The sequence below is a fragment of the Mytilus californianus genome, unplaced genomic scaffold (genome assembly GCF_021869535.1).
Source record: "Mytilus californianus isolate M0D057914Y unplaced genomic scaffold, xbMytCali1.0.p SCAF_3, whole genome shotgun sequence".
Taxonomy (NCBI): domain Eukaryota; kingdom Metazoa; phylum Mollusca; class Bivalvia; order Mytilida; family Mytilidae; genus Mytilus; species Mytilus californianus.
In genome coordinates, this window is record NW_026262679.1 from 56,870,388 (window position 1) to 56,934,391 (window position 64,004).

The 64,004-nt window shown below is 32.6% G+C and overlaps 2 protein-coding genes across 3 annotated transcripts; one reads left to right on the top strand and one right to left on the bottom strand.

Moving 5' to 3' along the window:
• Window positions 1-5,916: 5,916 nt before the first annotated feature.
• Window positions 5,917-32,897, bottom strand: LOC127733039 (40S ribosomal protein S6-like). The gene is made up of 5 exons (XM_052242311.1): window positions 32,844-32,897; window positions 31,271-31,402; window positions 29,840-30,050; window positions 26,761-26,910; window positions 5,917-6,189 (listed from the first exon to the last, which is right to left on the bottom strand). Exons 1-5 carry the CDS (start codon window positions 32,847-32,849, stop codon window positions 5,960-5,962), a joined length of 729 nt encoding a protein of 242 aa, XP_052098271.1. The 5' UTR covers window positions 32,850-32,897; the 3' UTR covers window positions 5,917-5,959.
• Window positions 32,898-32,925: 28 nt separating this feature from the next.
• On the top strand, window positions 32,926-57,438 carry LOC127733025 (cotranscriptional regulator FAM172A-like). Of its 2 annotated transcripts, XM_052242280.1 has the most exons (12): window positions 32,926-33,033; window positions 36,738-36,792; window positions 39,349-39,373; window positions 41,098-41,148; window positions 42,490-42,590; window positions 42,976-43,038; window positions 44,816-44,943; window positions 45,955-46,093; window positions 50,044-50,163; window positions 51,681-51,797; window positions 53,277-53,361; window positions 55,501-57,438. In XM_052242280.1, exons 2-12 carry the CDS (start codon window positions 36,763-36,765, stop codon window positions 55,893-55,895), a joined length of 1,254 nt encoding a protein of 417 aa, XP_052098240.1. In that variant the 5' UTR covers window positions 32,926-33,033; window positions 36,738-36,762; the 3' UTR covers window positions 55,896-57,438. The 2 variants fall into 2 exon arrangements, with proteins under 2 accessions (XP_052098240.1, XP_052098239.1); XM_052242279.1 differs by lacking the exon at window positions 36,738-36,792 and having other exon boundaries at window positions 32,928-33,033.
• The last annotated feature ends 6,566 nt before the right edge of the window (window positions 57,439-64,004 follow it).

The window sequence follows — 64,004 nt, forward strand, 5'->3', positions numbered from 1 at the left end:
CTATTGCTTATAATATCCGAGATACGGACTTGACCACGTAACTTTAACCTTGATCACTGATCCAAAGAATGAGGTCGTGGTCAGGTGAACCCTACCTGACTGACATCCTGGAAGACGTTGCAAAAACCCCATATACCAAATATAGTTAACCTGCTTGCATTTTTTATACATATTGTATTTTTTGTTTTTTCTTTGAAAACATCTTATTTTAAAATCATTCAGCTTTTACACAAAATAAACAGAATAATGTTATGTAGCGTAGTCCAAAATAAATAATAGCTATACTATTGACTCATGAGGTAGAGAATGTGTGTATTCAGTTAGATGTGTAATAAATTGTCTATATAATTATGTAACACAAGAGATATTAACTGTGGTTAATTAAGACTACATCACTATAAATGCCTGTACCAAGTCAGGAATATGGCAGTTATTTTCCATTCGTTTGATGTGTTTGAGCTTTTTATTTTGATTTATAAAGGAACTATGTGCAAGTGTCTATAATAAAGTAGTTGTTCGACCAATCTTTTTTTATTTAAGGGCAAATAACATGTCAAAAGTTGGCAGTAGATGATTAAAATGGTGTATAAAGTTTCTGCTTTAAACAAATAGTTTACACTATCATCCGGTTTGTAATACCTATGTCTCGCACACTGCAACTTTCGCTCCAGGCGAGACAAAAATGGATACAATACATCAATCAAGGGCAATAACTCCTATAAGGGGTGAATTGATGATTTCAGCCATTTGACTTACTTGTGGCAGAGACATATAATACAATGTATTATATGTCTCTGCTTGTGGATATAATTTTGCTGAACATTTTGCTATTTACAGTTTCCCTCTATTTAATGGTTTTTGCAAAACTTGGTAAACAAAATTCTAGTCATTTTTGCTGTTTTCTTTATTTCTCTCCACCATTTATGGTTTTCAAAAAAATAAGCAAAAGCCTTGAAATTTGCCCCAAAACATTTAAGAAACAAAAACTCCAAAAATGATGGTCTTGATTTTTTCTGAAAATTTCAAGGGAGATAAGCCTTTACCTGTTGGTAATTTTCACCCTCTGACAGATTTGCTCATATTGTTTTAGTTCTTAGAGATATAAGCTAAAAGCTGTTAAATCTTTAAAAATTTTACATTTGAATGGCAATAAGGAAGCTTCCATTTGATTTTTATGGGGGCTAGGATGAAAAATTTTGTCCTGCATTTTTTTTAGTTGTAATCGCTGTCCTGCCTTTTTATTTTTCTTTCCATTCAGTCCTGCCTTTTTATTTTTCATTCTATTCGGTCCTGCGTTTTTTTTTTTATTAGTTTATCCTGACTTTTTTTACCTAAATTGTCATCCTGCCTTTTTTTTTTTTGCCAAGTTGCTCATCCTGCCTTTTTTTTTTTGCCAAGTTGCTCATCCTGCCTTTTTATTTACTCAAAACTCCTGTCCTGCCTTTTTTTCAAATTTCATCCTAGCCCCCCCCTAAAAATCAAATGGTAGCTCCCCAACTCAACAAGAGTGCACACGCTGAAATGTCTCTCCTGCTTTACTGACCATTGATTTTATGTTAAAAGTCTAAAGGATAAAGGTTTTACTAAAAGCATCACAGAAACTCAGGTCAGATAAATGCTGTCAGACAGGTATATACACCTTACAATTTTTCTATACACAAAATATATTTGACCTATTGCTTATGATAATTGAAAAACCGACATAAAACAAAATAAATGGGGAATTTGTCCATGGGACACAGATGATGCCCCTGCTTGAATATAACGTTAATAAAATGCTCCGCTGGGGCGCAGCTTGATACGACCGCAGAGGTCGAACCCTGAACAGTTGGGGCAAGTATGGACATAACATTCAAGCTTGGTACAGCACTGAATTTGGTTTGTAATTAAATATTTGACCAGCATAGGTTTCTGACACAGAATGAAAGTGGTCTAAGAACTTAAAATTTTTTTAATTTACCTATTCAAACCATATCATTATTATTTGCTTTTATATATAAATCAGAAATAACCAATTTAAAATGGAAAATTTTAAAGAAAAAAAAGGAAAAAAAAATCCCCCCCCCCAAATTTTTTGAACCCCCTTATGATTCATCACCCCCAAACTCAATCCCAGCCTTCCCTTTGTGGTATGGTACCTTGCAGTACAATTTCAGAGAGATCCATACACTTGAACACAAGTTATTGTCTGGAAACTAGAAAAATGTTTGTGTTTTTGCCCCTTTTTGGCCCCAAATCCCTAAACGTTTAGGGCAATTACCCCCAAACTCAAACCCAGCTTTCCCTTTGTGATATGGAACCTGGCAGTACAAATTCATAAAGATCCATACACATACACACAAGTTATTGTCCTGAATCTAGAAAAATGCTGGTTTTTTTGCCCTTTTATGGCCCCTAATTACTAAAATTTGGAGGGAATTACCCCCAAAATCAATCACAGCCTCCCCTTTGTGGTATGGTACCTTGCAGTACAATTTCAGAGATCCATACACTTGAACACAAGTTATTGTCTGGAAACTAGAAAAATGCTTATTTTTGGCCCCTTTTTCCCAAACATTTTGGCAATTACCCCCAAACTCAATTCCAGCTTTCTCTTTGTGATATGAAACCTTGTAGTACAATTTCATAAAGATCCATACACTTACACACAAGTTATTGTCATGAAACTAGAAAAATGCTTGTTTTTTGCCCCTTTTTGGCCCCTTATTCCTAAAATTTGGAGGCAAATACCCCCAAAATCAATCCCAGCATTCCCTTTGTGATATGGAACCTTGTGATACAATTTCAGAGAGATCCATAGACTTACACACAAGTTATTGTCATGAAACTAGAAAAATGCTTGTTTTTTTGCCCCTTTTTGGCCCCTTATTCCTTAAATTTGGAGGCAATTACCCCCAAAATCAACCCCAGCATTCCCTTTGTGATATGGAACCTTGTGGTACAATGTCAGAGAGATCCATACACTTACACACAAGTTATGTCTGGAAGTTACAAAAATGCTTATTTTTGGCCCCTAATTCCTTAACTGTTGGTACCATAACCCCCAAAATCAATCCCCACCTTCCTTTTGTGGTATTGAACCTTATGGTAAAATTTCATAGAGATCCATTCACTTAAACTAAAGTTAGAGTGCGAAAACTAATGTGTCTTCGGACGACGACGCCGGACGACGACGCCAACGTCATACCAATATACGACCACAAAAATTTGTTTGCGGTCGTATAAAAAGGGACATAACTCAGGAACTGTAAAAGTGACGCTACCCAAATTTGTACTTGATCTGAGTTTTGTGGTAATAAGCATTGTGTATACGTTTCATAACATTTAGTTGAGACAAACTTAAGTTAGAGAACGGAAACGAAAAATTCAGCAATTTTTCCATTTGTAAAGGGCATAACTCTAGAACGGTAAGAGTGACGCCACCAAAATTCGAACTTGATCTGTGTTTTGTGGTAATAAGCATTGTGTATAAGTTTCATAACATTTAGTTGAGGCAAACTAAAGTTAGAGAACGGAAACCAATTTTGGGACGTACGTACGGACAAGGGTAAAACTTAATGCCCCCGCCTAACATTGACATGAAAATGAGGTCAAGGTTAGATGATACCTGCCAGACAAACATATATACATTACAATCATTCCATACACTAAATATAGATGACCTATTGCTTATAGTACTCGAAAAAACAGACCAAAACACAAAAAACTTAACATTGACCAATGAACCATGAAAATGAGGTCAAGGTCAGATAAAACTTGCCAGACTGACATGTACCCATTAGTCATTCCATACACCAAATAAAGTTGACTTTTTGCTTATAGTACTTAATTGATTGATTGTTGTTTGCTTTACGCCGCATTAGCACAGAAAGGCTATATCGCGGCGAGAGCTAATTCGAATATTATAACAATTTAATATAGTACTTGAAAAACAGACCAAAACACAAAAACTTAACATTGACCAATGAACAATGAAAATAAGGTCAAGGTCAGATGATACCTGCCAGACAGACATTTACATCTCACAATCATTCCATACACCATATATAGTTGACATGTTGGCTAAAGTACTTGAAATATAGACCAAAACACAAAAACTTAACATTGACCAATGAACCATGAAAATGAGGTCAATGTCAGATGAAACCTGCCAGACTGACATGTACCCATTAGTTATTCCATACACCACATATAGTTTACCTACTGCTAATAGTATTTGAGAAACGGACCTAATCATGTAACTTTAACCTTGATCGCTGATCCATGAAATAAGGTTGAGGTAGGGTGAACCATGTCTGACGGACATGTAGACATTGCAAGGAACCCATATACCAGATATGGTTATCCTACTACTCATTATAAGTGAGAAATTCACATGACAAAAAAAACTCATGCAGTCGCTGAACCATGAAAATGAGGTCAAGGACATTGGACATTCCGTATGACAGACGGAAATTTCTTAACATAAGGTATCTGCATACAAGATATGAAGCATCCAGGTCCTCTACCCTCTGAAATATAAAAGCTTTATACAAAAAGTTTACGCCGCCGCCCCCCGCTGCATAGTAATACCTATGTCTCGCATACTGTGACTTTCTTCGCAGGCGAGACAAAAATGGGAAGTCCAATTTTTCTGAAAATTTCATGGCAGACCTTGTTCTGCAGACAATTTTTTGAGATGAATGTCAAAACTGCATTTTACTGGTCCTATTTTAAGCACCATGTTTGTTGATGGATCAAATCCCCTCCCCCGGTTTAATCTTAAGCTAGTATCCCTAGGAACATTCAGAGAAAGTTTGTTTACATTTGGCCCATTAGTTTCAGAGATTCTTTTAACAAAAAATTTACATTTGAAGGGCAATAACTCAAATATGGGTAGATCAATTTTTCTGAAAATTTCATGGCCGATAGACCTTGTCCTGCTGACAATTTTTTGAGAAAAACAAAACAGGGTTACAAAAAAAAATCGTCATTTAAGGGCAATCACTCCAATCTACTAACTTTTTTGACAGAATTTGACCTGATGTAAATCTCGTCTTGCTGATCATTTTTGTTATTTAAAGTTTCTATCTAACTTATATAGTTTTCAAGAATGAAGGCAAAAATCGCAAAAAATTGTCATTAAAGGGCAATAACTCATATAAGGAGTCAATTGATGATTTCTGCTATATTGACTTATTTGTAACAGTAAACAGATGGCAATCTCTGGTCCTTTGGGCCAGGTATTAAAGCTGAAAAGGAAAAATTGTTGTTGAAGGGCAAACTCTTAATGAGTCTACTGATGATTTTGGTCATGGTGCATATTCACAGATCTTGTCTAGCTGATCTGTTTAAACTTCTGGCTATCTTTTAAAGTTATCAAGATCACAGCCAAATATTGTGATTGAAGAGCAATAACTCTTCTGAAGAGTCGATTGACAATTACAGCTATGAAGATCTTCTATTGCTCATCATTTCGACTGTCAACGTTTTATGTTTTTCTTTTATACAGTACACTCATCAAGATAAATAGCAATAGTACATAACATGATATACATTTTGCTGTGTCAAGATTTTATTTATCTATATTGGTTTTCAGGATTTTAGACAAAACCAATACTTGCATTTTGCCCTTATTTTTAACAATGACGTTCATGTAGATTTTGCACCAGACACATTTTTTTTGCTAGATACTCTGAGGATGATTGTGACTAAGTTTTGTTCTGATTGACTGTAGTTTTAAAGGAGATGATTTTTGCACAAAACAAGCAGTCAACAATCTCTGAACTGAATATTATGGCAACTTTTACTCCATACTACTAATCGAAATAAACTTTGTAAATGGTTGACTTTGATTATACTGTCAGGAATACGACATTGATATAGTCCACATCTTTTTTTTTTATATCTTTAGACCAATATAAAATGAAAACCAGATCTTTTAAATTTTTTTTTAATTTGGATCAGCCATGCCCATAGTCTATGCTTTAGATTGAGACTGTGACAGAGATGTTCTACTGCCTGATCGACTCCTTTTTCTTTCTTTCTTCTCCTTCAGTCTGAGGGCCAAAAGCTTAGCATACTCTGCAGCATCATCACGTCTCTTAGCATGACGCCTCTTTTTGAGGGCAAATCTGTGTCTTTTACGTTGTAGTACAATTGGAGTTACCAGTCTCTGAATTTTAGGAGCCTTTGACTGAGCTTTCTTTCCTGCAAAAACAAAATTCATTGTTCCGTTATATTGTCTTTCCTAAACCAATTGAATATTAATATAATTAGATAATTTTTTTCAATTAAAACATTAGTATGGTAAATCTGAAAATCATGAAACCTAAAAGAGAGCGGACTATATTGGTTGTGACATTTTAAAATTTTAAAAGAATCACTGGTAGACCTATTTGGAAAATGCCCGCGATTTTTGGCTAATCTCCGCGAAACGGATAATAATTAGAGGTTCATCGTAAATTTGCTGTATTACAGAATATTATGCATGTTATCCGGAGATTTTCCGTGTCGGCGGGAATTAGCCGTTTGTCCGATAAAACGGGTGTGTATTGAGTCAGTGATAGAACCAGTGATGCGTGAGCGACGGTTATTAATAGATCGTTGTACATAGATGATTATAGAATCCGTTATGCGTGAGCGACGGTTATTAATAGATCGTTGTGATATATACAATGTTTACAGTCAGATTAAAAAAACTATCTTATTTCCCTTTTCGGTCGAGATAAAACGGTGTTTTTGATAATAAAGTTACTTAAGATATAAATATCAAATGTTGTCATTGTTCATTAAAGAAAAATCTATTTTAATGTGACCAATGAACAAGATGAATACATGTGTTATCTTTGCAAAAGACAACTACAATTTTTTTAATATATGAATGGAAATCGTATTTACGTTAAAAAACGTAAACTAATCTACTATTCATGATAGATTCATAATGTGAATCGATAGTTTGGGTCAGAAACTTTGTTCTCACTTTAAAAAATTCTTCACAATTGTCATGTTTAGAAAAAAATCAGTCCTTGTACTTATAGTCTCCGGAAGATACCGTAATCGGGCAGGATGTCAAACTGATCTGACACTTGTCCTAGTGTATTTAACACCTGCTGTGATATTGCTTGTGCAATACCAGTGGAAGGTCGTAAATCAATCTGTACCCGATTGATCAGAATTTAATTTTACCTGTACATATATTTAGTCGTTACGGAGGATATCATAGATACATGTTATATATTGTATTGTAATTAATGAAGATAATTTAAATATATTATATAATAAAGACCTATTTGCATATAAATCGAACATATTCATTCCAACCAAGAAGGTTTGAAATTGAAAGTTTTCAACAAACTTTTGATAAAATCTTTCCCGTAAATTACATACGAGTCATTGGTTTATAGTTACACATTTGTAACCCTTCTAACGTCTTATTTCTTTGTGCTATTAAAAGAACTCAAAATTTTCCATATCAGATCACATTTCGTACGAGTCCTAAAAATTATAATTGAATAATCTTCTATTTTCCTTTCGACACCACGTTCCCCATAGGAGCCTCAAGATCTAATCATACCTGTCAATCATTAGCCACAAGTTGGTCCGCCAGATAGATCACTCGTGCTTTCTATTATGACATGGTTGAGAAGTTTTTGTAAATTGATTTGTGATATAAATAAAGTGATGTGAAGTTTATTTTACGGCCGATCAAAATTTGATGTGATTGGATTTTTCTTTTACACAAAGATGTTTTTTAATATGTCATAAAATACATGGAAATAAAACATTTGTGAGTTCGTTTTTCCCGTAAATATATTCAATAAACCAAAATTTATTTCAAAAGGTAAACATTTATAATAATTACAAAGTTATAATTTGATTTTTATTTAAGTCGGTTAATGGAAACAATAAAATGACAACGTCTTTGCAGAAATATTAATCCAGACATTAACGTACTTAGACTGTCCATTTGTTCCACTGTGTAGGACAATTTATTCACGAACTACATCATAAATAATTACTAATATAACAGTTGCTGAAATGTAAGTTGTATATTATTTATTTTTTTACAAACATGCGTTTTGGTTCCGTTCAGATTTGCTATTACAGCATGTGTAGATTCCTTGATTTTCATCTAGTTTCAGTTATATATATACTAGTTCCAGTCAGTATAGAGCTAATCATTTTGCCTTCCAACAAAGTCAACAATTTAGCATCGGACGTATACGTGACTGCGTATTTATACATCTCTATATGTTATATCTGATGTAATGGACTCCTAGCATGTTGTCCTTTTAAAGTTGGCTATACAATATTGGCTGTGCTCATTGTTGAAGGCTGTACAGTGACCTATAGTTGTTAATTTCTGTGTCATTTCTCTTGTGGAGAGTTGTCTTATTGGCAATCATACCACGTCTTCTTTTTTTATAACGTACCCGTTTTAATAGCAATGTTATATTCAAAACGGATGAGAAAACCCCATGGATGACAATTATCTATATCCATGTCAAGTGGGGTTAGGTAATAGGAGCGGAACTTATTGATTATTTATGTTTGTGAGGGTCTGGATAGGATTTATAGAAGAATAGAGAACACAAATGGACAAAAAGTGCACAACATAGGACCAGAAAAGTAAAAAAAAATAGCTGCCAAGAAAATAAAGAATATAGAATAATGAGAAAAAAATATGAAGAATAGAGAAAAACAGATGACTAACAAATTAAAAGACAATTAGGATTGAAAGACCTCCCCCCCCCCAATATTCAAGACCTTCGTATGTGTTCAAAGAAAATCTGCATACGTTATAGTTCCTTGCTATAAAGTTACGTTCTCAAAGGCTTTTAAGGATTATGTACCCTTGTGTTGATTAAATGCTAAACATATGGATTTTTTTTTAGAAAATCCACAGCTTTTCCCTTGTACTGTCATATTTGGCGATTCGATGCTTTATTGATGAAGGATTATTGCATTCAGTGCTAGCAATGATTTTTTTAATTGAGTTATATATGTTTAAAATATTATAACAAAAATAAAATGCTTCGGCGCTGAGCGCAGCCTGATATGACCGCAGAAGTTGAACCATGAACAGTTGGGGCAAATTTTGACACAATATTCAAGCTTATTACTGTCTGAATTAGGATTGTCAGGGGTTAAAAAAATGTGTTACAGCTCACTAGCCCAGGACTTATTGGTAGCAGGATTTTACTAGCCCTGTTGAAAGAGCTGCTAGCCCATCAAAACTGACCTGCTAGCCCGAGTATACCTTTCAAATTTAGAGTGGATGTCCCTTGTTTTGAATCCGGCATTATACACGGTATTTGATTAAATAAATCAAATTAATTTTTGTTTTATTAATTATAACAGGGATCTCTAGACATCTTTTTGGATATCCCTTGTACTATGGGTTGTTAAATATTTTCGGGCACAGAAAACATGTTCATTGATATTGTCATGTTAAACCAGTGGTTCAATTCGTATATTTGTTGTTCCCACATACAAAGCAGACTTTTTATCAGCGAGATCGGGAAAATAACGGCAATATTCACAAAACATCATCTCTTGTTTATCATCAGTAACAGTCGACCTTGCCCATGGGGAATCTTTCTGTCAATGACACCATAAATGTTTTTTTCCGCTTTTCCTGGTCGTATTTGGCATTTTTTGGGATAAATTTTCAGCCTCATTACCCCCTTCATCTACCGTTTTTCGTTTTAAAACTGACAAAGTTCCTGTGGTGGCCGTACTAAAATGTTTAGAAATAATTTGTGCATGGTTTCAAGCTCAAATTAACAGCTGTCCGACAAGACAGGTCAATATCGATCATTACATCATACACCCAAGTACCATTAATTGAAAATCTCGGCATAAGCAATGTACAATACCCCCTGTACTGAGAAATTGATATTGAAAGTACGTGAATTGCGATCAATACATGATACCGGTCCACCCAGAGTTAGTTGTTCTATTTTTAAAACATGTACAAAATCGGTTCAAATTCTTGGAATCCCGGATGACGTACGTAATTGAATCTGATTGGCTAAGATAGAATAGCGATGAGGGGATTTTCCACTTACTATTTTGGAAATGCCAAGAATTGTTTGTTACTAGTCCGTCGGGCATATTCGGTTACAAGTTTTAATTGCCCGAAGTGTAAAAGTCTAGTCCCGGGCGTCGGGCTAGTGGATTTTTTAACCCCTGATTGTGATCAAATTTTTGACATAATATAGGTTTCTGACACAAAACATGTTTTAAGGTCTTTCAAATCTATTGGGCAATACTGTGCAATTAAAGATTTCTTCTTGAAACTTTTGAAATATTTTAAAATTTGAAAAATTTTGAAAAAAAAATTAAACCCCTTTTAAAAATTTGGAAACCTGCAAACTTTTTGAACTCACAACCACCCCCCCCCCCCCGCCCTTTGGAGCAATAACCTCAACACTTGATCCCAGTTTTCCTTTGTAGTATGGAAACTTGTAGTACAATTTCAGAAAGATCCATACAGTGACTTAAACACAAGTTATTGTCTGAAAAACTAGAATAATTAAAAAAATGTTTTATGGCCCTTTTATGGCCCCGAATTCCTTCATGAATGGGGCAATTACCCCCAAACTCAATCCCAGCCTTCCTTTTGTGATATGGAACTTTGTGGTACAATGTCAGAGAGATCCATACACTTACACACAAGTTATAGTCCAGAAACTACAAATGTGTCTTCGGACGACGTAGACGACAACAACCACATCATACCATTATACGATCCCCCCCCCCCAAAAAAATTGGAATCGTATAAAAATCTCGGTCTTAAAATCTGTGGATTTTCTAAAAAAATCTTGGTTTTATTTTCACCAAATTTTCTTTTTCTACTAAATTCAATTAAACTATAAATAATAATGCTTTGCACGAAGTTTCCCCTTGGTATATGTACAAAATGGTCCATCTCTTTTTATAAATCTGGATAATTTCAGAAAAGGTATCAAAATTCATAGGGACTCCTGGAGAAGGGACAATTTTTTTTCAAGCCCTCTCCCTTTTCTCCAAAGTGCATTATTTTTTTTGTTTTCTGTTAAATACCATTATTTTGGCGTTTCTGTATACTATGAACATACATTTATTATTAATAAAGTATATTTGATATAAACTATCAATTCCAAGTTTCTTCTACACGGCGATCACTGCTAAATTGATTTCTCCTAAAATAACCCAAACAGTAGAATCATAAGAATAGATGACAAATGCAACTATGCATGGAACCTATAGAACACAGAGTCATGATGATTAATTTATTATGAAAGGAAGAGAAGCGACTAACAAAATGAGGTCTTCTCGTTTAAGTAGTATAGATAGATAGATACTATAAGTCGGAGAAGCTTTTGTAAAGAAACATAACAAGCTATACACAAATTCATAAACATCACATAAGTACATCCTTAACCAGGCTATATATCAAGTCGACAAACATTGGAAATGAATGGAAAAAAAAGGATGAGATGTGAACAAAAAAAAACATAAATTCCCTGCTACATACATAGATTGCTTTAATGCATACTTATGGTCGTGCCTTTTTCTCTCGATTTTATGTACGTATATTTTGGTATCACACAAGTTCATGATTTTTCTCTGACTGCTTATAACTGCGTTACACTAGATCCAATGATTCTTATTGATTTTAACTTTAATTTTCACAATTTGTGCATGTTATTACCTCACTGTCCAGGTTGGGAGAGGCCCAGTCCTATCCTATAAAGCAAAGGATATGGATTTTCTCAGTCTTACATTCCAGGACTGGTGACCGCATGAGGGTTGAGCTATCTCAAATAGGTTTAAACCCTCCTCATTCTATGACTGTCCTGGCAAGTCAGGAGCTTGTAATTTTTAAAGGTGTTGTCTTTTTAATTTTTCCAAATTATGTCATGTCGGGGCATTTTATAAATTCTATATGGTATGAGTTTTGCTCACTGTCTGAGAAGGGCCGTACGGTGTCATACAGATCCTTAATTTCGAGTTCTTTGTTTTCTTTTTAATTTTTAAATTGATGTCCAGTGACAAATATTTCTCGAGTCATGTCATTCAGGCAGTATATAATAAAATGCTTCGCTGGGGCGCAGCTTGATACGACCGCAGAGGTCGAACCCTGAACAGTTGGGGCAAGTATGGACACAAAATTCAAGCTTGATACAGCTATGACTTTGGATTGTCATTAAATATTTGACACAGCATAGGTTTCTGACACAGGATGAATGTGGTGTAAGAACTGGAAAAAATTTAATTTACCTATTATGGTGGAATATCCATAAACTAAATTGTTTGTTAATTTCAATATATCAAAGAATATGTAGAATTCAATGTTTGATGTAATGTAATAAAGTTGAAATTTGGACCGTTTTTGTTCAATGTGGACCAATTTGGTAACATGTATAAATAATCAAAAATCTAAATACATGGGAGCCCATTTAAATACATCATAAAGGTATTAAAATAGAAAGTGACATCATAGTCATGGCTAAAAATAAACAAAAATCCTTAATCAGCAACATTTAAAGTAATATCTAAAAATAAAATTCCTTTGTAACCATAAAAGCCCATTTAAATACATCATAAAGATATTAAAATAGAAAATGACATCATAGTCATGGCTAAACATAGCAAAATCCTTAATCAGCATCAGCAACATTTTATAGTAATATCTAAAAATAAAATTCCTTTGTAACCATAAAAGCCCATTTAAATACATCATAACAGATATTAAAATAGAAAATGACATCATAGTCATGGCTAAACATAGCAAAAACCTTAATCAGCATCATTTAACAGTAATATCTAAAAATGGAAATTACATCATAAAGGTATTAAAATAGAAAATGACATCATAGTCATGGCTAAAAATAAACAAAATCCTTAATCAGCATCAGCAACATTTTATAGTAATATCTAAAAATAAAATTCCTTTGTAACCATAAAAGCCCATTTAAATACATCATAACAGATATTAAAATAGAAAATGACATCATAGTCATGGCTAAACATAGCAAAAACCTTAATCAGCATCATTTAACAGTAATATCTAAAAATAAAAATTTCTTTGCAACCATAAAAGTAAAATAGATAAAATGCTTCGCTGGGCGCAGCTTGATACGACCGCAGAGGTCGAACCCTGAACAGTTGGGGCAAGTATGGACACAACATTCAAGCTTGATACAGGTCTGAATTTGGATTGTGATTAAATATTTGACACAGCATAGGTTTCTGACACAGAAAGAATGTGGTCTAAGAACTTCAATTTTTTTAATTTACCTATAATGGTCCAATGTCCAAAATCAAAATACATGGTTAGATTCAGCATATCAAAGAACCCCATATATTCAATTTTTGTTGAAATCAAAAAAAGTTTAATTTTGGACCCCAACTTGGACAAACTTGAAAACTGGTCCCATAATCAAAAATTTAAACACATGTTTAGATTCAGCATATCAAAGTACCCCAAGAATTCAATTTTTGTTAAAATCAAACTAAGTTTAATTTTGGACCCTTTGGACCTTAATGTAGACCAATTTAAAAAACGGGACCCAAAATTAAAAATCTAAAAACACAGTTAGATTTGGCATATCAAAGAACCCCAATAATTCAATTTTTGATGAAATCAAACAAAGTTTAATTTTGGACCCTTTTGACCTCAATATGAACCAATTTGATAGCGGGCCCACAAATAAAAAATCTAAATACAGGGTAAGATTCAGCATATCAAACAACCCCATATATTCAATTTTTGTTGAAATCAAACAAAGTTTAATTTTGGACCCCAATTTGGACCAACTTGAAAACTGGGCCAAAAATCTAAAATCTAAATACATGTTTAGATTCAGCATATCAAAGAACCCCATATATTTAATTTTTGTTGAAATCAAACAAAGTTTTATTTTGGACCCCAACTTGGACCAACTTGTAAACTGGGCCCATAATCAAAAATCTAAACACATGTTTAGATTCAGCATATCAAAGAACCCCAAGAATTCAATTTTTGTTAAAATCAAACTAAGTTTAATTTTGGACCCTTTGGACCTTAATGTAGACCAATTTAAAAAACGGGACCCAAAATTAAAAATCTAAAAACACAGTTAGATTTGGCATATCAAAGAACCCCATTAATTCAATATTTGATGAAATCAAACAAAGTTTAATTTTGGACCCTTTTGACCTCAATATGAACCAATTTGATAGCGGGCCCACAAATAAAAAATCTAAATACAGGGTAAGATTCAGCATATCAAAGAACCCCATATATTCAATTTTTGTTGAAATCAAACAAAGTTTAATTTTGGACCCCAATTTGGACCAACTTTAAAACTGGGCCAAAAATCTAAAATCTAAATACATGTTTAGATTCAGAATATCAAAGAACCCCATATATTCAATTTTTGTTGAAATCAAACAAAGTTTAATTTTGGACCCCAACTTGGACCAACTTGAAAACTGAGCCCATAATCAAAAATCTGAACACATGTTTAGATTCAGCATATCAAAGAACCCCATATATTCAATTTTTGTTGAAATCAAACAAAGTTTAATTTTGGACCCCAATTTGGACCAACTTGAAAACTGGGCCAAAAATCTAAAATCTAAATACATGTTTAGATTCAGAATATCAAAGAACCCCATATATTCAATTTTTGTTGAAATCAAACAAAGTTTAATTTTGGACCCCAACTTGGACCAACTTGAAAACTGAGCCCATAATCAAAAATCTGAACACATGTTTAGATTCAGCATATCAAAGAACCCCAAAAATTCAATTTTTGTTAAAATCAAATTAAGTTTAATTTTGGACCCTTTGGACCTTAATGTAGACCAATTTAAAAAACGGGACCCAAAATTAAAAATCTAAATACACGGTTAGATTTGGCATATCAAAGAACCCCATTAATTCATTTTTTGATGAAATCAAACAAAGTTTAATTTTGGACCCTTTTGACCTCAATATGAACCAATTTGATAGCGGGGCCCACAAATAAAAAAATCTAAATACATGGTTAGATTCAGCATATCAAAGAACCTCATATATTCAATTTTTGTTGAAATCAAACAAATTTTAATTTTGGACCCCAATTTGGACAAACTTGAAAACTGGGCCAAAAATCAAAAATCTAAATACATGTTTAGATTCAGCATATAAAAGAACCCCATATATTCAATTTTTGTTAAAATCAAACAAAGTTTAATTTTGGACCCTTTGGACCTTAATGTAGACCAATTTGAAAACTGGACCCATAATTAAAAATCTAAATACACGGTTAGATTCGGCATAACAAATAAATAAATGTGGTCAAAGATTTTACAAATCTAATGCGCCATACTGTGCAATTAAAGATTACTTCTTGAAATTTTTCAATATTTGAAATTTGAAAAAAAAATAATATTTGAAGAATAATTCTTTTTAATTTCTGAAATCTGAAATGAGAAAAAATTGACCCCCCACAATTTCTTTTTACCCCCCCCCCCCCCCCCCCCCCTTTCCCCCAAAAAATTCTTTCCCTCAAGATATGGTCATAATCTCAATTCAAATTTCCAATGGAATTTGCAGCCATAATTACCCATTTAAATTTACCATAGTGCTAACTTAATCTATTTTATAATAGAATTTAAAATATAGTGTCAAATCTTTCATATGGATTTTTTTGTAAAAAAAAAAGATGCAACATTTGCAGATATTTTTTCTGGTCTTCCTTTATAAATATGCATTTCTTTAAACATAATTTAAAAGCAGTGTAAGGGAAGTAACCAAAACGTTGTATTTGGATTACCTCCCTTACACTGTTTTAAATTATCTTAATTGTTCATTAACCATTACTGTATACATAATTTAAAAGCAGTGTAAGGGAGATAATTTCAATGATGTATTTGATTTATCTCCCTTACACTGCTTTAAATTATGTTTTGTACTAAAGTATTTGTCCATTAACCAGGACAACCTTGTTTTTCCCCCTTTTTTGCCCCTAATTCTTAAACGGTTTGAGCCATAACCCCCCAAAGCAAATCCTAACCATCCCTTTGTGGTATGGAAACTTGTAGTATAATTTCAGAGAGATCCATACACTGTTCCACAGTTATTGTCTGGAAACTAGAAAATGCTTATTTTTGGCCCCTAATTCCTTAACTGTTGGTACCATAACCCCCAAAATCAATCCCCACCTTCCTTTTGTGGTATTGAACCTTATGGTAAAATTTCACAGAGATCCATTCACTTAAACTAAAGTTAGAGTGCGAAAACTAATGCGTATTCGGACGACGACGCTGGACGACGACGACGACGACGACGACGCCAACGTCATACCAATATACGACCACAAAAATTTTTTTGCGGCCGTATAAAAATGACATCATAATCATAGCTAAAAATAAACAAAAATTTTTTTTATTGGCAAATTTTAAATGGAGTTTATTATACTAAAACAATAAATTTGCAACCATAAACATGATAAAACCCCATTTAAACACATCATAAAAGTATTAAATAATTCAACTACATCATAAGGCTATAAAAATAGAAAATGACTTCATAGTCAAGGCTAAAGGTAAACAAAAAACCTTCATCAGCAAAATTTTATATTGGCAAATTTCCAATGAAGTTTATTACACTAAAATTGTTGGCAAATTTCCAATGCATTTATTAACAATAAAGTTATTGGCAAATTTCCAATTTACATAATTTAAAAGCAGTGTAGATGAGATATTTAAATGAGTTTGAATTACCAACCTTACACTGCTTTTAAATAATGTTCTTTACTCAATTATTTGTCTATTAAAATGGAAACTCTTGTTTTTTAACCTTTTTTCCCCCTTATTCCTTAAACATTAGAGCCATAACCATCCCCCCCCCCCCAAAGCCAATTATTACTTTCCAATGTAACCTAAATTTCCAATATACATAATTTTAAATTTCAGTTCCTCATGATATATAACCGTATCATTATTATTTTCTTTCATATATAAATCTGAAACAACCATCTTTAAATGGAAAATTTTAAAGAAAAAAAAGGAAGAAAAAAAAATCCTACCCCCCACACATTTTTTCAACCCCCTTTTGATTCATCATCCCCCACCTCAATCACAACCTTCAATTTGTGGTATGGTACATTGCAATACAATTTCACAGAGATCCATACACTTGAACACAAGTTTTTGTTGCAAACTAAAAAAATCCTTATTTTCGACCAATATCTGGCCCCTTATTCATAAATGTTTGAGCAATTAACCCCAAAACTCAATTCCTACTTTCTCTTCGTGATAAAAAATAACTAACTTAAAATGTAAATTTTAAACAAAAAAAAAAGGAAAAAAAAAAATTACCCCTTTTTTTACCCCCGCCCTCCTTATGATTCATCACCCCCACCCCCCTTTCCCCCCAAACCAAGCTCAATAACAGCCTTGCCTTTGTGGTATGGTACCTTGTAATACAATTTTAGAGAGATCCATACACTTGAACACAAGTTATTGTCTAGAAACTAAAAAATGCTTATTTTAAACCCCTTTTTCAGCCCCTTATTACTAAACGTTTTGGGCAATTACCACAACACTCAATTCCAGCTTTCCCTTTGTGAAATGGAACCTTGTAGTAAAATTTCAGAAAGATCCATACACTTACATACAAGTTATTGTCATGAAACTAGAAAAATGCTTGTTTTTTGCCCCCTTTTGGCCCCTTATTCCTAAAATTTTGAGGCAATTAACCCCAAAATCAATCCCAGCATTGACCCTTTGTGATATGGAATCTTGTGGTACAATGTCAAAGAGATCCATATGCTAACACACAAGTTATGTCTGGAAGTTACAAAAATGCTTATTTTCGGCCCCTTTTTGGCCCCTAATTCCTTAACTGTTGGTACCATAACCCCTAAAATCAATCCCCACCTTCCTATTGTGGTATTGAACCTTATGGTAAAATTTCATAGAGATCCATTCACTTAAACTAAAGTTAGAGTGCGAAAACCATTGTGTATTCGGACGACGACGCCGGACGACGACGACGACGCCAACGTCATACCAATATACGACCTCAAAATTTTTTTGCGGTCGTATAAAAAAATGAAAATTGTTCATGCGAGTCGGTAGGAAATAGACTCCTTACACTCTTGTTTTAAAGAATATTTATTTTATTCAGTTATCTTGAAAGACAATATCTACTGCAGTTAAATGAAGTTGTGATACTGAGAATTTGACTGATTAGATTTTATTTTCAATTGCCAAAGTGTGAAGTGGTAGAGCACATTTCTGTAACCTTTATTTGTTGCATTCTGTGTGATAAAATTTAGTAGTTTTGAACCTACTGAGATTTTGATAACTTATTTTCGAATGATGGAACCTTATCAAAATGTTTGTCAATTAAGATAAATTGAACATGGTGTTAACAGTCAGCAAACTGTCACACAAGAAATATATTTAATGTCCGAGAACATGTAAAATAAACTACCTTTGTGAGGACATTGAATAAAATGTGTCGCATATTTCTCAACTCCTCTTCGTGCCATGTCAACAGAATTTTAATTTATACCGTCTTAGATGACAATTTATCAGAGGCTGCTTCAATGGTATATATGCATAAACTTTATACATAAATCTCATTTCGAATGTTGTCTTTTCGTCCTCCAACATTCTTTGTCAAAATCCGGGATTCGCACTCGACTGTTTTGGAGTCAGAGATACATCTTACCATAGATGTAAAATTACATCTATAACCTTACACAGGTACACTGGCTAGTAAAGGGACAATAAACGGAAGTATAAATTGCCCCAGGTATTTTAAGTCGTATATTGAGTGTAATGTGTACACCGCCACGTGTGAGTGATTTCAAAGATAATCAAAATGATGTAATTCATGTAGTAACTTCCATGCAGCTACGCATCATCGCACGTAATATTGGACATCGCAAAAAAACTAGAATTTTTTATGTGCCTTGTTAGATATTTAAAATGATATAACATCCAATGAAAAAAGAAATGTTTAAGATGGATATTTCTGATTTTCTGGTGAATTAAAAATTCCATAGAATATCTGAAATGATTTTAAGGAGCATGCATTTCGTTTATCTGATACTAAGTGAGTACAATAAGTCAACGTGTTAGTCGAACTATTAGTGTGTTTTGTCTTAAAATGTGTAGCCGTGTTATTTTGTTCACAGAACGAAGGGCAAATTGAAATTGAAACAAAAGGAAAATAAAAAAATAAAAGTTATTACCGTACCATAAGTTGACAAATAATAAAAATTAAATATATTAATTACCTATTCCGGCACACATGAGTTCAATTTATTAATCCCACAAGGGATACCAGCTACCAAGGAGACATTTCATATATCGGTACTCAAATCACTTCAATATTTTATTTCTCCGTGTGTATACCTGATGAAGTCTCGATTATTTTACAAAGACGGAGTAAGGATTAAAAAAAATAAAGGAAGTAAAAAATATATCATGTATAAGCTAGCACACCAGTGGCGGATCCAGAAATTTTCATATGCACTGACTGCCTAAGAGGGGGTCGCTTCAGTCATGCTTCAGTGATTCCCAATACATGTATAATCAACCACATTTTTTTTCAAGAAAAGGGGTACCTGGCCCCCTCTAAATCCGCTTCTGTCACACTATTCCATTAGTACTTTAAAACTTCTTGCACGGTGAACTACTATTAAAATTAATTCGTAACCAGTCACTTATGCCCACCCCCCTTTCACTTATTTTTCATGCTCATCTTTTCCGTTTGTAGGAAGGGTCTAAAATGCCTTTAATTTTATGTTTTATTATTTATGAATTAAAGAACAGTTTCATTTAGAGTTAAAACTATGTCCGACACTCCCTTTATCTGAAAAAGCTTTCATTATTTAATAAAAAAAAGTTTTATCTTATCTTATCCCGTTAGTATAGAAAGTCCCTTTAGTCTAGATTTTTAGTTTATTGAAGGACCTTATTGTCTGATTTTAAAAATATACCTTAAATTGTAAAAATATTGGAATAAGCTCTCGCCGCGATATAGCATTTTTGTGCTAATGCAGCGTAAAGCAAACAACAATCAATAGAAAGTCCCTGGATTAACTTAAAATGGTCATTCATTCTCTCTCATTGATTATCCAAGTTTATCTAATCACTTGACTATGCACCAATACCCTAAAATTTCATTACACAAGGACACCTGTGGTACAGCAAGGATTCGTATATATAAAATTTAGTTCGTTGTACGTTCATGGATATTCATGACATGTGACCATTTGTGTGCACTTAGAACTTGACGGTCATCTTTCTGACCATCGATCAGATCGTGCAAGGGCTGTGTAGCCAGTCAAGGTCCTTTCAAAATTCCATATATATATCTGACCATCTACTCGCGCTTTAGCCTAAAGAAAAGACACGTGTATTCTCGGATGACGTAAGGAGAATTAGTATTTGTAATTATGATATTGTTATTATATATAAAAAAAGAAGATGTGGTATGATTGGCAATGAGACAACTCTCCACAAGAGACCAAAAATGACACAGAAATTAACAACTATAGGTCGCTGTACGGCCTTCAACAATGAGCAAAGCCCATACCGCATTGTCAGCTCTTAAAGACCCCGACATGTTCATATTAATGATCCACTCTTTGAAACCTAACCTTAGTATGACGAAAGTGCTATATATAACGAAAACAGCGGAGAAATGGATTAAATAGACTTGCTTTATTGTATAAACTAAAAAAAGGTCGGAGTGGAACTAACCCCGAAAAATTCAGTCTCTCTCCGTAATCGATCTCTTCTATATACTTGTTAATGAAATAATCGTAGATCAGCGGAATATAACGACTGAATTATTCGGGTAAGTGAAACAAGTAAATAAAAGTCAAAATTAACCATATGTAGTTCCATAAGGAGGGATCTGGACAGCCTGCCCCTAAATCAGCCTCCGAGTTGAGTCATACGTATTGACCTTTCTTGGCGCACACACGGTTTTCATTGCCTATGTGTTTTTTTGTACAAATAAATAATTTGATAATTAATATGCCTTCAATCCATTTTCTTGAGACATATTACACGTACATGAATCATGAATTTTCTACGTTTTTATAATTTTGAACACATAGTATGCCCTGGGATCTGACCTGAAATATACATGAAACATTGAAAATTCACGATAGTAAGGTATATAGGAGCAACATTTAAATTCAAAGGGTTAGGGGTTTGTTCTGAGTCAGAAATAATTCGGAACACAACGTTATTCCCCACTGCCATGCACCAAACATTTTTTTCTTGAAATAAACGGTATGGGGAATTCTTGAATTCCGATTTTTTTTGTCAACTGCCAGACCACAATATTTTTTACTCTCATCAAATTGGGGATCAGAATATGATCAGAATAGGCCTCCAGATTTCTTTTGGAAAATTTGGTGTTCACCCCAAGAACCGGGTTGGCCACAACATAACAATTTCAATTTTATTTACAATTTACACGGTGTGCATATGTTTAAGTATGTTTAAATGAAGATATTTGCATATAGTTTAGGACTTTATTCATTATAGGTTGAAAAATACAGGCAAAGTTCAGATGTTTATGAAGTGTTATATATTTTGACTTTTGTGAAACCTTAACAGAATAGACAATTGGGGCAAATCTGATGAAAAAAAAAACGAAAATTCCTAGTAACAAAAAATTAACCCACATAACAGCAATTGAAATCTCCTCCCCAAGAAATTGTACCTCAGGACCTGTATAATGCTGGAAGTATTTTAATATGCCTTTGGAACACCCTTTTAAAAAATTGGGTATGGTTCTCCAGGCCACGGCTTAGGTAGCACTTCACAGTTAGAAAATAAAATTAAAATTGAGCCACAGAATGTCTGATAATCTTCCAATCCTGGCCTTCAAATACATTAGGCCAACTGTACTAGCACCCCCTTTTTTCTGAGAAACCCTGGCTAGCACACCCTTCCTTTTTTCACAGTGTCTGGATCCGCCCCTGACCGATACGTAGTACTCAACTATGATCAACTGTAGGTCATAATAAAGGACGAAATACGTAACGTAAATTAATTCAAGCGTGAGGGGCCCCCATATATCACGGCTAAAATTGTACTTAGTTTGTCCTTTTATACAACCTTTTGGCAAGTACCACCATCTGAGAAATCAGTTACCACGATCTTTCAAAATTAACATGAACAGTAACCATCATCAACGTCCTTTTTTTTCACTCTCTCTATTTTCTAAGTAATGTACAACTGTTTACGCTTGTCAGCAGTGTTTATCATTGTTTTCATTAGTTTACAAGTTGTGACCTTCGAAATTGTTTTATTCAATGTTCCTATAGATTTTTATGGTAACTCCCTGTGCCCCTAAAAAACAAACAAAATAAAGTTTCCCTCCCACAAAATTTTACACTTAAACGTTGATTTGAAAAAAAAAACTTGATATTATAATTTTGGTTATCAATTGAAATGAACCTTCTAGAGCCTCAACCTAACGCCACAATAATGTCAATCATTACACATCAAATTTAACCCTAAATTGACATTCCACAATCGGTCAGTAACATCACCTGTGTTTATAGCTACATGATGTTTCCCGCCGTTGGAAGATCTCGTGCAGTGACACAATTGATAAAATCTATTTTTAACATCTCTATTGTGAGCGAAATTTTTGACGTGCATTATTTCATTATTAAAAATGTTCGATCTACATTTGTTGCAGTCTAAAATTTAATTAAAAGAAACGTAATATCATTTCTTTTTCTTTGGCAATTATAGTAAATTAATCTCATCCCGGAATGTATATTCACTTTACCATTAGACCTGAAAGTGATTTCTAATAAATGAAGAAACTGTGTTTCACATTAAAAAATTTAAGAATATTATCGCTCAGGCATATTTATTTTATTTTAAGATGATTGATTGTTGGTTGCTTAACTTCCAGTGGCAAATATTCCATGCAAGTCCGGACAAACTTAGTTTTAAGATCGCACTTTCAAAAATCATTGTAAAACAAAAATGATCAGAAGAACTTTTATTCATGTGAAATAACCGTCCAATCTTTTAATAAAATGCTCCGCAGGGCGCAGCTTGATACGACCGCAGAGGTCGAACCCTGAACAGTTGGGGGAAGTATGGACACAACATTCAAGCTTGATACGGCTTTGGATTTGGATTGTGATTAAATATTTGACACAGCATAGGTTTCTAACACAGATTGAATGTGGTCTAAGAACTTAAAAATTTTAAATTGGACATTCACCTATTATGGTCCAATATCCAAAATCTAAATACATGGTTAGATTCAGCATATCAAAGAACCCCAAGAATTCAATTTTTGATGAAATCAAACAAAGTTTAATTTTGGACCCTTTTGACCTCAATGTGGACAAAGTTGATAACGGGGCCCAAAAATCAAAAATCTAAATACATGGTTAGATTCAGCATATCAAAGAACCCCATATATTCAATTTTTGTTGAAATCAAACAAAGTTTAATTTTGGACCCTGATTTGGACCAACTTGAAAACTGGGCCCATAATCAAAAATCTAAATACATGTTTAGATTCAGCATATCAAAGAACCCTAAGAATTCAATTTTTGTTAAAATCAAACTAAGTTTAATTTTGACCCTTTGGACCATAATGTAGACCAATTTGAAAACGGAACCAAAAATTAAGAATCTAAATACACGGTTAGATTCGGCATATCAAAGAACCCCAATAATTCAATTTTTGATGATATCAAACAAAGTTTAATTTTGGACCCTTTTGACCTCAATGTGGACAAAGTTGATAACGGGGCCCAAAAATCAAAAATCTAAATACATGGTTAGATTCAGCATATCAAAGAACCCCATATATTCAATTTTTGTTGAAATCAAACAAAGTTTAATTTTGGACCCTTTGGACCTCAATGTGAACCAATTTAAAAACGGGGCCCAAAATCCAAAAACTAAATACACGGTTAGATTCAACATATTAAAGAACCCCATGAAATCAAGAATAAAACCCCATTGAAATTGGTCAAGAAATAAGCAATTTATAGGAAGTATCTTCTTTTGCATAATCCTGTGCTATTAAATATTTCTTGCTATTGCGCAATACTGTACAATTGACAATTTCTTGCTATTGCGCAATATTGTGCTATTGGATATTTCTTGCTATTGCCCAATACTGTGCAATTGAAGATTTCTTGCTATTGCGCAATACTGTGCAATTGAAGATTTCTTGCTATTGTGCAATACTGTGCAATTGAAAATTTCTTGCTATTGCACAATACTTATTATATAATAATTTACACATCCTGTTTGGTGTGTATCTCCTACCATATCATTATTATTTGATTTTAAATATAAATCAGAAATAACCAACTTAAAATGGAAAATTTTAAAAGAAACAAAAAAGGAAAAAAAGAAAAAAAATGAAAAAAAAATAAATCCCCCCCCAAAATTTTTTGAACCCCCATTATGATCATCACCCCCAAACTCAATACCAGCCTTCCCTTTGTGGTATGGTACCTTGCAGTACAATTTCAGAGAGATCCATACACTTGAACACAAGTTATTGTCTGGAAACTAGAAAAAAATGTGTTTTTTGGCCCCTTTTTGGCCCCCAATTCCTAAACGTTTAGGGCAATTACCCCCAAACTCAAACCCAGCTTTCCCTTTGTGATATGGAACCTTGTAGTACAATTTCAGAAAGATCAATACACTTACACACAAGTTATTGTCATGAAACTAGAAAAATGCTTGTTTTTTGCCCCTTTTTTGGCCCCTAATTCCTAAAATTTGGAGGCAATTACCCCCAAAATCAATCCCAGCATTCCTTTAGTGATATGGAACCTTGTGGTATAATGTCAGAGAGATCCATACACTAACACACAAGTTATGTCTGGAAGTTACAAAAATGCTTATTTTTGGCCCCTTTTTGGCCCCTTATTCCTTTACTGTTATTACCATAACCCCCAAAATCAATCCCAACCTTCCTTTTGTGGTATTGAACCTTGTGGTAAAATTTCATAAAGATCCATTCACTTAAACTAAAGTTAGAGTGCGAAAACCAATGTGTCTTCGGACGACGCCAGACGACGCCGGACGACGACGACGACGACGACGACGACGCCGGACGACGACGACGCCAACGTCATACCAATATACGACCACAAAAATTTTTTTGCGGTCGTATAAAAAGAACTTATTTACATTTCAAAGTGTAACAGATTAGTTTACAAGACAGGCATTGACGTTAAATATACAATTCCTTGTATCATAGATATAACGGCTATTATATCTATGCTTGTATACATGTACGTAACTTTCATATCTTTTAAATTGAACTTTTTTGTCTAAAAAGACAACCCACGAGTTTGCGAAATCGAGTTTGAATGCACTGCATTGTGTGTAAATACATATACATATTATGCAACGACGGTCTGACTCTATGTATTACCAGGGTTGCGTTCAATATCGTAGCGGCTACGTAGTGCTATGTAGATTTTTACTATTGAACGTGTAGCTATAGATAAGCTGCTACATTGATATTGATAGCAACTACATAGCCGCTACGTAGCTGCTACGATATTGAACTCAACCCAGTTGACCCCTGATACCAACTAAGGTTACTTAAGACTTTCCCCTGGCCGTTCATTTAATTTTTGTTTCAATAAACGGTTCTAGAAGCAATTAAATGATCTGCGGCCTCTGACATATAATTAAAAAAAGTAACCATCTAATCCCCAGATATATATAATCTGTTTCTCTCTAAATTTACAGAAACATTATATGATATATTTTTGAAAACTCCTTATATCTCAAATGATTATAGTTACTTTGTTTTTAATTCTGTAAACATCTATATATCATAATTTGTACCACACTACAAGGATCTATTAATAACCGTCGCTCACGCATAACGGATTATACAACGACCTATTAATAACCGTCGCTCACGCATCAGTGATTCTATCAATGACACAATACACACCAGTTTTATCGGACAAACGGCTAATTCCCGCCGACACGGAAAATCTCCGGATAACATGCAAAATATCCTGTAATACAGCAAATTTACGATGAACCTCTAATTTTTATCCGTTTCGCGGAGATTAGCCAAAAAACACCGGAGTTTTTACAAAAATCGCGGTGATTTTCCAAATAGGTCTGCCAGTGAATGTGTAGATGGGACACAGATGCACGCTTCTAAATATGCAAGTGTCAATGTACACCTTCAAAACTTAAAGTTAGAGTGGTGAAATCGAAATTCACCAATTATTACATACTGTATAAAGCCTTCCCCTAGCGACATGGGCATAACAATATATGATTTACTTAGTGGAAGCAATAGACAAAGAACAATAGGCTGCTGAGAGACAGAATTGTTCACCTGACAAAAATATGTCTTGCATTGCCTATCATTTTATTGTTAACAGGCTCTTCTTATCTACTTTAACTTTTTAGATAATAAGCAAAAACTTGAAAATTAGCCAAAAAACATCATTTAAAGGCAATAACTATGATAAGCATTGAAAACCAGATCTTTTCAATTTTCAAGAAACTGACCATATTGATTTTTTTTTTAGTTTTGGGCAAAAACTATAAAAGAGAGAAACTGCAAACAGAAACAAATATTAGGAATACAAGATCAATAACATCAAGATTTTAGTATGAATAATATTCTAGTAGACACTGTTGTAGTGTGTCCATTGTTGAAGATGAACAAAGAGCTAAGTGAGCGACACAGATTCTTTAGAGCCTCTAGTTTATTTGTATTAATGTTTACAGAATGGGGAAACATCTTACCTTCTTTCACTGCAAGTGGTCTGCGGACAACATACTGTCTGACATCATCTTCTTTTGACAAGTTGAACAGTTTTCTGATTTTACTTGCTCTCTTTGGACCAAGTCTTCTTGGGATGGTTGTATCTGTAAGGCCTGGGATGTCTTTTTCTCCTAGAAAAATATTTTCAATTGCATCTAGAAACTCAAAAATGACAATTACAAATTTATTTCTTATTTTAATACTATATTTGTTGGACTTTAAAGTCAATAGGACCATTAGAATCACAAATTTGTTGGTAAAATCAGAAGTGAGTACCTTTTTATGATATATGAAGAATGTGTCCATGGGACACAGATGCCCCTGCTTGTAGATATACACCAGATTTAGCATTTTTTTCCATTTTAAAGGGACAATACTGGAGAAAGGTGAAAATGATACCACCACCCAAATTCAGACTTGATCTGCATTTGGTGGTAATAAGCCTTGTGTATAAGTTTCATAACATTTGGTTTGACAAAATAAAGTCAAATTGCGGAAACAACAAATCTGCCAAATTTTTCCATTTATAAAGGAACACAACATGAGAACAAAGAAAATGACGCTACCCATTTTCAAACTTGATCTGTGTTTGGTGGTAATAAGCATTGTGTATTAGTTTCATAACATTTGGTTGAGGCCAGCTAAAGTAAGAGTGCGGAAACTGCTAATTCAGCCATTTTTCTATTTATAAAGGGACATAACTCAATAAGGGTGAAAGTGACATTAACCAAATTTGAACTTGATCTGTGTTTAGGTGGAAATAGGCATTGCATATAAGTTTCATAATATTTGGTTGAGGCAAACAAAAGAGAACAGAAACTAAATTGGGACGTCCATACAAGGGTATAACTTAATGCTCTCTCTGCCACAGCGGGGGCATAAAAATTACCAGTGATAAATTATAGTCTTCTCAATAAACTTTTAAACTTACAAGCCAGGGGGACTTGTGGTTGATAAGATTTTACAAGTCCCCACAAATTACTGTCACTGTTGAGCGGAGCAATGCGGTGTGAACTTGCAAGAGGGTCTGGCGGCATGTCCCCCCCCCCCCCCCCCGGAAAAATTTTGAAAAAATCCTGCAATATGAGAGCTTTGAAAGTCATGTTTTGAAGACACCAAATATATAAATTCAATATGATTAGTAATATTGAATTTGTTAATTTAATCTCTTGTAAATTCAAAGAGGAGAGAGTTTATCATGTCTTCTGACATATCACAATCATCCTCCTCATCATCATATTCTTTGCACAATTTACAAACATTGAAAAAACATTAAATTTAGAGTGTTTCGTCAAAATATAACCACGGTCTGTCCCTGGTCCAAACATCGAGAAATTTATGCTCTCGAACCTCTTGATCATATTTGGGTTTTGAAATATGTCTGTTATCAGTTGATGCTGATCTTTTAATTGGCTTTCCTGGTTGGGCACCATCATGCCATGATTGTCAACATTTAGATATCGACCAATCAAAGAAGCTGATACAAAAAGTATTCATCTTCAATAGTTTTCAGTGTTGAGCAATTAATACTAATAGTATGGTTTTTCTGGAGCCTTCTTTTGATTTAATAACCCTTGGATTATGGATTTCTGCTCCTCTTCCTGTTTATCACCAACAACATTGGGAAACTTTTGATAAATAAGGTGACTTAAGGTATTAACCCTATGAAATAATGAATTACAAGCGAGTGCCAAGCTGCAATACAAAATTTTCTACTTTGTCAATATTCCTTTCCTTATTTAAATTACATGTAAAATTGTGAATTTAAATTTTTTATTGCGAACCCAATGAAAGTTTTCCACAGTGCCATCTCTATCTTGACCAGGTATTTAAAATTTTGTAAGTTCACCTGTCCTATTGAATGAATACAATAGCTATTTTTCTCTGTGTAGTTTATTCACTGGGACCTTTAAATTTTTTCTAAGAGAAATCAATCACTCATTGATTAATTTACCTGAGTAAAAAAAAATTCTTATACATAGACAAAAATACTTTTTTTTATACTCATTAACTGCATGTGATGATGTATTTATTCAATATTAATAATATATTTTCAATCAGTTTGATATAAACATTGATTCAATCATAAAAAGTTGATTTTAAACAAAAGTTTATCAATGTTCCTATTGAAATTGGATTTTTTTTTGTCTAGTTATAGAATACATTTAAGAAGATCTTAATTTGAACATCATAATTTTCAAGTTTTTATTCATGTCAAACAATTTTTTTTTTAAAAGGAACAATGTTGAAAGTTTTGTCAGAAATCAACTTTTTATGATTGAATCAATGTTTATATTAAACTGAATGAAAATATATTATTAATATACTATTGATATAACATGAATCAACGCTAACATGTTAAACCCCGCCACATTCTCTGTGTATGTGCCTGTCCCAAGTCAGGAGCCTGTAATTCAGTGGTTGTAGTTTGTTTATGTGTTACATATTTGTTTTTCGTTCATTTTTTGTACATAAATTAGGCCGTTAGTTTTCTCGTTTGAATTGTTTTACATTGCCATTTCGGGGCCTTTTAAAGCTGACTGTGCGGTATGGGCTTTGCTCATTGTTGAAGGCCGTACGGTGACCTATAGTTGTTAATTTCTGTGTCATTTGGTCTCTTGTGGAGAGTTGTCTCATTGGCAATCATACCACATCTTCTTTTTTATATTTTATTAATGTTTCAACTTTGCATCACTGTTTACATTCAACCGTTTGAAAATATATTATCAATATTGCATAAATATAACATCACATGCAGTTTTGAGTATAAAACTTGGATGGAGAGTTGTCTCATTAGCACTCATACCACATCTTCCTATATCTATTTTCCTCTATTTACAAGATTTTTTTTTTACTCAGGTAAATTAATCAATGAGTGATAGATTTCTCTTAGAAGAAATTTAAAGGTCCCAGTGAAAAAAATACATGGAGAACAATAGCTATTGTATTTATTCAATAGGACAGGTGAACTTACAAAAGTTTAAATACCTGGTCAAGATAGAGATGGCACTGTGGAAAACTTTCATTGGGTTCGCAATAAATGATTCAATGTAATTTTACCTTTCTTGACAACAACCAAGGCCAAAACACTCAGATTACTGTCCACAATACATCCACGGACTGACTTCCTGCGTCTTTCACCAGTCCTCCTTGGTCTGAAACAAGAGTGACCTTTAGACAACAGCAGACGCACTCTGCCATTAGTCAGAACTCCCTGTTTCATTGGGAATCCTTGCTTGTCATTGCCTCCAGAAATACGTACTACATATCCCTGTTGATAAAATTTATACTCGTACAGAAGGGGAATCATTACAAGTATATATTATGTTTTAATTTTTGTGGTATTTTATTTTTCGTTTTTGCAGTTTAAAATCATAATAATGTAATGATTAATACAAGTGAATTTGACTTGTATGTTAGTTTTCAAATGAACAATTATATGCACTTCAAAAAAGTATTACTTTTCTTCCTTTAGAATTGAAAAAATATATTTTATGTACAATATTCTTTAATTACGCAAGAAATGATATGAAGAATGCCTAATTCATTTTTTCTAGACAATAAATTCTGAAGAATCAAGAGGGTTGATAAAACTGATGGTAACAAACCATGTATTCTATTGGGGTTTTTTATTGGGGGGGGGGGGGGGGGGGATGTAAACCTCTGTATTGCACCTTAGAGAATCCTTAACTTCAGCACCCATCAATTAACTAGACATCATTGAGATGGGAGCCATCTCTGTGGGACCAGCTGACCTTGAACTTTGACCTAGGAAGTTGTACAAACATTATGACATACCCTCTGGTGTTGGTCAATATACATGTCAAGTATAAAGTATGAAATTTTAACGGTTCTCTTGATATAGAGCGGACACAATCTGTTACGGACCGACAGACTGATTACTATAGGGGCCCCTATTAATATATTTACCCAGCCATCTGGTTATTTTAATTATTTCTTATTTTGCCTCCCTGGCAAGATATGTGCCTGTTCTCAATGTCTTATTTCATTTGTCTTTGTGTGATTCGAAAGGAAAGAGATTGTAAAATAAATTGTTATTCTGTGTCAGTTTTAAAATCAACTGAGGAACATGGGAACATTTAATTTTGTTTATAGAATTGGTTTTTTTTTTAAAGAATTGCTGACTTATTAGAGAAGCAGCAAATTGTTGCCTGGTGAATTGAAATTGTGACGCTGGTGTCCCACAAAGAAATACCTACATGTACTGGCCATGTGAGCTTATAATGTTCCCCGTGTTGGTCATTTTATTCATTTCTTTAAAAAGTTCATGTTTGTGAGCCTATAAAATAGAGATGCTTTAAATGTTCTCAGTGCTGGTCATTTTATTCATTTCTTTAAAAATTTCATGTTTGTAAGCCTTTAAGATAGGGATGCTTAAAATGTTCTAAGTGTTGGTCTTTTTAATCATTTCTTTAAAAGGTCATGTTATGAATAATGATTGTCATGATTTTGTATTATATCAAAACAAACCTTCCATTCATCACCAAGACTGTCAGCGGTAACTTCCTGGGCCATACGTTTATCAAAAAACGGTCGTAATTTCTTTTCATCGTCAACTTCTATAAGCTTTTGACAGCCAGTGGCTGGGAAAGAAATGTTGAGCTACAAAAAAAGGATTAATAATAAAATAATGCAATGAGATAGAAAATATATTTTTTTTTTATCTAAATTCATGTGTTCAATATATAGATTAGTTTTATACACGTAGCTCAATGATATGCGTACGTTTTCCTATGTTCCTATGTGAATGTGAAATACAATACAACATAACAAGTTTTATCTTCTTACTAATACAATTAATAACTAAATTTTGGTTACTACATGTAATGTACATGTAGTTCATTTTAATTTTGTTGTTCCACTAAATTATAACTGTCTAAATAATCAAAGCATGGACCAAAATAACCTACACAGTAACCTTTGACCTATAGTGTAACATATTGTCTTATTTGGACAGACAGCACAAATACATTTTTTTCTGGTAGCGTCTTTTAACTATTACTAATTACATGTAAAATTAATATACTATTTTTATACTCTAAGACATATAAGTGAAGTATGAACTCTGTGGGTGAAATGGACCCTGTTCAAACATGTTACTGACAATATAAAGCCAAAAGGTGAATACCTAGCTCAATAAGATTAAGCAATATAAGTTAAAACTGTATATCTACTGAACCTTGTCATTAATTATTGGTCAGACGATTGATGATTGTTTTTTACTTTGTATCCAGTGGCAAATATTTCTTGCATTTTCAGGATGAGAATAAATTAACAATAACTACAATAGGTAAGCCTGTAATAGATGGCGTCCAGGAAAAAATTGGACTGTCACTTGAAAATGAGGGTATACTAGATAGGGACAAAAATTTAACATCATGAGGCATCAGATAATTTTAACATCCCCATTCTGAACAGATGTGGCTGTGTACTTGTAAATCCTGCAGAGCCCAACAGATGCCCCACTATAGCAAGGGTTTAACTGCTGGTCAGAAGAAGACAATAGTGGCCATAATGCTATTCCCCGGCAACTATTTGGAAAGGGGGGGGGGACAAGATGAAATGTGTTCATCATGTTTTGGTATGAAAAGTAACGTCATGTCCGAATACAATGCCTTTAATAAAGTGCATAAAGGCACATCACGTGTGGTGTCGAAATTTGTTCATAATTCTCCTTCTGCCAGCAAATTATAAGATAAATGTTGTAAACTTCGTTTTACTAAAAGGGGGGATGTGGTCGTTTACAGGGTCTTTCTTCTAAATTGACAGTTCCACAACTAGCCCTGCCATACAAAATCTGAAAGGTTAAAATTAAATAATAATTCTTAATAGGTAAAATCTCTAAATTTATATTTTTTCTGAACTAGGTATCATCTTCAAAGTTGAACAGAAAATGGAATCGGTCTTCATCTGTCGCTTTTGGGCAATTGAAAGATACTTTGATATATCTTAAAGTGAAAGACTATATTCGTTTTAACAGAAATGGATACTATTTATGTTTTTATTTGTGTAGAAACCTAGTATATTTGAGTTCTTAAACTACCTTCATGCTGATCCTTGTGATCAGAGAGCGACAACCGGAACAAGAGACCGAACTAACGAGAAATAACGTTTTTGACGAGACAGGAAGTAATTGATATTTGGGAAAATCCCCCTTTTTAGTGTCCCAACTTATGAAATTGCAGTGTTTGTTGTTTTTATCATTATTAGCATCCTGTGGTACAATAAAATGTGTAAGTGGTAAACAAATTACTTTAATGATTAATTGTCTCATCCCAGCTAGTGATGTTGAACTGTATGTAATTTGGGAACAGTAAGTCTAGTATCAACAAAAATTTATGTGACTACTTTCAGTTTCAGTTTCAAATTACTTGTTTTGTCCGACTTCCAGACTTGTCATGTTTGTCGACCACTTGTCCCGTTGTCTTAGTGTTCGGTAATATTCCAAGCTTTCCTACATCACATGACATCATCATCATGTAAATATATATTTCGATATGATGTAATTTGAGTTTTGATTTATTTCTGTTAGCGTTGACTGCCATGTTGCCTGTTGGAGGTGTAACTGGTAGATTTTCGAATTTAACAAACTTAATTGAATCATGTGATTCAAGCAACTGTAAGAAAATCCTTACTTGATTGTAATGATGAATTATATAAGGCCAAAAGAAATTAAAATTGTTCAGAAAGCAACATTTTCTAAGGATAGCAGCCAGCGTAAAATTTAGAAGTTAAATTTGGCTGATCTATGCAGTCATTTGTGCATTTTGACCTCCAGGGAAATAACTCTTGCTCAAATTGTGTTGTCAATATAAATTATCTATATCTGAAGGTTGAGCTAATATACTAGACCTCAATCTGTCTTAAGCTTGTATTCTATTCTATTCTATTCAACAACATCAACATACGTGAGTCATGACTACATTGTATACTTTAATATGAGACAGGTACTACATGTACCTGATGATCTTCCAATAGTTATTGATGCATGCTGGTTTATTTATCATCATACTTTTCAGTAATTAGATATTAAGATTTGTGGAAAATAGCTATGTGTAGTACATTATATACTCCTCTAAACCGTTTAAGAGAAAATCCTGAAAAGAAAGAAAGTCTAGCTTTCTCACTACAGATCATGTGACAGGAAATTTATTGCTGCCATGGTCATAATGACCTTAATGGATACTTCTACCATTTATGATTCTATCGTGAGCATTTTACCAATTTATAGACCCATTAGGAGCATACATATACATATGTAATATAAAGGAAACAAGAATATTGATTAATATAGACACATTAGATTTAAATACTCAATTACAATATCTACTACACTGCCATTTAAATAAGCTGTAAAACAATCTTCCACTTTGGCCACCCTTAACAAATTCTTTGTTTGAAGTTGCCTACCCATGCCTTGTAGGGTTGGGTAGGTAGGTAGGTAGAGATTTTTTTGGCCAACAGCATAAGTTACATGCTTTAGACAAGAAAGCAATGTTCAAGCACGAAAAAACTGTTCAAAAAACATTTGAAACAATTTGTGTCATCAAATTTTTTGGGTAGGCTGCTCTTTAGGTGGGTAGGTAGACAACATCAAACATGTCAAACAATTCTAATTTTATTTTTGGCCTTGGTCACAGGCCTTTCAGTCAGGCTTGTATAATTTCTATTGGACCTGTCTCAGGCATACATTATATAATGAACAATACAATAGTTATATGTACATAAATATAATCAAAAGAAATAAAAAATTTCAAACAGCACAAGTTAAGAAATTATTTTCAGTTTCTTGTTGTTTCCTCCACTGATACTAGTCTAATAAAGCTCTTCCCTAGGGCATTGTGTTGAAAAACATGTATACTTAGTTAGAAATAAAAAATCCTGCACCCATTTAATCTATGTGTCTTTAATAGAAATCATACTTTAAAGTTCAAACTTCAAACAGTGCATTATGTTTAAAGAATTGTACATATCGCTCAAATAAGAAAATATATATTAAGGGTCGCTACAACCACATTGCTAGAATTAAAAAAAAAAACACTTGCTAAATGTAAATAAGGAGATGGGTGTGATTATTTCAAAATCAATAAATGTCTATGTATCCATCACAAATGTAAAAATCCATATTTTTGATAAAGGAGAACATCTTTTACTAAAAGTTAGCATAAATTGTCCATAATCACAACTATATGACTATCTTTTAAAATGATGGAATTTATCATTAAAAAAATTTATATACTATTATTGTTTTGACATTTTTGACATGATTGTCTTTACTGTTTAATTAATAAATTTTTGGCTGATTGTCAAGTATTGAAAAATTAGGAATTTTTGTATAATATTTTCTTTGATTTTAATGTACCTCAATCTGGCTATATAAGCACAACCAGACTATCATGACTAATATAGGATTATCTCCCTTTGAAATTTTTTAATGAAATTCCAGGTTCTCACTTGTGACTTTGAAGTGCAATCTTAAACTTTGCACATACATCATGTACATGTAATTAAGAAGTACTGCCTAATATAATTTTGCATCTGTAAACATGGTAAATACATATTCCCCAAATTCATGATAAAATTTTTTTTACACAGAAATAAAGAGTCATGAGAGTAAAGGATGAATACATATTCCCCAAATTCATGATAAAAGTTTTTTTTACACAGAAATAAGAGTAAAGGATGGGTATGAAAATTATTTGTTTTCATTTTGTTAAATAGTTTTACCTTGAGTGTATGGTAACTACCCTCAATTTTGTCACTTTTCACTACCACTAGACTTTAAAAATAGAGAAGGTAAGAAAACCCTAAACTCCTTTATTTTTAAATGGTGGTGAAAAACGTATTGTTATCTCTCATAATTATTGAGCCCTTATAGAAGACATATTAGAACAAGAGAATTATTTACATTTTGACATGAAGGACAAAACGCTACTCTCAAATATCACTGAAATTAAAACAGTAAACTCATCAAACAAAAAGATATATTGTTATGAATTGTACTTTCATTTTTGTTTATAAATACATGTATGTTAAATCTTCAAAAGATCATTCACAGATAGCATGTAGTAGATTGACATTGAATTTGACCTACACATGAAAGTGACCTCCAGAAAAGTGTATGTCAAATTTTCATTACAAGTTCGTAAACAGTTGTGCTTAGAACACCCCCACCCCCAACTTCACATCATGCTTTGTTTTTCCTTAAATTCAAGTTGGTTCTTGGAAATAAAATCAATTATGAATCAAACTATTTATAGAAAGGTTTCCTTTCTCACAATCTTGACATTTGTCTTAAATCATTTGAAAAGCCTTCTCAATTTAAATAGCAAGCATTACACAAAATTAATATTTGTTTACATCCAAACCAGAAGTGAAGCCTTTTAACCTGAAGTACGTGCAACACTATTTATTTCATTTGAAAATTAATCTTCATTGTCATTATTGTCATGGTTGTCATGATTGTAGATTTATCTTTATTTTTTTAAATGATTATATACATAATTTAGATGTACAGTCATGTAGTATAAATGAATGTATACAAAAGTGTCCTTTTTTTCAAAAATTAATTGAAGTTGTTTTGCACAAAATATTAGTCAAATTGTTATAACACAAACTTAACTTTCTTTTTGCATTATTCTTTTTTTTACCTGTAAGGTAAATCTAACCAGAACATAATTCCTCACTGTGAATTTGTGATGAAGAACAGCAATAAAAGTGTTGTTCCTTAGCTCTTGGCTAGTGCCATGAATCATGTACCTTCTTTTCCATTTGGCCTTAAAATAACTAATTATTCCTATCAATTCATGTTTTTCAAAACCTATTTATAATGATATGGTCATTACTTTCAAGCTTGTACATATTTAGTGTTGACTAATAAAAGAAAATTTGCATGATGTGTAATAAAAACTAAGTATTTGTAAAATATTTTTTGTAGGACTTAACAGTTAAAACAGTTGATCATGGGTAACATTTACTCAATCATAGTCAAGGTACTATTTTTTTATTTTATACTCTGTATCTGCTCATTTGCTTTTGAAATCATGCTTCACGAAAATATAGCTAACATTCATCCCAAATCTTATAGGTAAGTGCATTTAAAATCTATTTCAACTTAATTTATCTGTCAATTAAAGTTTATTGTGAAGTAATGGACTGGACTATAATTGCTTTTTCAAAAATATCTCTTTAAAGATAAAGTTTTGAAAATGTTAGTTGCTGAAATACCAATTAATAACATTTCAATGTGTCTTTTTCAGTTGATAATGTTATAAAACAACAAAGATAGATCTATGTGATTTAAGATACAAGTATTTAAAAAAATTAGATTTTTGGTGGGAAAAAGATGTGCCAGGATTTTTCATATGAAATGTAATGAAAAAATGTGTTAATTTGGACATAAACTGGAGGAAGATTAATTTTATTTAAAATATAATAAACCTTGATTTTCAAAATATTTTACACAAAGTGTATTTAAGATGTAAGTTTTTTAAATGGTAGTGTATAACCTAGGAAAACGCAATAGGGGTTACAGAAATAAATGGAAAAGTTGCAAATACAAGAAGCAAATATACATTTACTGCAAATTCAGAATTATTGTGTGCATTTAATAACCTAGTCACATTATTTGCTATTATAAAGACCCTGAAATAATTTCTGAATTTACAAAAGTTCTGATCAGTAGCTATGCAATAATCTTATTACAACATTTGTTATATATATATATATATATATATAGTGAAAAAAATACACTTCCAAAATGAAGATATAAATATGAATACAAAGTGTTAAATGATCAAACAATGGACATGTCAAGGTCATAACTAGAAGGTCAAGATTACAATTAATAAGTGTAGTGAAATTAAACATTTGGTGGTGTATTAATTTCCACATTGAAGTAATTTTATCAGTGTAATTTTGTTTATTTAAACTTGTATAGGAAACTTGGTTTTTTAGTTCATGTTTAACATATTTCAGCTGTATTGAAAATTTGAAAAAAATCTGTGACATGACCTACTGTAATATGACCAACTGTAACTTGACTTTAAAATGATAAAAATCCCAAATACTGCCCAATTCCATTTACTTCCTATTGTTGATTGTTCTGTTATAATTTTGATAACAGTTCTGCAACAGCTACATGACCTTCGTGTAACTGACTTATAATAAAACTATAAAAAAAGTAATTCTCAATGTATGAGGGTCTGGATGGAGGGTCATTGATAATTTTGCACAGAGTTATGGTCCTTGGACTTAGAAAATTCACTCAAATAATCAGTTTTCCTCACTTTTGTTCCTCATGCTTGAAGATATTGATTTGATAATTGGTATATAGTTTTATCATGACAAATAATAGATCAAGTTAGCATTTTGTTCCGGTCTGATGATTTTGTGCAGAGTTATAGTCCTTGGACTTATAAAATTCACTAAAATATTATACATTTTTCCTCACTTTTGTTCCTCATGCTTGAAGATATTGATTTGATAATTGGTATATAGTTTTATCATGACAAGTTACAGATCAAGTTCAAATTTGGTCAGGTCTGATGATTTTGAGCAGAGTTATTGTCCTTGGACTTAAAAAATTCACTTAAAAAATCAGTTTTCCACACTTTTTTTCATCTTGCTTGAAGACATTGAATTGATATTTGTTATATAGTTTACACCATGACAAGTTATTGATCAAGTTATCATTTTGTTCCAGTACAATGAATTTTTAACCGGTAGAGGACTATGCATTCCCCATGCAATACTTTCAGAATGCTTGTTTTTTTTTTTTTTTTTTAAATTTTATCAAAAATTGAATTGTTGGGGTTCTTTGATATTTAATCACAATCTAAATTCATAGAGCTGAGTCAAGCTTGAACGTTGTGTCCATACTTGCCCCAAGTGTTCAGGTTTCGACCTCTGCAGTCGTATCAAGCTGCACCCTGCGTAACATTTTATTTTAACTGTCTTCATCATATAGAGTATCTAGATGAACCTGAAGGGCAAGTTTTCAAAATTTTTTGACCGCCTTCTACCTCGGTAAGAAAATTATTCTACATGATACAGTCAATATCAGAAATTAAAATACATTTATTCTGTTTATAATTTATGAATGAAAGGGCCTGACTCATCAGATTGGAATGTTCATTTATAAAGGATTTCCTCATGTCTCCGCAATTTTCAGGATGACCAGCAAAACAATTCTGTATTCCTTTGATATGTAAACTTTTTCCCTACTATTTCAAGATAAATTTTATCCGAGGTACATGACATTAGTTTTAACATATAACTTTGCCGTAAAATTCATTTATTTGTTTAAAACTTGTTTTAGACAAATTGCAACTTGGATGGAGAGTTGTCTCATTGGCACTCATAGCTTGCTGTTCGGTTTGAGCTAAGGCTCCATGTTGTTCTATAATGGTTTACTTTTACAAATTTTGACTTGGATGGAGAGTTGTCTCATTGGCACTCATACCACATCTTCTTATATCTATTGGCAAAAGCTACATTTTTTAAAGGGCAAGTCAGACATATTATAAAAGTGTTATTTCTATTTACAGAAAATGTTTGGAGATGAAGATGAAGGTAGATATACTGTAACATACAATCAAATCTGCAATTGCCACATTTCAAAATATTTTATTTTTAAAGACCTTTTTGTTCATAAAAAAGGCTAAAATATTGAATTGAGAAAATGGTTATGAAGGTTGCAATTCTATAAAGTTTGATATTTCCATGTAAACTCTTATCTATATTTTTAAAGACAAATAAAAGAAGTTGTGAAATACATATAAAAAAAAGGTGATGTGATTTATGTACAAAAGATTAAACGAAAAAAAATTATGATATACAGCAACAAACGACAACCACTGAATTACAGGCTCCTGACTTTGCACAGATACAGTTTTAACATGTTTGATGGCAACAAACCCTCCTCCTTTTTAAAAATAAGGAGATTTGGTATGATTGCCAGTGAGACAAGTATAGAGCATAAATGCATCAAATCGATACAAAGCACAAAAAAGCCCCCCCCCCCCCCCCCAAAAAAAAAACCAAAAAAAAACCAAAAGACACTCAGTACAGATCTGAGAGTACTCACAGTTACTGAAAGCTTGTTCAAAGGCAAATACTAATAAAAAAAATCATATATCTTAAGACTAAAACATCATTCAGTACACATTCTACATCCAATAGATTTAGTGTAAAAATGTCATTATAATCAGAGAAAAACATGAACTTGTGCAAAGACAAACTATCTACAGATTGTAGGACCGTGAATGTACATATATGTATAACAATAGTATTTAGTTTGGTTTTAATTTATTGATAACAAAATCAATATTTATTCTGATAAATACAATATTCAAAGATCTAATTACAGTGTTGATAACATGCATGTTCATTTATAACTCAGGAGGATGGCTTTTGCTGTGTTACATGATCTTCTGTCACTATCTATAGAAAAAGCACTTTATTCAAAAAAAAATTAGAAAATTTTTTTTTTTGGGGGGGGGGGTCAATTTTTTTTCCTCAAGATTTAAGAAATTATCAATTTGCCACAAAAAAAAAGGGGGATCACAATTTATTTCGCTAATTCTTTATATATAGTCTGAAAACAGATTTACGAAATATTACAAAAGCAAGAAATCTTCAATTGAATATAAATTCAAATCATATAACCAATTTCAAGTTCTTGGACTACATTCATTCTGTGTCAGAAACATATAATGTGTCAAATATTTCATTACAATCCAAATTCAGACCTGTATCAAGCTTGAATATTGCGTCCATTTTTGCCCCAACTGTTCAGGGTTGGACCTCTGTGGTCAAATCCAGCTGCGCTCAGCAAAGCAATTTATTTAGATTAAAATATATTTAGTCTCTGGAATAATTTCTTCAGAAAATATTTAAAAATGATTTTTTTCCTGGAGAAATCAAGAACAAAAAAAGCATCTTTTATATTTGTCCTAAAAAATTCAGACTCCACATTAAAATCTTGTAAGAAAATAAGTAGTGTATACATGTACTCTTTATGACAGATTTCTGTAAATTTTTAGCAGCAGACATCCTTAAAATACCTGTTTCATTTTGAATTCCATGAAAACTAATACCCAAAAAAATAATTATGTTCACATTACATTTTGGTTTTGTATTTAAAGTTAAGACATTTCTGAGTCTTAGATCGCATGGTTCCTGTGTTTATATCTTAAGAGAGCCAGATAAATTACTTTAGATACCATTGAATGTCAAAATGTAATGTCATGATGAAAAAAGAAACTCTTTCTTTTATCCAATTTTTTTATCAACAGAATATGACTTTCCAAAGACATTAGAAGAATTTGGATATCATTTCAATGAAGGTAATGGTCTTTATTTCTCTTGCAATATTATTTTGAGTATAAAAAAACAACAACAAAAATTGTGAAGCATGAGGTAAACTATTTGTAGTAAGCAAACCTAAAACAAACACTGAAGAGCTGGAACATTAAGTAGAGTAAAACCAAGCGAAAGAATCTGGGCAAACTATGCATGAGAAAGATGATTGCTTATTTCCGATCTTTTCACTACAAATTTCTTTTTAACAATAACAATATTTTCTGTACAAAGTACCAAGCAGCTGGGCTGGAAATGCTATCACATTTTCTACTGCCAGGAAAACATATACATGTGATAGGGAATCTTTTTAAGTCCTAAGTTTTTTGTTTCTTTTTTATAATTTGATAATTAATCTTTTATACAGGTTAATTAAATTTCTCGAAGTTGCAATTTTTTGCTCTTTTCTAGTTACTACAAAAATAAATTCTCCTGATGAATGATTCCCGATTAGTTTATGCATTCTGCATTTTGCAGATTTATTTTAATTTAACATCATTAACAGATTGAAACAAAATTGGTTTTTCTTGTTGACAGCTGTTGTCTCATGCAAAAAGATTAATACACACAAAGAGTAAACATATAAAGAATGAAATAAGAGTATTTGGTTATTTCTGGACAGAAAATTTGCACTCATATGATACTCAAAGGAGGAAGGCCCGGTAAGAGCCCTTTTTGGTCCCAAAATATAGCATTTTTAGAGATTTGTTGAAATGTAAACCTTTAGCTATTTATTGGAAAGTAGAATACTTTTATTACATAAATAAGGGCTCTTTTTGACAACACAATGCACATGCATCAGGTACTTGCATCATTAATTTATGCAAAATTACAGAAATCTTCACAATTTTAGCATTTGTGTTAATTTTAACACGTTTTTTGTCTAAAATGGAAGTGGCCACATTTGTGTTCAGTCTTAATATTTAAATATATGTTGTATTTGATGATGATACATAACATATATAAAGGTTGAGACTGAACACGAATGTGGCCACTTATATTTTAGACAAAAACTATCTGAAAAGTGACGTTTTATGGCATTTTTGATAGATTTTTGATGTTAAAGCTTGAATTTTAGCGTCTTTAATGTCCAAATCAGTTCAAATGTTTTACCTAAACTTATTGAATGGACTAAAGTACACACTTAAGTGTTAAAAAAATGTCAAAAATCTTTCTTCAGATGTACTTTGAATTTTAGGCCAAAATTAGCCCTTACCAGACCTTCTTCTTTATGGTATACAGAAAGTAATTCTGTTGATTTCTGAAACTTAAATAGATGTATGTTCATTCACATACATGTACTTTATTGAGATTTTTTTCTACTTCAGATGAACAGTTGAGGAATATAGAAACAGGCAATGGCTTTAATTTTGTAGAAAAGGGAGATAACCATAGATATAACCAGAACAGATATGAGGCCATTGGTGATGTAAGTCTTTTATTTGTTTACCTATTTCTCTTAGAATTAATTAAAAAAATCAAACAAATACACCAGTTATTCTTTATCTCAAACTTTATCTTGGTTGTTATTCAAAGAAATAATTTTCTTTGATTGGTAATAAAGGTAGCATATTGCAGTATAAAAGTAACAAGATATTTGTCAAATTGGTGCAATATTCCAAATGTATAGATCAAAAACTAAAATGGCCAGTTTTCCTGCCATAGGTCAGTGATTCTCTCTGTCCACTCTGGCTTCCACCACAAAAATAAACAGGCAGCCATGAAATAGCCAATAGCCAAACAATCAATCATTACCAAATTTCTGAATGGTTAACATCAGTCCAAATTAAGCATTCCTTTATTTCTTATTACAGATCATAACAGACTATGTCTATGAACTTTTAGAGAAAGAAGGTTTAGAAAGAACTACCATTCCAGTAAGTATAGATAAGGATGGATACCAATGAGTTTGAAGATTGATATTCTAAAGTTTTATTATTACATGTATATACAAATACATGTATTCTTCAAAAGAGACGCCACAGATACTAAAGGGATATTCAAACAAATAAGTCAAAAATAAATTGACAACGCCATGGCAAAAAAAGAAAAACACCAAAAGACAAACAACAGTATACAAAACACAACATAGAAAACTAAAGACTGAGCAACACAAACCCCACCAAAAACCAGGGGTGATCTCAGGTGCTCTAAAATAGTAAGCAGATACTACTTCACATGTGGCACCTGTTGTGTTGCTCAAAGTCATTCTTCATCAGAAAACATTCTGAAATTAAAGACTCCTTTGGATATCATTTAATAAATGTTTTTTTTCATAACTCTTTCTGTAATAATATTATGTTATCAGTGATAAAATTTCATTATATCTTTGTTTTTTTGTCCATCATATTCAATCTGTTATGAACAATAATTTGCATGCTTCATGAATCTATACCACAATTGACCATGGTATCACTTAAATGATTAGGATGTATATACAGAATAGATTGATAGACGTTTGTTTAATGTCCAGTACTGTGGAACCATTATTACTTGTTGGATACCATTTTTCGTGAATTTTCTGGGTAAAGATGAACCATGAATTTAAATATTTAACGAAATACAAATTTTCTATAGGCTTTTATGCTGACTTTGGTGAAACAACAAAATCAAATATCCTTGAAAAATGCAAATTTTACTCAATCCACGAAAATTGGTACTCTCGAAAATAAAAGAATCCACAATATATCAAATTGAAAACATGACTTTGGTATTCTCTATATTTTCTTGATCAATTTTGGATATAGCATAATATATGTCCGTCAAGGGTGACTTGGGATTGGAAATATGGTCACTCGTGTTCTTCTTTTGACTGTCAGAAAAGCCCTTGTCAAAGTGGGGTGTCTGTTTGGTTGTGCGGGATGTACAAGTACGCAGCCACATCCAAACAGAATGGGGACGTTAAATCTGATGCCTCGAGTAAAGAAAGTGCCACGTTCTTTGCATGTTTAGAATCTTTGCAACAACTGTTTGAGTGGTCCCTAAGTGGCCTATTGCAAGGCAAAATTCTGTCCCTATCCAATATACCCTCATTTTCCAGTGGCAGTCCAAATTTTCCCGACCTTCATCCCTATGTCCTCAATTACAAGACCTACCTGTTGTATTTATTGTTGATTTGTTCTCGTCCAGAACATACATGAAGTATAAAGTTTGTGAATGGACGTTAAGCAACCAACAATCAATCAATCATAATATATGTATTTTTGGTATAATTTATATATTTGATTATTTATTTGATATATATCAAAATGATGACCAATTTTCTCTCTACTTTCAACAAGACAATTCTGAAGAAGTGACACAACATAATTTTATATACATGTGACTTGTTTGTCACAAAAGTTTAATGCATTTTTAAATAGGTGACTGGACAATTTTTAATTGAAAATGTTCATTTTCCCAGAAAAAATCCATAAAATCATGTTATATATGTGAATTCATAATTTTAGAATTTGCTATTATTTCCATACTTTTTAATTAAGCTTTAGATATGCCAAAGAGCTGTGTATGATTGTATATGTTTTAGACTAAATGTAACAAGCTATGTATTAAAATGGCCTTTTATTACGTCACTGTATCTATCTAAAGGGCAGATAACCTAGTGTTTTCTGGGTACAAAATAAAATTGTGTTACACAAATGTACTTTATTGTAGGTAGATGCTCAAGAAGATGAACCTACTTCATTCTTCTTCCAAACGAAAGATGCGCAGAGTAATCCAGATAAATTATTGATATTAATCCATGGTTCAGGGCCAGTCAAAGCTGGTCAATGGGCAAGAAGGTAAAGTCAGTTAAAGCGTAATGTAGTATTCCTTATATAGGTTCATGTTGTGTTCATATATCATTGGGGACATTGACTCCAAGATCAAAGCTGGACAATGGGCAAGAAGGTACTGTCTTTAAAAATATGTAGTAATTGTTTATGCTATTGGGGACAATGACTCCAAGATAAATTTTTAGGGGAACAAATTACCCATAAAAGTGAGAGGTTTGTTCCACTGTAAAACCTTATTTAACCCATCACTTTAAGTTTCATAGTGCCTGTCCCAGGTCAAACTATGACAGCCAGCAGCCAATTGTTCTCATAAGGATCATTTGAAAAAATTTTCCCGAAGCTAGTTATATATGGAATGCCTTGAATATTAGTAGATATGGCATTCCCTTTTTGTACGTCCATGGTTCAGGACAGGTGAAGGAATAATGATGTTCATCTCCCTGCCATTGTGTAGTAGTCTAAATGGTATATAGAGAAAATACATGTACCTTATCCATTTTAATTATAACTGGTCAGTTTTAATTTAAATTTTATCATGAGCCATTTATAAAAATTAAACTTATTGATATCAAAATTTACTGAAGTGATGAAGTGAAAGAGATTTTTGTCAAGTAACTCTACTTCTTTGATTTAGGTGAATTCTATACACTTGCAATTTTGTTTCCAACAATGATCAATTTTTTTAGATAGCTGTTAATAGAAGTTGAAAAGAAAATTTGGAGAAGCTTAAGACATTTTTGCAATAATTCTTGTTTTTCTAAAAACAAAACTGTTACTTCTGAAAGTAATTGGTTCTTTGGTTCTACATTACAAGAAATATATTCAATTAGCAAATTTTATTCCAAAATTAAGTTCATTTATTAAAAAGATATTCTCCTCTTCCCCCTCCCCCCAAAAATAATAAAATAAAAAATTTACACTAATAATATGCCAATATATTTGAATTCCACACATTTTAAAATTTTTCTTTATCGCAACATGAACATAAATAAAAATCACTGTTTTTACCAATTGCAGTTTGATTATGAATGACTGCTTAGACAGTGGTACACAGCTTCCATATATTAGATGGGCCATGTCCAATGGATATGGCGTAATAGTAGCCAATACGAATATCAACACTGCCACTGTGGGAAAAGCCAAAAAGAAGATAAGGGTTTGTAATTTGGCTGTTATTTTATTTTAACGACATTTAAGAAGAAAGTTTCAGTCATTGCTATATTAGTATTCTTGAAAGAGAATGTAAAAATCATAAAATCCATTCTTTAAGTGTGTTTTGATTGAAACAAAATGATGAGTGAAGTTTATAAATACTGCTTAGAAGTTTTTCTACAAACTGATATTGTACAATATTAGCTGTGAAACACAGAATAGTTGTTTTAACAAATTGGCGCTTCAAGCCAGTTAAAAACGCTTCATATTGTTTCAAGCAGGTAATTTTAAGCAGTATTTACAATTAAAATCTGATAATTGATTTATAGGATTGTATTCAGGTTGTTCTCATGATTGAAACTATAGTTTATTTTTGTTGTTTAACAAGGTGACTAGAAAAAGATTTGATAAGTTGTAGTCAAACATCGTGACATAACAGATAACTTTAGGTCAAACACATGTAATGTCACAAATCTGTGAAATAGAATTTTTTTAAGAGCTGAGCAGGTAGAAATAAGCCTAGGGTAGACTGATTATTCATGCTTTAATGTTTTTAAACTTGAGATAAAGATAGTCTCGTTTCACTCAATATAAAGTAAAATTAATCTACTTGTATTTTTCATTTTCAATGATAGAAAAAAAAACCATGATTATGAGTATATCAATAAACTTTCTCAAAATCTGAAACGATATATTTTTTGATTTAAAGACTTTTTTAATGAAGGTATTAGTGGCCTCTTGTTTGCAAAAATGCTTGAAAGTTCAGAAATGTAGATCTATTTTTTAATGGTCTAATAATACAAGCTATTCTTCCACATAACAAGACCAAACAAGGTAGAAGTGTTCATCAAGTTTAAAGTCATTTATTGTCGAGCCTGCGACTTTTGTCGCAGAAAGCTCGACATAGGGATAGCGATCCGGCGGCGGCGGCGGCGGCGGCTACGGCGGCGGCGGCGGCGTTAGCTCACTTCTTAAAAGCTTTATATTTTAGAAGATGGAAGACCTGGATGCTTCATACTTTGTATATGGATGCCTCATGTTACGAAGTTTCCGTCAGTCACATGTCCAATGTCCTTGACCTCATTTTCATGGTTCAGTGACTATTTGAAAAAAAAGTTCAGATTTTTTGTAATGTTAAATTCTCTCTTATTATAAGTAATAGGATAACTATATTTGGTATGTGCGTACCTTGCAAGGTCCTCATGCCCGTCAGACAGTTTTCACTTGACGTCGACCTCATTTCATGGATCAGTGAACAAGGTTAAGTTTTCGTGGTCAAGTCCATATCTCAGATACTATAAGCAATAGGTCTAGTATATTCGGTGTATGGAAGGACTGTAAGGTGTACATGTCCAACTGGCAGGTGTCATCTGACCTTGACCTCATTTTCATGGTTCAGTGGTTATAGTTAAGTTTTTGTGTTTTGGTCTGTTTTTCTTATACTGTATGCAATAGGTCTACTATATTTGGTGTATGGAATGATTGTAAGGTGTACATGTCTAGCTGGCAGGTGTCATCTGACCTTGACATCATTTTCATGGTTCAGTGGTCAAAGTTAAGTTTTTGAGTTTTTGTCTTTTTTTCTAATACTGCATGCAATAGGTCAGCTATATTTGGTGTATGGAATGATTGTAAGGTGTACATGTCTAGCTGGCAGGTGTCATCTTACCTTGACCTCATTTTCATGGTTCAGTGGTCAAAGTTAAGTTTTTGAGTTTTGGTCTTTTTTTCTAATACTATATGCAATAGTTCAACTATATTTGGTGTATGGAAATATTTTATGATCTATATGTCAGTCACGCAGGTTTTATTTGACCTTGACCTCATTTTCAAGGTTCATTGCTCAGTGTTAAGTTTTTGTGTTTTCGTCTGTTTTTCTTAAACTATAAGCAATAGGTCAACTATATTTGTTGTATGGAAGAATTGTTAGCTGTACATGCCTGCCTAGCATGGTTCATCTGACCTTGACCTCATTTTCATGGTTCATTGGTCAATGTTTAGTTTACTTGGTTAATGTTAAGTTTATGTGACAGTTGTAATAAAGCTTTATATTTAGGACTATCAACATAATATCAATGATTAGTAAAGAAGGCGAGACATTTCAGCGTGTGCACTCTTGTTATACTTTATGCAAATTTCTTATATTATCTATTCATTTCATTGGACATGCAGCATTTGTTTATTTTCACATTTTCACAAACAAGATAGAAGTGTTCATCAAGTTTAAAGTCATTTATTATACTTTATGCATATTTGTTATATTATCCATTCATTTCATTGGATACACAGCATTTGTTAATTTTCACTGACCTTTCATAAGTTAGCCCACCTATATCAACATGTGATAATATTAGCAAAGGGTGCAATAAAAAAAGCAATATGCCTAATATTAACACCTGCCTGAGCCCGAAGTCTGCCGATTCAGAATAATTAACACCCGCTACAGCCTGGTAGGAGTGTTTAAAGAAAAACCAGATACTGTAAATTCAGAAATTATTGCGTGCATTTATTTGTCCCCTACAGACGGAGTCAAAGGGGACTTTAGGTTTGCACTCCGTCCGTCTGTCTGTCTGTCCATCTGTCAGTCCGGCAAATCAGTTTTCCAGACTTTTTTTCTTCAGGCTTGAAGATATTGATTTGATATTTGGATTATTGATTTATCATGACAAGTTACAGGTCAAGTTCAATTTTCACAATTTTAGCTTTTCTCTTTGTTCAGTTAAAGCCCTTTCCCTAGAATTAGATTTTTAATGAAATACTTATTAATGAGTAGATTTCTGTTCAAAGGGAAATAACTCATTTTTTAAAAGACAAAATTACATTTTGGATTGTTTTGCTTTTCTTTGGTAAATTGTTTGAAGAACTTAGTGGTAGGTTTGTTTGTCATTCTTGAAGATATTGATTTGATAATTAGGATATAGTTTTATCATGACAAGTTACAGATCAACTTGGAATTTTGTTCCAGCCTTTGTTAGTCTTGTATCATTTTTAATTTTAGTTTCTTGTGTATAATTTGGAGTTTAGTATGAAGTCCATTATCACTGAACTAGTATACATATTTGTTTAGGGGCCAGCTGAAGGACGCCTCCGGGTGCGGGAGTTTCTAGCTGCATTGAAGACCCATTGGTGGCCTTCGGCTGTTGTCTGCTCTATGGTCGGGTTGTTGTCTCTTTGACACATTCCCCATTTCCATTCTCAATTTTATGATAATTTTGTGCAGAGTTATTGTCTTTGGACATAGAAAATTCACTTAAATAATCAGTTTTCAACAGTTTTTTTTCGTCATGCTTGAAGATTTTGACTTGATATTTTTATGTAGTTTACACCATGACAAGTTATAGATCAAGTTAGAATTTCGTTCCATTACAATGAATTTGTAACCGTTAGGGGACTATGTATTGCCATGCAATACTTACGGAATGCTTGTTATTACTATTTTTGAAAAATTAACAAAATTGCGAGTTTAAATATTGCGAATTTTGCAAAAGCTACATACAGATATATGTATTTGATATCAGAATGCGAGTTTTTATTATTGCAATACTCAAGTAGTTGTATTATTCGCATTAATAAAAACTTCGCAATAATTTCTGAATTTACAGTATACCCCTCAGAAAACTATGACTATGTGTCTGGTAATAGTGTTTACTCTTTTCATTTTTGTTTCAATACTGTGTTATTGCACCTTCTGATAGCAAAATAGGCCAGATCCCAAAATGATGCCAAAGAAAAATCAATTGGAATTACGATGTTCTGAATTTTATTTCACAGGAATATGGATTCATTTGCCAGTATGTAAGTGTACACATAATGTGAAAAGATTTATATTAGGAGATATACAGGTAGCTAGGGACTTTATTGAATGTAAAAAAGTATCAAAAATGTTGAGAGACAATGTAGAATAAACTTAAAAAAACTGGCAGATATTTACAAGGTTAACATTTTATCTTATAGGGAAGTGAGAGTCCTGAAAAACATACTACATACTTGTGGGAGACATTTGTTCAGCCTGCCCAGGCTAAGAATGTAGCCATTGTTGCTCACAGTTACGGTGGAGTGTGTGTTTTAAATTTGGTAAGTTTGTTCAACCAACCAAAGCAAAAAACAAATCCTTAAACAGCAAGGGTAAATGTTTTAGATTTTTTGATTGTGTAACTTTTTCCAGATGTTTTAACCAAAGAATATTGCTTGTACATATATAAGGCATAAAAGAGGGATGAAAGATACCAGAGGGACAGTCAAACTCATAGATCGAAAACAAACTGACAACGCCATGGCCAAAAATAAAAAGACAAACAGACAAATAATAGTACAGATGACACAACATAGAAAACTAAAGACTAGGCAACACGAACCTTACCAAAAACTGGGGGTGATCTCAGGTGCTCCGGAAGGGTAAGCAGATCCTGCTTCATAAACACATACCTACCTGTGTATTGTAAGCAGTAGTATGTATTTGATTGACAGCAGAACATTTTGATATACTTTGGATTCATTATCCCTTGGTACCAATTTCGGTGGATTTTAAGATTTAAGGTAAACAATGAATATAAATTATAAATTACAAACATCATTGATCAATGCCTGGTAAATCGTCAATATGAGAGAATCCCTAGCTGGATGCCTCCCGTCAGCTGGGCTGTGAAAGAAATGTAAATATCAAAGTAAAATAAATATCCACTTTTAAAGTAAGCACATTTTTTTTTTCAATCGCAAAGCCTTGAAAATGTGTGAAAAGAATTCTGTAAATTCAGAAATTTTTACAATGATTTTATTTTTAGGAAAATTGCAACGTGATTGTTGTCCCAAAAAAATAAAAATTTGTATTTTATGAAATTAAGATAGCATTATTTGTATGCAGTATTTCCTGAAATTGCAATAATTAAACATGGGTTTGTGTTGATTGTTCAACAACCCCATAAATGGTAAAACACATGCAATAATTTCTGAATTTATAGTAGTCATTTTCTAACATTAGGTCCGAGGACACAGTTATCGTCCTTTGATTTTCGTTTAAAGTTAAAAAAGGTCAAAAATTAGTATTTCTGAAGCTGTCAAACTGAATTATAGACCCCCTTAACATAAAATTGTTCATATTTTGAGTTGGAGTGGGTAGACTTTTCTATAATTTTGATATTATTTGTCCCAAAAGTAGTACACTACACTGTAAAAATCTTATTGAGATAGAGCAGGTGCAATTTTTATGCCCCCCCCCCCCCCGTAGCAGAGGGGGCATTAAGTTTTACCCTTGTCCGTCCATACGTCCCGAAATTGGTTTCCGTTCTCTAACTTTAGTTTGCTTCTACCAAATATTTGAAACTTATACACAATGCTTAATAACACAAAACACAGATCAAGTTTGAATTTGGGTGTTGTCACTTTTACCTTTCTAGAGTTATGCCCCTTTACAAATGGAAAAATAAATGAATTTTTCGTTTCTGTTCTGTTACTCAAGTTTGCCTTGACCAAATGTTATGAAACTTATACACATTGCTTAATACCACAAAAATCAAGCAAGAATTTGGGTAGCGTCACTTTTACCATTCTTGAGTTATGTCCCTTTATTTTATGCATGTTTTGTTCAATTTTAGGTGAACACTTTCTTGAAGGAATTTAAGGAGAGAGTGTTTGCTATGGCCTTTACAGATTCTGTCCACAGTTTTCAACACCAAGAAACAACAGAAGAGACAATCAGCTTCTTTGTAGAGGTAAGATTATGGTTTTACTGAAAATGAAACTAACACTTTAAAAAAATGTTGGTGCATCCAAAGCGCTTTTCTGGATTTACCTTCAACAGGAATGCTAGTATCCAAATATTTAAATGCCATGGATGTATAAATACTTGTCGCTATAAGACCAAATGGATCCTAAAAGGAATAGCCAAAGCAGTCTAAGGTCAAATTTACCTGTCAATATTTTATGCAAGCTATAGATTTGTTTGGCTGTATGGCTCTTCTGTTTTACCCCCTGTAAGATAATAGCTACAAATTTCAAATAAATCTAAGGGCTTGCATGAATTATTCTTAAATAACCACTAGTAAATAGTGTTCAATCCTTATGATTCTTAACCCAGACATTTGTTTTTGTTGGCTACTATTTACTGTCAAATCCACAGTTGACATGTCACAATAAAAGAAAGAGCTGCCATGTTGACTTGCTGATATCCATAAATGTGCGAATAATGAAAAAATTGAAAATGAAGCAACACCTAACTCAAAACTCCAGGTAACGAAATAACCTTCAGCTTGAGAATTTTCATGGCGTCAATGCGCTAGGATCATTCATGAAATTTTGCAGAATTTTATCTTGATTTTATACATTTTTTAAGCTCTTAAGCATTAATTTTGTTGTTGTTATGCATTAGATTAATAACGGTCCTGTAGTTTCTTTTTCAATTTCAATTTGAACACAAAGAAATTGACATAGTGGTTACACATAGGTTACGATACATGTGGATTTATGTAGGAATTAAATTATAACAACCATTAATATGTACATCTATGAGTCTGCACTAAGTATAGATATGTCGAGAATTTTATCACACTCGTTTACAAAGCCAAAGAAACAGGTCATATTAGAATGCCTCGTTGACTTAGATCAAGTTTTAAATGATATGGAGCAAGCCTGTACAAGTGATCTTTGCAAGAACTATGTATTCATTATTCTTCTTCTGGTATAAATTTTTGTGCACGAATGTAAAGGAATCCACAGTATACAAGTATATTTTAAAATAATTTAATTTTGGATGTAACACGTCTTCTGATTGGCTGAAAGTGTTTTATCTATCAGCTCATAGACATAATTTTGACATCACCAACGTTTTTTATCAAAATTTACTCCTTAAAAATGGAATTTAGAATTAAATTATAAGGAATGACTGTAATATTTTTCTGTCTATTGGAAATAACCTAAAAAATGTGGTGCACACTTTTAAATAACCCGCTACACGTGTTATTCAGTGTGCACCACATTTTTTATGTTATTTCTTCATAGACAGAAAAAATATTATAGTCATTCCTTAAGTAAAGTTGATTCATAAAGCAATTATTATGTCATTGGCTTAGAAAATTGTTAAACAAATGACTGTTTTCTTCAAGATTTTTTTTTAAGCAGTTAATATTTGTTGTACTGTTTCAATAAATTTTACCTCCACTTCTTTTCATATTTGTGCTATAATTTATTTTCAGCGAGGAGTGAATTGGGCATCATCTTATGATAAATTAGATACAAAGTTAAAGACGCATATAGATTATACCCCAACTCTTTCGGCAGGTAAGAGAATAGGAATTGAAAGTACTTTTATTTGTCAATTTCAATATTCATGGTTTGTCAAATGTTTATGGTAAGAACCTTAAATCATTTTGGAATTAGTGGTTTTCAGCTTTGCATTATCAAAGTAGAAGAAGAGTCAACTTTTTATACAACCGCAAAAACGACTGCCAAAAAGTTTTGCGTTTTGCGGTCGTATATTGGTATGACGTTGATGTCGTCGTCGTCCGAAGACACATTGGTTTTCGCACTCTAACTTAAGTTTAAGTGAATGGATCTCTATGAAATTTTACCATTAGGTTCAATACCACAAAAGGAAGGTTGGGATTGATTTTGGGGGTTATGGTACCAACAGTTAATGAATTAGGGGCCAAAAAGGGGCCAAAAATAAGCATTTTTTGTATCTTCCAGACATAAAGTGTGTGTTAGTGTATGGATCTCTCTGACATTGTACCACAAGGTTCCATATCACAAAGGGAATGCTGGGATTGATTTTGGGGGTTATGGTACCAACAGTTAAGAAATTAGGGGCCAAAAAAGGGGCAAAAAACAAGCATTTTTCTAGTTTCATGACAATAACTTGTGTGTAAGTGTATGGATCTTTATGAAATTGTACTACAAGGTTCCATATCACAAAGGGAAAGCTGGGTTTGAGTTTGGGGGTAATTGTTCTAAATGTTTAGGAATTTGGGGCCAAAAAGGGGCCAAAAACAAGCATTTTTTTAGTTTCCAGACAATAACTTGTGTTCAAGTGTATGGATCTCTCTGAAATTGTACTGCAAGGTACCATACCACAAAGGGAAGGCTGGGATTGAGTTTGGGGGTGATGAATCATAAGGGGGTTCAAAAAATTTGGGGGGGGGATTTTTTTTCCTTTTCTTTCTTTAAAGTTTTCCATTTTAAATTGGTTATTTCTGATTTATATATAAAAGCAAATAATAATGATATGGTTTAAATAGGTAAATTAATTTTTTTTAAGTTCTTAGACCACATTCATTCTGTGTCAGAAACCTATGCTGTGTCAAATATTTAATCACAATCCAAATTAAGTGCTGTATCAAGCTTGAATGTTGTGTCCATACTTGCCCCAACTGTTCAGGGTTTCGACCTCTGTGGTCGTATCAAGCTGCACCCAGCGGAGCATTTCATTTGGATATTTTATATTGAATTATACTTTATGTTAAATTTTAAGTTTAATAACTTGAACAAGTGAAGAACTTAACATGTATTTCAAATATACGGTAAAACCTTGAACATGTAATATTTACTTTTGAGCTTTTATAAATCTATATAGACTTGTTGTTTTTGGTAGGTGCCTAATAATAATGAATTAGTTTCTATATATCTGTAAGGACTTTCGTTGTCATTCAATAGTTCATGTTTGATTTTACAGATTTTCATTACTTTTGAAGGCAATGTTTGGAGTGATGAAATGAAAAACAGTTATGATTTGGTACAATTTTGGATATGTTTTTCAAAAGTCAATGGACTTTAATAATCAAAAAGTATGAAATTTTAAGAGAAAAATTGGATTTGTTTAGAAGCTATAAAACTTTATAAACATCAAACAGTTAGTAAAAAGACTTTTTTTATTCTCGTTAGTTTTATTTGTAATATTTGAAAAAGGAAATTGAAGCTTCCCTTTTGATTATAAAGAGTTTGACAACAATTACTTATTATATTGACATAACAATTTTATCACATCTCAGATAAATTATGACGTTATGATTGGTTTAACGGCGTCATGTGGTGATCCCCTATGGATCTGTATGGGGTCAGTAGATTTCATATAGGGTTCATGACATCTCGTTTACTATTAATGGTGACATCATCGATTAAGGTTTATGTATTTCATTGCTTATTTTTATACATAACTTAGCAGGAAAAGTCCTGTGTGCGATAAATTCGTTATACGGTTCGCTACTGACCCCCTTCAGACCCATAGAGGGTTAGTAAAATCCATAGGAGATTCGGCGACTTCGGCATCACCACCTATGGATTTTACTAACCCTCTATGGATCTGTAGGAGATCAGTAGCAAACCATATAACTTATAGTATGTATTTTAAAATGAATTTATATGAGTATTGCGGTTTTATTGGTTTTTAATAAAAAATGTAAATTTTCTATTTTTTTAAAACAGGGACAGACAAGCATGCATTAACCTCATACACAAGTATGAAATCTATATTTAAATTTATAACAAAAAAATATTGTGAGCACACAGGAACGCCGCTGCCAGAAGGCTTCGATGATACACCAGAGGAAGCCAATGAAAATAATTCATCCAAAGGTATAGAAAATCTAGAAACACCGATGTCACAGGAAGTGACAGATGATTCACAGATGTCACAGGACGTGACAGAAGAATCACAGATGTCGCAAAATACAGAAAATCAAGAAACTTCTGAGTTGAAGGACACTAATAAAGAAGAAACAATGTCACAAGAGACAGTGCCATCAGAGGAAATGAAACAGAATTCACAAATGTCTCAGGATGGGAAAGAGACAAAAGACAATGTAAAATCAGAACTGTAAATATTAAATGGGGAATACTAATGGAGTTTAAAATATATCTTGATTGCATCAACATGTGTATCTTAACTTCAATTAACAAAATGACAATAGGGTTCCATCATTTATTCAAGTTAAATGTAGACTACCAACAATGAATAGTTAATGAACCCTTCCTTTAATCTGATTAAGGGACTATAGTCGGGTATCATCCAGAAGAAGGTGTTAGGTACTTTAAATTAACTAATTTTTTTGCTGTGTGTCCTTATTACCCAAAATAGTGTTTTGTGGGGAAAGGTCGATATTTGTTATGTTGTTGAGTTTCTGGTTGACTTATACCCACATCTGCTTTTATTTGTATTAAATATGCAGCTGTATTTTAGTTTATAACAATCTTGCATATCTAAGAGAAGCACAAGCCTTGATTTTTTTTTTAGCCTCAGCTCAATTCACAAGCTTAGAATTAAAAGTTGTATTTGAAATTTTATGCTATTAAAGTGAATAATTATTTAGAGATTGGTAAATGTTAAATGCACAGTACATATCTTTTTCCTGTTTGTTATTGCAACAGAATGGGTTATCATGGATTTTAGGAAAAACAGTAAGGCATTATGGCTACGATGGCATTAGTTTGAGTAAAAGTATTTATTGCGAACCAAATACAACTCTTTCACAGAGTCGTCTCCTCTTGGTCAAGGTATTTAAACTTTGAAAATATATTACTGATATTGAATAAATACAACAGCACATGCAGTTGTGTGAGTAGATACATGTATTTTCGTCTACTTAGAAGATAATTTTTTATTCAGGTGAATTAGTCAATGAGTGATGGATTTTTCTTAGAAGAAATTTAAAAGGGTCCCATTGAGTAAACTACACAGAGAACAATAGCTATTGTATTTATTCAAGCCTTCGGCTGTTGTCTGCTCTTTGGTCGGGTTGTTGTCTCTTTGACATTTTCCCCATTTCCATTCTCAATTTTATTCAATGGGACAATTGAATTGACAAAAGTTTAAATATCTTGACCAAGAGGAGATCAATCTGTGGAAGATTTTCATTTGGTAAGCAATAATTACTTTTTCAAATTGTCAGGAGACATGAAAAGTTTTGATAAATAAAACACTAAGTATTAAAGATCTGTTATCAACATCAAATTCCTGAAAGAACAAAATAGTTGTCTCTTGAATTTTTCACTTTTGGTTAAATGGGGGCATTTTATAGCTGGCATCAGGTTATGAATCTTTTCTCATTGTAGAAAATCCTGTTTTGGCATATTGTAAACCAACTTATTTTAGCAGATACTTTATTTTCATGATTTTCTGATTTTCTGGATGTATTTATGTAAGAGAAGATGGAAGTTAAATATATAAGCGATGATTTATATTTATGTTATTTTTCTACTCTCAAAAGTTGCAAAAATAAGTTGGTTTACAGTAATATACACATGTTTAATAATCACCTTTTCTTTCAATGTTTAGTGGAAATTTGTCTTATTGGCAACCATATCACATATCTTTATAACATAAAAGATCTTCAAGAAGGTTTTAAACAAATGTGTATACAATGTTATAATCAGGGCTTCCAAAATTTCCTGACAACAGCCGGACATTTTTCAAAGAAATATTTTTGACGGTCAATGATCAGCTGGATACTTAAATGTAACTGAGAGGATGCATAAATTGATATATGTGTAAAAATAATTAGTAGTGTTATATGCAATAAAATTATTTATAACTGTTTTGTTTTCTTCATTCTAAAAAAAAATAAAATATTATCCTCGGTATTGTGTCATTTTTCTGTGTATCGTAATACAGTAACCATCATTGCATCAATCAGCTTCAGTACCTGACTGTTCTCATGTTTTTGTTTCTGTTTATATAATCTATCTTCTCTCTGTGAGTACTAGTAACACTTTGTAAATTAAGGCCATCTTATTTGAAACTGTTGATGTTGGCTTTAATTGCAGTACAACTTAATCATCAATACACGTGATACTTTTCTTTTTGTGTATTGATTACCTGACCACGTGACTTTTACAACTGATGTGGTATTTATAGATAACATTGAGGAGGCCCAATGAAGGATATTGTTTTAAACGGTGTAAAATCTACTGAACAGTGATAACATTTATCTTTGTACGATTTCGAATTTTGATCGGAATCGTCACGTTTACGTTTGCCCATGATCGCAGATTTGTAAAGTTCAATTTGAGACAAAGTCTTTATAACAGTCGGAGATTGTCATGATTGGATATTATTCTTTATGATTTTAATTATAAAAACAGTTTTTGATATGAAAACAAGAATAGAGAACGCCCCCCCCCTTATTTATTGGACAACTCAGCTTGGTATACCCAAGCGAAGCTATTCTCGGTGTTTTTCCTATATATTTTAGTAAATTTTCCCCTTGAGAGTACCCCAGTATTTAACACGATGTACAGTGTTAAATAAAATAATATATATCATACTTATTCATTTATAAATATCCTTATTTGAAGAATAACTTTTAAATATCAGGATACTTTTTTAAACTCAATGCTCATTTAAAATAATATCTATAAAGCGTAATTAAATAGGATGTTGTTCCATACACGCTTACATGTTTGACCTCGTTTACCTGATTACCTTTATGTACATTGTTATGCATCATTAATTCTATTGATAAAGACAAGCTAAGGACACCTCATCAAAGGTAACAAACCTGTAATCAGTGAATGATTTATGGCTTCAATATAACTTATTGAAGGGATAATTGTTTGACAGCTTGTTGTTATTTAAATAAAAGAAAACGTGTTTTTTCTACTATTTATTGATGTACACAAGCTGAAGACCAAGCCGTACATTTATGTACCCAGAGGATTAGACTAACTGAGACACTTCAAAGTATCTGAAATATGCTGCTTCTGTTTTATTTTACCCAATTAGGACCGAAATATCTTTGTGAAATAGATTGCCACAATTATAAACTAAAATGCCCAAACGGACATGCCCAAAGCCCCAAACGGACATTTTTATCGATCGATAGTTGGTAAAAATTGGAATGACCGTTTCATGAAAATGCCTTGAATAACAAAATGTGGCACACCAATTCTATTTGACCGTTTGAGGCTGAGAGCAGCCGGTCTTTTTATGAAAGTTTCGGTCAAGTCCGGAATATATGACCGTTTTGGAAGCCCTGGTTATAATTCAAATTTATAATATCAGCTTTTTTTTCTTTAGCTTAAATTAAAACCTGTGGTTTTCCTGTAGCCTGGCAGCTAATTTTATATGAATTTTTAGCATTTGAATGTAAAATGTGCATTTTTGTATTTTTATAAACTATGTTTATCTATGATAGTTTAGTAAAAGAAGAGATTTTGAAAATAATAAAAACGCTATATTCCTCAATTATTATTTGCAGGGGATAGGGATGAAGTAATCCAATATGGTCAATTCAGAAATTTTTCAATGTTTTTATTGTGAAAATTGTGATGAGAATCGTTTGAAAACCCGCCCCATATTCATATAACCCTGGATTAACCTTATAAATGTGCAGGCGGTTAAGTTCTATTTAATAATAAAATGTGTTTACCAAAACAAAATTGAATTTTGATAGACCAACAACTTTGACTAATTTGGCTAAATAAAGAGATAATATATAAGTATTTGCAAGATATGCCAGGACCACGATAAATATAGGGAAACAGTGTTACGAGGAGATAAATTTAGGGCCTCAAAGGAACTTAAAGTTGGTAACAAAGTTGCAAAAGCTTTACCTGAACATACACAACAATTTTAATAATGACAAGTACATGAATTTATGATTTAAAATTTTAGAGATATGAAATTAATGAGATTGTGAGTTTGTAGTAAAAATCATATTCATGATTTAGGCAATGTTGTAATTCAGAACATAAGATAAGTATGGAAAATGAGATTTTACATGGCCTTTAAGACATTCTGTCTTGGCTTGTGACGTGACTAACCATTATGGTATAAATAAAGAGCTCTGGCCTAACAGATGACAAAAAAAAAAATAAGGGTTTTTGCTCTTAATTACATTCATTAAAGTCCCAAAACATCTTTTTTCATTGATATTTAACAAATTACGACATTTTCACAGCTGTTTAGTGGTCACCTCAAAACATGTTTTTTTGTAGAAAGAGCCTCTTTAAGGTTCATTCTTAAAGAATTCATGATAATATTGCAAGACATTTCAGTATTGCACGACTGCAGTTTCAGTAAAGCTACAACCTATTTAAAAATTCAATTTAAATCCATTAGGCACTAACCATTCATCTTCTTTGGTGGATTATTGTTTTTTTTTATATTGGGGCATACAATTTATTTCGACTTTAACCCATAAAAATTTTTGATTACATACAGGAACAAGAATTTTTTTTATCCCTTGTCTTTTTTTCTTTTCACTCCCTTTCTTTAACCCATTAGAATTTTAGACTGAATATTTTAAAAATAAAAAAACTATATCCCACCCCTCCCCAACCCCAACCTCTTCCTCAAACAAAGAAGATGAATGGATGGTGCATTGTCTGATTAGTTAGTCATTGGTTTTCACAGTTTGATTGAACAAGTTTCTATTGGTCCGTTACAAATTGACAGGTTGTCCATCAAGCCACATAAAAGGGAACTTCTCAAAACATTTGTCAGGCCTTTACAGGCAGTAGAAACTTGCAGACGGCTTTGTGTGTAATACACATTAATTTATTTTGTAAACGGCATTATTTATCTATATCTTTCTGATTGCTGTTTTAACACTAATGTCTATAATGAAAGTATTGTAAAAATGCTGAAATAAAATAAATACATTTGAATTGATATAACAGAATTGCTTTGATTTCATCCTTCATATTTCAGGGACCTGGCACATTGTAACACTCTGTCTTGCCATTAAGTAATCCAAAAGTTGTCCAGACTTTAGATATAAAGCTGAATTTTTTTGTGTAGGAATGTAGGTGATCTGAATTATGGCCTTGGAACTTGGCAGCAGGCAGGGACAATCATATCATTCCAGCACATCTAGTGTTTGTATTGTCCCCTGTGCAATGTGTTGTGGGGGACATAGAAATACCAGGCGTCTGTCCATCCAGTCTTGTTAGCTCTCTCATGTGTTCAATTCTTGACAGATTTTATAAAACTTATATTATTGGTTTATATCAGCAATGTCTTGGACTTTGTTTGAAAATCAGTGCCGATCAACAATTTTAAAAGAGTTATACTCCTTGGAAATATTAATTATAAGGAAAATTGCATTGTTAGCGCTCTCATAAGTACAATTCTTGCTAGATTTTTATCAAATTTATATCAAAGGTTTATATGAGCAATGTCTCGGACAAGTTCGCAAATCAGTGCCAATCAAATATTTTTAAAAGAATTATACTTTTTGGAAATAAATATTATATTGGAAATTGCATTGTATTTGCTCTCAAGCCTTCGTTTCTCTAAGATATTTGTAAAAGAGAGGCAAAAGATACCAAAGGGACATTCAAACTTAAGTCGAAAATAAACTGACAGCGCCATGGCTGAAAAAGAAAAACACCAACAGACAAACAACAGTACACAAAACACAACATAGAAAACTAAAGACTGAGCTACACGAACCCCACCAAAAACTGGGGGTGATCTCAGGTGCTCAGGAAGGGTAAGCAGATCCTGCTCCACATGTGGCACCCGTCATGTTGCTCATGTTAGTACAAACCCAGTAATAGGTCTAATTAGGTAGATCACATTCAGGTAAAAAGGGACGGGATTGTGGTTACGACATTTGGAACATATCCGCTATCATCTGTGAAACAGATATTCCAGAACGGCAACCAACTCATGATGGCGTCTGAAAAATTTACAAAGGGATGATTTCAACTTCACCACTTGGAACTCTTGGTTTAATAGCTTCCTTGTGAGCAGCAACCCTCTATCAAGGAAATCATGATAGGAAATACAAGCCCTGGAATATTGAATCAACTGGGAGATATATACTCTGTATGCAGGCGCTGCTGGAATGTTGCTACATAGAAATGGAAAGTTCACAATTGGGAAGCTGAAATCATCTCTTTTGTCGTAAAGTTTTGTTTTCAACCGACCCTCATTGTCAATTTCTAGATGTAAGTCAAGATATGAGGCAGACTTAACTGTATCTGTTGTATCCTTTATCTCAAGTTTGATGGGATAGATGCGTTCAACATAGTCACAAAATTTTGAATTATCATCTATATAGCGGAAAGTAAATTAAAGGATACTGCTGACTTCTTTTCTTTCTTCCTAAGAAGTTCCTGTATGAAGTCAGCCTCATATGAATAAAGGAACAAGTCGACAAGAAGAGGGGCACAGTAAGTTCCCATGGGAATGTTGATTGTTTGTTGAAAAACATGTCCTCCAAACGTAACAAATATGTTGTCAATCAAGAAATCATGCATCTTGATAATGTCAGTTTCAGAGAATTTTTTGTTTGAATCGGAGTGATTTTTTACAAAGTAGGATTAATCCCTCCCTAAGACAATATTCTTGTATCATACGTTGGCCATGCTTTTTTATGAAACCTAAAGAACAAAAAAAAGTTCCAATGTCCTCCACGTTGCATATATTTTATCTATCAAAGGGCAATAACATAAAAAGTTTTTGTTATTGCCCTTTTTATACGACCGCAAAATTTTGCACTCGTATTATGCTATGGCGAAGTCTGCGTCTTCTTCCAAAGACATTTTGGTTTGCACACAATAACTTGAGTATAAGTATTTGGATCTCTATGAAATTTTAGCACATACCACAAAAGAAGGTTGGGATTGATTTTGGGGGTTATTGTCATAGCTGTTTAGTATTAAAGGGCCAAAAACAAGCATTTTTCTTGTCGTCTGAAGACATTTTTGTTTGCAGACAATAACTTGAGTATAAGTGTATTGATCTCTATTAAATTGTAGCACAAGGTTCCATACCACAATAGGAAGGTTGGGGTTGATTTTGGGGGATATTGTCATAGCCGTTTAGTAATTAAGGGCCGAAAAGGGGCCAAGAACAATCATTTTTCTAGTTGTCCTAAGACATTTTGGGTAGCAGACAATAACTTGAGTATTAGTGTGTGGATCTTTATGAAATTTTAGCACAATAGGAAGGTTAGGATTGATTTTGGAGGTTATTGTCATAGCTGTTTAGTAATTAGGGCCAAAAAGGGGCCAAAAACAAGCATTTTTCTGGTTTCGCAGACAATAACTTCAGTATAAGTGTATGGATCTCTATGAAATTTTAGCACAAGGTTCCATACCACAACAGAAAGGTTGGGATTGATTTTGGTGATTTTTTTCATAGCTGTTTAGTAATAAGAGGCCTAAAAGGGGCCAAAAGCAAGCATTTTTCTTGTTTCAGGACAGTAACTTCAGTATAAGTGTATGGACCTTTATGAAATTTTACGGCAAGGTTCCATACCTCAAAAGGAAGGCTGGAAATGATTTTAATCGTTTAGGAATTAGGGGCACAAAAGGGGCCAAAAACTAGGATTTTCAGGTTATGGACAATAACTTGAGTATAAGTCTATGGATTGCTTTTTAATTAAGCAACAAGGTTTTATGTCATAAAAGAAAGGTTGGGATTGATTTTGTGGGTTATGACCCTAACGGTTTAGGAAAAAGGGGCCAAAAACAATACTTTTGTAATACTTTATTTTATTGCTTATTTCTTGACCAATTTCAATGGGGTTTAATTCAAAGTCTTGAATTGTTGGGGTTCTTTAATATGCTGAATCTAACCCTGTATTAAGAATTTAGATTTTTGGCCCTGTTTTTGAATTGGTCCATATTAAAGTCTAAAATTAAACTTTGTTTGATTTCATCAAAACTTGAATTATTGGTGTTCTTTGATATGCTGAATCTAACAGTGTATTTAGATTTTTAATTTTGGGGCCTGTCTTCAAATTGGTCCACATTAAGGTCCAAAGGGTTAAAAAATAAAACTTTGTTTGATTTAAAAAAAAAATAAATTCTTGGGGCTCTTTCATATTCTGAATCTAAGCATGTATTTAGGTTTTTTTTTTGGCACAGTATTCAAATTGGTCCAAATCGGGGTCCAAAATTAAACTTTGTTTGGTTTCATCAAAAATTTAATTATTGGTGTTCTTTGATATGCCCAATCTAACAGTGTATTCAGATTT

Excerpts from the sequence above, each read along its gene's own strand:
- LOC127733025 (XM_052242279.1), top strand. The coding sequence starts at position 32,974 with ATGAAATTGCAGTGTTTGTTGTTTTTATCATTATTAGCATCCTGTGGT. Across the intron at positions 33,034-39,348 it reads CCTGTGGTACAATAAAATGT|AAAATGTTTGGAGATGAAGA; the intron begins GTAAGTGGTAAA and ends TTCTATTTACAG. Across the intron at positions 50,164-51,680 it reads GAGTGTGTGTTTTAAATTTG|GTGAACACTTTCTTGAAGGA; the intron begins GTAAGTTTGTTC and ends GTTCAATTTTAG.
- LOC127733039 (XM_052242311.1), bottom strand. Across the intron at positions 26,911-29,839 it reads CTTGGTTGTTGTCAAGAAAG|GAGAAAAAGACATCCCAGGC; the intron begins GTAAAATTACAT and ends ATATTTTTCTAG. Across the intron at positions 6,190-26,760 it reads ACCACTTGCAGTGAAAGAAG|GAAAGAAAGCTCAGTCAAAG; the intron begins GTAAGATGTTTC and ends TTGTTTTTGCAG.